The sequence below is a fragment of the Euleptes europaea genome, chromosome 17, assembly GCF_029931775.1.
Source record: "Euleptes europaea isolate rEulEur1 chromosome 17, rEulEur1.hap1, whole genome shotgun sequence".
Taxonomy (NCBI): domain Eukaryota; kingdom Metazoa; phylum Chordata; class Lepidosauria; order Squamata; family Sphaerodactylidae; genus Euleptes; species Euleptes europaea.
Genome location: NC_079328.1, coordinates 51,124,666 through 51,193,737, shown reverse-complemented (window position 1 = coordinate 51,193,737; position 69,072 = coordinate 51,124,666). Strand labels below are relative to the sequence as shown.

At 54.1% G+C, this 69,072-nt stretch overlaps 3 protein-coding genes across 3 annotated transcripts in view; 2 read left to right on the top strand and 1 right to left on the bottom strand.

Moving 5' to 3' along the window:
- The first annotated feature begins 15,649 nt into the window (after positions 1-15,649).
- LOC130488781 (uncharacterized protein K02A2.6-like) lies at positions 15,650-19,705 on the top strand. The gene is made up of 3 exons (XM_056862419.1): positions 15,650-16,008; positions 16,546-18,613; positions 18,890-19,705. The coding sequence occupies exons 1-3, from the start codon at positions 15,650-15,652 to the stop codon at positions 19,703-19,705; spliced, it is 3,243 nt and encodes a 1,080-aa protein (XP_056718397.1).
- Positions 19,706-46,007: 26,302 nt separating this feature from the next.
- On the top strand, positions 46,008-49,914 carry PSMD7 (proteasome 26S subunit, non-ATPase 7). Its single transcript, XM_056862773.1, has 7 exons — positions 46,008-46,111; positions 46,387-46,478; positions 47,277-47,369; positions 47,595-47,692; positions 48,012-48,092; positions 48,840-48,931; positions 49,446-49,914. Exons 1-7 carry the CDS (start codon positions 46,038-46,040, stop codon positions 49,870-49,872), a joined length of 957 nt encoding a protein of 318 aa, XP_056718751.1. The 5' UTR covers positions 46,008-46,037; the 3' UTR covers positions 49,873-49,914.
- Positions 49,915-56,655: 6,741 nt separating this feature from the next.
- WWP2 (WW domain containing E3 ubiquitin protein ligase 2) overlaps positions 56,656-69,072 on the bottom strand; it is a 24,858-nt gene continuing 12,441 nt past the window's right edge. Inside the window, exons 8-23 of the mRNA XM_056862418.1 lie at positions 67,764-67,853; positions 67,118-67,292; positions 65,162-65,216; positions 63,940-64,021; positions 63,488-63,616; positions 62,888-62,966; positions 62,158-62,229; positions 61,971-62,059; positions 61,266-61,425; positions 59,627-59,760; positions 58,895-59,035; positions 58,382-58,502; positions 57,710-57,814; positions 57,385-57,481; positions 56,859-56,931; positions 56,656-56,773 (exon numbers count right to left, since the gene is read on the bottom strand). Coding sequence (XP_056718396.1) covers positions 56,674-56,773; positions 56,859-56,931; positions 57,385-57,481; positions 57,710-57,814; positions 58,382-58,502; positions 58,895-59,035; positions 59,627-59,760; positions 61,266-61,425; positions 61,971-62,059; positions 62,158-62,229; positions 62,888-62,966; positions 63,488-63,616; positions 63,940-64,021; positions 65,162-65,216; positions 67,118-67,292; positions 67,764-67,853 — 1,702 coding nt within the window. The 3' untranslated portion in view covers positions 56,656-56,673. The remainder of the gene's footprint in view (positions 56,774-56,858; positions 56,932-57,384; positions 57,482-57,709; positions 57,815-58,381; positions 58,503-58,894; positions 59,036-59,626; positions 59,761-61,265; positions 61,426-61,970; positions 62,060-62,157; positions 62,230-62,887; positions 62,967-63,487; positions 63,617-63,939; positions 64,022-65,161; positions 65,217-67,117; positions 67,293-67,763; positions 67,854-69,072) is intronic.

Sequence of the window (69,072 nt, the reverse complement as noted above, 5' to 3'; positions counted from 1 at the left end):
AACTTTAATACACACCAACACAGGAGTTCAATTTGGGAAATGAAAAGTAGGAAGACTTCCTGCATTGCCATTGTGATTGGCTCTGGCAGGCAACAAGCAACCAGGATCCAGAATTTTCCTATGGCACAAATTCCTGCCAAGGGGCTCAGCCGAGTGTGGGTCCTGCCCTCCGTTCCCCGGCCACCAGGAGGGCAAACCCACCCTCAGGGTGTCTCCTTGTCCAGGACGTAAGCTGAGAGAGAGAGAGAGCCCTGCAGGAAGATGGGCTGATGTCCCTGGCTTTCGCCAGAATCCCCCTCTGCCCCAGGGGGAAGGAGCGGCAGGGCCTGGGCCTCTCCTATCTCTGCTGACGGGTTCCTTGTTTTAGCCTCCTCAAAGCCTGAAGAAAGGCTTCTCCAGTGTGTGTGTGTGTGTGGGGGGGTATGATGCCAATGGGAGGGGGCTTCTCACCCCCTGCTGAAGCACCCCCTGCAGCGGCAGCCGTTGTGCCTCCTCCGTTCAGCCGTTTGTGCCACGGGCTTTTGCCTGACCTGATGTCGTGCCAAAGCAGAACCCCTGAGTTGAAACAGGGGATGCTGTTGTCAGAGGACCGCACTGGGGCTTCAGATGTCCCGGCAACTGCTTCCCTAGCCAAAGTGGCTGCAGGATTCCTTCCGCCTAGTAATTCAGCTGTCCTCCTAAGGGTCAAGAGGTCCAGGTGCCAGCACTAACCCCAAGCTGGCATTACTCACCGGGTTGGCCAGGTGGCTCCACCTACAAATATCAAAGAGGAAGAGGCAGCAGTGGGCAGCGGGCTTACCTGGAGCTGGACACAGCACAGGGATGGGAGGCACTGGCTGGACCGTTCTCTTTTCTGGCATTAAAGTGCATTTGTGTTGCCAAGGAGCCTTGCCTCGCTGAGCTTCTGGGACCACCCAACTCTGTCAAAAAGAACCCCTGCCTCGGGCAAAAATGGCCCGAGAGCTAGAGTGGCCAGCTCAGCTCCCTAGGGGAGACGCCACATCTGGGCCAGGTCTCCTACCTATAAAGGGCGCTGTCCCTTCCTCAACTGAGCCATGGCCAGTCTCTGCCTCCCCAGAGTTCCCAGGCTCCTGGGCATAGGGACAGGGGCTTGCCTTTATGTTCCAGAGCAGCCCCCCCCCAGGAAGAAACCTCACTCGCTTCCTTCCAGGGGGAGGGGCCGTGGCTCAGTGGTAGAGCATCTGCTTGGCATGCAGAAGGTCCCAGGTTCAATCCCCAGCATCTCCAGTTAAAGGGACCAGGTGTGTGTGTGTGTGTTAACTGCCGTCAAGTCGCTTCCGACTCATGGCGACCCTATGAATGAAAGTCCTCCAAAATGTCCTGTCTTTGACAGCCCTGCTCAGGTCTTGCAAATTGAGGGCTGTGACTTCCATCTCTTGTTGGGTCTTCCTCTTTTCCTGCTGCCCTCAACTTTTCCTAGCATGACTGTCTTTTCTAGTGACTCTTGTCTTCTCATAATGTGACCAAAATACGATAGCCTCAGTTTAGTCATTTTAGCTTCCAGGGTCAGTTCAGGCTTGATTTGATCTATAACCCACTGACTTTTTTTTTTTTTTGGCAGTCCACGGTATCCGTAACATGGTATCCGTAACCAGGCAAGTAGGTGGTGTAAAAGACCTCTGCCTGAGACCCTGGAGAGCCGCTGCCAGTCTGAATAGACAATACTGACTTTGATGGACCAAGGGGGGTCTGGCTCCGTAGAAGGCAGCTTCATGTGTTCATGTGTTCACTTGACATCCCTCCCACGGGGCACAGAGACCTTTCGTGTGATGTGGAAGGGACAAACGGCCCAGGTGGGGAGGGGGGGCTCCAGGGGTGCGCACGGGAGGCTTTGCCAGCCCTGTCCCTGTCCTGAGGAAGGGGGCTCTTGGGGGTGGCCCCGCCATACCAGCCTCGCCCTCTCCTCTGGGAATGACGCCCCCTCCTCCTGTGGGCCCTCAAGAGATGGAGAGGATTATTCAGAAGCGAGCAGGAAACAAAAAAGGCTGCTCTTAAAAACAGGGATGCTCAGTTAATGCTGTTTCCGTCTCTATGAAGTCTTTGGTAATTTGTTTACGACGACCAGATCCAGCCATAGATTTAGCAAATGCAACCCCATTTATGTTAATGTCCTCTCCCTTTTTTCAGATCATGTTCTGAATAAAAATTAGGCAAATACTCTGTTTTGAAAATATACGGAAGATGAGAAGTTGCGGGGAAAATTCCTCCAAATGTGCTATCTGATCAACGGCATTATTTTTTTAACTTAATACCTTAAGTATACTGTTAGTGAAATTACAACCTGCTTGTGACACAATAAATTTACAGCAAAATTCCTTCCCATAAATTATTCAATTCGCTGACTGCAACCAAGGAGAGAAATATCACCATGAGCAGGTGATTAGCATGAGAAAGGAAAGCCGTCGCTTCCCTGTCACCCTCCCTTTGAAGCTGGCGGGTGGAGTTTGGGCAAATTACCATTAAGAATACACAGGGAAGGCGTTGCAGCCGCCATAAAAGCCCTAACTGTTTGATTTGCATTAGATTCATTTGTTCTTTCTTCAACTGTCTCCTTCTGCAAACCATAAACCACTTCAATAAACGCTCCCTCCATCAAGCGTGCATTAAAACAAAAGAATTTCACTCCCATAAAAGTGATGCATCAGAAACCAAAGTTAACTTTCCCCTTCACCGTCCTCCATTCAAACCAACGTGGGGCAAGAGGAGGGAAAGGCACGCTGTGGCTGGGTCTCCTCAAGAGGCCGCCTGGGCCACCAAGAGCCAGGAGAATAGGCCCTCCACAGGCCACCTCCTCCCCACCGGCTGTGTGAACTCTCCGGCGGCCTGGCGGCCCTTATCAAGCGCTTCTTCTGACGCACTCCTCCTCCACGAGCACCAGCTGCTTCAGGCTCTCCCTTGTCAGGTGGGCGCTTTTGGCTACGCTTCAATTCTGCCTCCAAGAGGAGGAGACGCAGCCGATCTTCCAGGCCCATGGCAGGCTCAGAAGTGACACCCAGGGGGTTTCCAAGGTCCAGCCCCATCTTTCCCAAGGGATACGTCACCAAGTCCCAGACACGTAGACACCAAAGCACTGGAATTCTCTCCCCAGGGAGACTCGTCTGTCCCCACCTGCTGCCGTCTTCCGCCAACAGGTGAAGACTTTTTTGTTCTGTTTGGCATTCCCTTAATGATCCATCAATCCTGACCAATGTTTTTATGTTTTGTATTTATTTTAACTGTTTTGTATGTCTTTTAACTCTGAGGCTTACTGCACCATTAATTTACTCCAAATTATTAGCATGGTTGAACTATGTGGTTTAGCTGCGCAGTCAGATTTCCCCCACGCAACTTGGCTAAATTCATCGCTGTATTTACAACTGCCTATCTGCACTTTCCCCCGGGGAGCGTCGCATAATTCATGATGTCATGGATGTCTCCCCTTCCCCCCTTTTTATTTTTTTGCAAACTTCACCCCGGCAGCCAGCAGCCTGGGGACTGCATCTCCGCTCAGACCCCCTAAAAATGTCCACAAGCACATACAAATTGGGACAAGCAGCGTGAGAAGCCGGGCAGAACTTGTATAGGGTTGAGCGAGAGAGACTGCAAGACCAAGTAAGGAACTCTCTCCCGTTGCTGCCACCTTCGTTTGAAAACTGCAGTCCCACAGTCTTCCCAAAACTCATTTAATTATAATAAACACTGCACAAAGTTGCTGGTGTGTCTGCAAAGCCCCTGTCCTGGAGGAATTCCTGCTCAGAGAGCTTGCAGAACTGCTCTCCAAATTTCTCTGCAACTTTTTTTTTTTTTTTAGTTCACTTAGTTCACTTAGTCGGGTGCCTGAGGATTTATTTTTTAAAAAGCTACACTCAAAGGGACAAAAGACTGCTCAAAGTAGGAAATCATTCCCATCTTACCTTGGGGATATTGCACCGGTAGGAAAATGGGGGCGGGGGGAGGGGGAGAGAAGAGAGAAGAAACTGAAACAATCATTCTACTGCAGCCAGAACAAAAGCAACAAGTACAGCCTCCTCCATAACAACAGAAACAAAAGAGACTGGCTGGAGAATGGGTCGCTTCTTTGCAGGCTTTAAACACCATGCTTGACATCCTGATCCCTTTTTTAAAAAGAAGAGGAACGATCCAACATTACTCCAAGTGCTTTTTTTTTTTTTAAGGCTCAGAAAATGGCCACCGGAGGGAAAGGGGATGGGGACATGGGCTACACAGTGGGTGTGGGTGGCAGAGGGGCAGGGGAAATAAACAGCATCTTAAAGCTATCTGCACCTCAGGGGAAGCCGTCTGGGAAACGGAGAAAGGAAAAAGATCACCTTATAAGTGTTTCTGTAAACCATGTGGATTAAGGGACAGCGAAACGGTTCCACCACCAAAGGGAGGGAGGAAGGTGCGATCATGCATCGATAAAACGTCTCAACAAACGTTTCAAACAGTGAGTGCATTAGCCCTTTCTGTTTCATGATGAGAGTTTGGAGGGGGGATTTTAATCATTTTAGAATGTGATTTTATCATGTATGTTTTAAATTGTTAGCTGCCCAGGGGGCCCTTGTAAGGGCAGCAAGGCGTGATGCATATTTTGTAAATAAATAAAAAATAAACATACCCTTGTATCAACACCAGAGGCATAAAAGCAGATGTACCCCCGCCTAAAATCGACTGCATTTGTTGCCTCGTTGTTTTGCAGTTCAGTTTCAGGTGCTGCAAAGCCATACCCAGCCTGGGGCCCCCCACACCTCGGAAAGCCTCTCTCCCCCACCCCCCTCTGAACCGGGAGCCAACTGCCCTCTTCTCACCAGCCAACTCCTAGAAGTGTGAGACCCTCCTGGACGGAGCCTTCCTGGCTGTGATGGCCCCAAGCTAGGGTTGCCAGGTCCCTCTTTGCCACTGGTGGGATATTTTGGGGGTGGAGCCTGAGGAGGGCGGGATTAAGGGAGGGACTTCAATGCTATAGAGTCCAATGGCCAAAGCGGCCATTTTTCTCCAGGTGATCTGATCTCTATCGGCTGGAGATCAGTTGAATTAGCAGATCTCCTGTTACTACCTGGCAGTGGGCAACCCTACCCCAAGCGTCATGTGAAGAACAGCCCACTGCCAGATTTTCAGGAAGAGATGCGAAGCCCTTTGGTCTGAAAAGGTGGCAGCAGAGTTAGACCTTGGGCAGAAGTGGTGGGCTTGGTGGCTGATTCCTTTGAAATGTGGTGTCGGCAGAGAATGTCGTCATGCACCCCGTGGGCCATCAAAGATGTTAGCCAAAGTGCTCTTTAACTTGGGGAATTAGCAAGCAAGATGGCAAACTACAATATTTATATAGCTAGAGCAACCTTTCTATACCAGAGCCGGTAACTGTGACCTTTAAATAAAGACATAAGCAAAGGATTCCGAATTAAGAGAGTTTATGTCGTTTTCTTTCAAATCAGTGATGCATACACACATACAGAGAAATCTAAGAAATGCAAAGAGTAATACACGCACAGATGCCAACATGGCAGGTATCGTTGATGGGGTGATATTTACCGTTCTTGAAGAGGAGTTGTCCAAGTTCACGTAGACTAAGACAGAGGAAATTAGGAGCAAAGGCGGGGGCAGGGGGTTCCCATAGACTTGGCCAGCAAGGCGGGAGGGAGCGTGGTCAGGCTGCGCAAAACCAAACAAACAGAGTAACAGCAAAGATGCCAGGAAAGACCTAAGGTAACATTATGGGCTGGGGGCACCCCAGATATACTGTTTTTCTGGGGGCGGGGTGAGGGGATTTACCCCTCCTAGGTTCCCAGGTGACAAAAGGTGACAAAAGGATTAATCTGTGGCTGCCGGGGTGGGCTAGTGATAATTTGGAAATCTATTCTGATTCCAATGGCTTTTGCAACCCGGGAGGAACCGGGAGATCTCTGCTGAAGTGATTAACGTTCTGGAACAATAGGCGCGATCTCTCCAAAGTCTGGAGATCGCTGCTGCATAGCTGGAGGAAAGACTCATCGCTGATATCAGGATCGCTGCTGATTGCCCATTAAGCTGCTGATGTTGCAATGGGAGAGGGGGGTGTTGGCACTGACTACGTGACTGTCTGCTTTCCACGACATGGCTGCGGCTGGAACAGAGTTTGCACAGGAACATGGAGTCTCTCAGGTTCACTGGAGGTTGCCCTTGCTTCTGTTTCCTAGCTGCTGGCTGCACGGAGCTCGCAGGAGCGGCCGTGTCAGTTTCAACGGAGCATGCAGCGGCCGTCCAGTAGAGTTTGGAGCGGGTGCACGGCTGGAACAGTAGTCGTGTGCCTGCATATTGGGTTGCCAGGTCCAGTCTGGGAGTTTAGGCGGCCCGTATGCTTTCAAAGAGATAAAGCAGTGGGTCCTGGGTCAAATCAAGCCTGAACTCTCCCTAGAAGCTAAAATGACCAAACTGAGGCTGTCGTACTTTGGGTACATTATGAGAAGACAAGAGTCACCAGAAAAGACAATCATGCTCAGAAAAGTTGGAGGCAGCAGGAAAAGAGGAAAACCCGGCATGAGGTAGATGGACTCAATCAAGGAAGCCATGGACCTTCTGTCTGCAAGACCTGAGCAAAGCTGTCAACCACAGGAGGTTTTTGAGGCCATTCATTCACAGGGTCGCCACAAGTCCGGAGCGACTTGATGGCACTTCGCACACCCACGCACACAACAGAGCTGGTCTTTGTTTTAATTGATGCCCATCTGTGTTTTTGCCAGCTGCTTCATCCCCTTGGGAGAGAAGGAGGAAGAGAAATGGTGTAAATAACTGCAGAGCCATTGGCTCTGTGCCGGTTAGCCTGGGGTGGGCTGCCACCTAACCCTTTAAGCAGTCAATGAAAGTCTGGGGGAAGGGAAACCCCCCCCCACCCCCGCTTAACCAGAGCAATTAAGGATTTTTACTTCCAATTCCTCCCTTGGCACTTCTCCTGGGGTTCCTCCTCCCTTCTGGAGTCCCTGACAGCGAATCCCCTTAAGGAGCCCTCCTTGCTGATGATCTGATCCCACCACCAGCAGCTCCGCTCTGGGCCCAGCCCAGCAGCACAGAGGAGCTGCCTCCCCACGCAGCCGTGGGTTCCCGTAGACAGGCATGCTCTCTTCCCTTCTTTGCCCAGCACGCAGCCATGCTCCCCATTCCTTCGCAGTGGCCTTTTCCCTTTGGGTCATCTGGTGGGGATGGCATCCACCCCCACCCCCATTCTGCACGGCACATACAAAAGCACAAGAGGGACAGCGATCCTACCAGGAACACCCCCCCCCCAACACACCCAGCCCAAGTAATGATATGGTAAAATAGTTCGTGGAGGAGAAGGAGCCCCAAAACCAATGTTGTTTACAAGAAAACAGTTATTTATTTGGAGCAGCTGCTACCCAGAGCACTCTACCCACTAAAAATCTCTGAGCCCCGATTGTACTGAGGAAGGGATATTTATCCAAATTCAAAATATGACAACCCATCAACATTCAGGGTAAAGCTGATAGCACTCCCGACACCGAGGCGGCAGTAGAGTAACAGTTTCACCCAGTTCTTGTTATGGTTTACTGTAACCTTCCATGACTCTTGCCCCAATTCCTTAGCACACAGACATACAGAGATATTCTGCCCAGCAACAAGCTATTCCCTGGCTGCTGTAATACATTTCAGTACATTTTACAGAAAGGAAAAGAGATTATTGCAAATTGCTAAATCAGTGGATCTTCCATAGTCAGGGGAAGTCTACCCTGCTGGCTCATCAGTAAGGGCCCCAGGAATGCCGCCTGCAAAATTACCCGGAGAACCAGGCCGGCAGGCGTTTGCTGGAGGCAAAATCATCTGCCATATAACACCTCCCCCCCTCCACACACACACACACACACACACACACACATTGTGGAAATGTGGCGGAGAGGCCCGGCAGAGCAAAAAAACAAAACACGCCGGCACCCCATTTCCTCCGCCCAAGGACGGCCTCCCAAATCCCTGGTGAAGGAGGGCCTCTTGGGGTGCTGAAGCAGAGGAGAGACCAGACTGCAGACGCAGGTGGATCCACCCCATTCAAGGAGGGTTCACATTCCAACCCTAAATTCCAGACTAGCTCTGCTTCATTAACTGCTTCTGCTAACGGATGCTGCATTTTAAGGGAAATGACACACAGATGTCCTGAGCAACTGTTTGAACATTAGCCATAGAAAGTAAAACATCTCTGCTTTAGAACCAAGAGCAGAAACGGCTGTGTGTTGAGCCAGAGGTGACTTGAGTGAACGGAACGCCATCTGCTCTAACTCACACGTAACCCGATGATTCCCATATATGAGCACAGCTTGGCTAGGAGGGCCAGCCTTGAGGAGTTACCTTTCTTCTGCCCAAATTAATGAAGGAAAAGCTCAGCTTGGTTTTATCCTTCTTTTACCTCTGATCATTTATCATGCAAATGAAAAGCAGTAATGGAAAATGTAAAGAAAACAAATTTTGCAATATATTGAAACCTCTATCCAGCAAGAGATAAGATTGAATATTAGCAGGAAGGGTGCAGAAAATTAGCTGTCTGTACAATAACTGGGAGGGGAGGCTGTTTTATTTAGCCTGGAGGGATTTTGGTTGCAAACCGACTAAATTAAAATCCAGTCTATTAAATCCAGGATCATACTGGAAAAAGCCATCTCCTTGCACTTTTAGATAAATTTTCATTGATCTCATTTTACGCATGATTACATTTTTAATGAGTTGTGCAACATTTCCAAGCTAATTTTAAATCCTCGCTCTCTGTCTTGTGCCCCCCCTCCATACTTACTGCCCGTTGGATTAACATTTCTGATAAATTGTTGGACCAGAAAGAAAGCGCATTACCCAGATGAAATAAATTACCTTCAGCTGTGCAGCTGCAGGCCTGTCCCTGCGAGAACAGCCGTGTCCGGCGTCTAATTAGGCCACCTTCCAATTCATTTCACAAAACAATCATTTTGTTTTTCCGGATGTGGCCCATTATAAATAACCCCGAACAGCGTCCGAGATGCACCAGGATGGCAGCCCCTCTCCCCAGCCCCAGCCGCCCACAGCCACCCCTCCCCTCAGTGGGCAGAAGACCTCCTTTGCAACCACAAGGCGCTGGCCTGAGACTGGTCAAGAGCTGCGGGGCGTCAAAGGAAGCCTCCTCTCTTCAGCCGCCTCCACGGGCATAACACGCCAATCAAAGAGTCAACGCCTAGAGACACCTCAAGGTGCCGGCTGGACTCGCAGCAGCACCAGCAGCAGCGGGCCCCTCCAGGGTAGACCAGTGGGCCCCTCCAGGCAGACTGCAGGCACCGAGGCCTTCTTTGGGCTTCCCAGACCTGCAGCAGCCGGTTCAGCGGAGGTGCTCTTGGGACCTGGGGGTGCCCTCCGAGGGAAGAGGTGCAACCTTAAGCCCACCTTGAGATCATGGCCAAGCGGAGATTGGAACCGGGGGTAGGGGTCATGGTTCTTGCGACGAGCAACTGCATCCCAAATTGGTCAAGGAACCGGCAGAGACCAGACCTTATCCTGCTTGCATGGCAGATACGCTCCTGGCACGTGTCCCTGGAACCGATTCCTCCGTCAGCCCTCTTTCAGGATTACTATTGTGAATCTGCCAAGTGGGTATCGGGGGCCAGCCTCCTGCCACAGCCCCTGGCCTCACCCCTTCAGCTGTGTTAGTTTAACAAATCCTCTGCACGCTTTGACCTCGCTGTGGTTCACAAGGCAAGCTGTGTTTGAAAGGAAACAGAAATAACTTCTGTTTCTCCAAAGGCTAAAGCAAGATTTCCTTTGGACTTGCCAAAAGTTGCCCTAGAGCACAAGTCCCGTCCTGAACACAAGAGAGAGCCCAGAGCCGGGCCAATGGGGGCCTCTGCTGCGCAGGGGAGGAAAGAAACCTTCCTCGCCACTTCCACCGCCTGATGCCAAAAGTCTGCCTGGCACTGATGCTGTCTGCTAAACGGGCGCAGATTCCTGGACCTCGCTCAAGATCGTGTAGAAGATGCTCCATTTTGTCAGAAACCTGGTTCAGCCCCCAGGGCCGGCCACGGATCCAGGCCTCTGCAAGGGGTCCAGACACTTGCTTGAATTTCCCCCCTGAAACGTTCAGGTAGGGATTGATTCCCCACTAGTTGTGACGGGGGGAGGGGAAATCTCTTAAATTTCTTTCGTTCCGTTTTATGCTGCACACATTTTCTTCTGTTTCATTCAAACTAATTAAACACCTAATGATAATAAAATGTTATAGTAGTAAAGATCTTAAGCCAAAAAATTCCACCTGGCATGGGTGCCTGTTTTGAAAGCAAACCCTAGCGCAGAACAGTCGCTCCCAGCAGGTGGCACGGCTGGCAGCAGAGATATCCGCCAGACCGCTCTGCGGGCCCCACGCCACGTGGCTTGCGGGTCTCCTCTTGTGGGATAACATGAGTGAGGCAGCACTGCTAAGGGCCAGTGGGGTGTAGTAACCAGCATCGGGCTGGGATCTGGGAGAGCCAGGACTGAATTCACCACCACCACCACCACCACCACCACCACCACAGAAACTTGCTGGGTGACCTTGGGCCAGCCACACACTCTCAGTCTAACCTACCTCACCCGGTTGTTGTGAGGATAAAATGGAGGAGAGGAAAACGATCTGAGCTGCTTTGGGTCGCTGTTGGGGAGAAAGGCAAGGGGTGCATCAGCAGAGGCAGCACATCCAAATCACAAGATGTCATACTTAGGCTGTACACTGCATTGGTCAGGCTGCACTGGAGTCCTGTGTGCCGTTCTGGAGGCCTCACTTCCAAAAGCATGTGGACAGAATGGAGCAGGTGCAGAGGAGCGACGAGGATGACCAGAGGCCTGGAGACCAAGAAGCCCCGCGAGGAAAAGCCGAGGGACTTGGGAATGTTCAGTCTGGAGAAGAGGAGGTTGAGGGGGGACAGGATTGCTCTCTTGAAGCATGTGAAAGGCTGTCCCTTGGAGGAGGGCAGGGAGCAGTTCCTCTTGGCAGCAGCAGATAGGACTCGCAATAATGGTTTTAAATTGTGGGCGGTAAAGTTCCCACTGGTCATTAGGGGGACATTTTTTACAGTTAGAGTTGTTCAACCGTGCAATCGGCTGCCTAGGGAGGTGGGTGAGCCCCTCCCCCTCCCTGGCAGTCTTCAAGCAGCGCTGGACGAGCACTTGTCAGGGATGCTCTAGGCTGATCCTGCATTAAGCTGGGGATTGAAGTAGATGGCCTGTACGGCCCCTTCCAACTCTGTGATTCTACGATTCTATAAATAAAGGAAATAAATATACATGGGAACATACAGAAAACACACAGCTGCCTTATACTGAATCACACCCTGGATCCATCAAGGTCAGTATTGTCTTCTCAGACTGGCAGCGGCTCTCCAGGGTCTCAGGCAGAGAAAGGTCTTTCACGTCACCTGCTGCCCGGTCCTTTTAACTGGAGGTTGCAGGGATTGAACCTGGGACTATCTGCATGCCAAGCAGGTGTACTGGCACCTCCTAAATAAACACGGCATGTGGCCATCCAGGGCTGTGAGGTACCCAGACTTCAGCCACTCAGATGGACTCCTCAGGCAAGGGAGAGCAGTGCGGGGGGGGGGGAGAGAGCACTGGGGCGTCTGTTGCCCCAAGACCTCCTCCTTGTGCTGCCAGAACCCAGAAGCGGGGCGGGGGGGGGGGCAGGCAGTGATGGGCCTGCAAACCAAGAAACAGCCTCTGCTCGAGCCGTTGACAGTTGGAGCCCCCAATGCTCATGGCGAATGGAATAAATGCATTTCTTATTATCATAAATCATTATTATTAATGAGGCAGAGAGTCGTCCCCCCCCCCATCCACTGGTCTGTGTGTCGGAATGCCTGGAGCACCACCGAGTGCTGCACAATATTTGCAGACGAGTGGACCTGAGTGGTGCCAGGAAAGGCCGTCTCCAAGGGTCGTGTCTGCCCCTGGATGGGGCGGCAGCCACCCCTTCCTCCACGGCTGCCCTCCCCTCCGGAGTCACACGTTGGCCAGCAGGAGTCAAACACCCACAGCCACCGGAAGGGGCCTGAGGGGAAGCAGGCCAGCGCCACCCACTTCTCCCCCAGCTTCAGGGGCTTTGAAGGAGGGGGCCTTTGGAAGAGACTCCGAAGCAGCCCTGCCCACCCAGAGCGGAGGGCTGCGGGGGACCGAAGGGAGCTTAGTGCCGCCAAGCCAGTGGGGGGGGGGCTGCAGCAGTGAAGGCCCTGCCTGCCCCCCCCCCCGCTCCTCCGTTCAGCCACCAGGCCCAGGTGGAGAGGGCGGGACCACTCACTCTGGGTTTGGTCGCAACCACAACCCACGCACTCACCCCCTGCTGCTGCTGCTTTATTAAAATGCAAAATGCAGCCAGAAGCAAAGACACCAATAAATTCTTCTGTAAAAGCAGGAATGTTTTCCCCTAAATGGCTCCCCAAACACTCATAATCACGGTGCTCTTGCGTGCACTTGACTCTAGTTAACCTTTTCCGGGTGCTTTTTAACAGCTCCAAGTCAGGGACTAATATGGAACTAATGTGGGCTTTATTTTCCCTGCAGGATTCTCAGAAAGAGTGCTGCGTGTTATCGCAACCACGCCCCCCCCCCCAAAAAAACAGCAGGACTTTAGATCAAAGCACGGGGCAAGAATGTACTCCTGACCAGGGTGGGTGGGTGAAGGGCCTTGTGGAACAACCACCAGACATCCTTTCTGGAGTATCGATCCTGCACAGAGTTGCCAGGAAATGGACAACTGGCAGGCCCGGGTGGTGGGGGCTGACCCTTTTCCATGCCGGACCATCACAAAGGATATTTGTTGGGGCAGCAGGGAAGGGCTGGGCCAGCAAAGGAACCGACTCCATCTGGGCCTGTCAGTAGGGGGACACCAAGGGGACAGGGACCCCACTTGACTGAGCCGCCTCTGTCGGAGAACAGCAGTGCGTCTCTGGCAGACCAGAACTCAGAGCCTCTCCGAGGGCAAAAGTCATCAGGCTCACGGCCACAGAGGCTCAGGAGGACACAGGCAGTGGGCAGACGGGGTGCTGTCAAGGCGCACGCACAAAGTCACCTTCCAAGATCAGCTGCATCCCAAAAGAGGAAACTTGCCTGGAAACCAGAGCTTCGAGCAGGGTCCTCGTGTGACAGCCAAGAGCTGCCTCACAGAAGCCCCCTCCTGCTCTGCCACACCTGGGGGCAAATTCACATCGTGCATCTCTCTCCCAAGCAGAGAGTCCCCCAAACGGGGCTCCGCTGCACCTGTGGCACCTGCGCAGGAAAAGAGCCCACAGCAGCTCTCGTGACCCGTTCCCCATCTGTGCCCCACCCTGTTCCCACCCCCCTGCAAGCTGACACCGCCAGAGTCCTATTCCATCCACATGTACCCCTCCCCTGCAGAGCAGAGAGAAAGCAGGAGGGAAGAAGCCACGCTGAAAGACTCGAGACCAAGAAGAACAGAGGTGTCTCCAGGGGGGCACCAGAGCAGAAAAGCGTCCTAGAGGCTTTGGGCACACCATCACAGACAGACAGCTGAGGAGTGAGGTGGGCACGCTCCAATCTGCCTGTCGGCCAGGTTGAACACGCCGGGACAGACACACCCTGGGGTGGCCTCTGGCTCCCTCTGCCCTCTGGTGCCCTAGGCAGTAGCCTAGAGCCACCTAGTGGGTGGGCTGCCCCTGTGCCAGACAGGAAGGCGTTTGCCCCTGCCCTGACATGAGAGCCCCTTTCTCCCAGGAGGGACCCTCGGCCACAGAGCAGACTTAAGAACAAGAAAGGCCCTGCTGGATCAGGCCGTTCTCCATGGTGTGTTTTATAAGCTGCAGGAGTCTTCTGGTATGCAAAAGCCGTTTACCCGGAAGATTCAGGAAAGAGCGCACAGTAAAGCGGGCCAGCCACCAAAGCGTCCCAAAAGAGGGCGAGACCGGCTCCCGGGACACCAGGCCTGCCTCCGGCTGCCAGAGGTGGAGGCTGACGATGCTTCCAAGCTCATTATTTAGGACAGACCAAGTCAGATGGAAACTTTCTTCTGCATCACCCTCTGTTTCCGCAGCTGCCCGGCACACTTGCTGCGGCAGACGCTTCTCTGCAAGTACTTTGACTGCGTTTGTCACGTGGTGGGATCCACACTTGAGAGCCATGAAAACATCCCTCATGGCAGGGGGGGGGCAGGGGGATCCTAGTCCTCCATCAGTGCAGAAGAGGAAGTTGTTAACTTGCTATTCCAGACAGGGTGTTCTGCCAGCAGCCAAGGGGGAATGTGAAATACCAAATATTTAAGACAAGGGGAAAAACAATTAAAAAGTGCTGGAGGTGAGAGCCGCAGGGGAGACGGGCCTCTGAGAGGGACCCACAAGGCAGGGGCCCTTCATGGCCTCAGGCGGGATCCCTGGGGGCTGGGGAAGAAAAGCCCCCGGTTTGCTGGCAGAGGTCCTTAGAGCAGAGAAACAAGCTGGGATCCACACGCCGTTTTCTTCTGCTGTGTCAGCCTCACCGTCGGCCTGGCTTGCTTGCTTTCTCGGTGAAAGGCATTGGCAGGGCCCCCTCTTTCTCCCATGTATTTATTTATTCGATTTATAGTCCACTTTTCTCACAAAGAGCCTAGGTCTTAGGACCTAGGTGGATCACCCAGTGTAAGTTGGTGCAGTCAGTAATGAAAGTAAAATAAAAATGACTCAAAGCAGATTCCATACAAGAGAGCAACACATCTGTCAACTTCATTCCAATATTTCCCAATCACATCCCTCATCAATGAATCCACACGTCTAATCGGTCAGTGTTGTGTGTATCTCTGGCTTCAGCTGTTGCTCAGCAGACAACCAGCTCGGGTTGGGAAATACTGGGAAATTTTGGGGTGGGGTGGAGCCTGAGCAGGACTGGTTTGGGGGGAGGGACTTCGGTGGGGTATAATGCCCTAGAGTCCTTCTTCCAAAGTGGCCATTTTCTCCATGTGAACTGATCTCAGTCGCCTGGAGATCAGTTGTAATAGCGGGAGATCTCCAGTCACCACCTGGAGGTTGGCAACCCTTCTCCAAAGAGTCTCTTCTCTTCCCCCCAACCCAACCATGGGGTTCTGGGCTCCCCATGGACTAGCTCATGATCCTATGCACGTGAAGCCAGAAGCAGAAGACAATGGCTCTGAGCTCTATGTGGGGAGATTTAGCCTCTCCCGGTTGCCCCAGGGTGCTTGAAGAAGAAGAGTTGGTTTTTGTAATGTATGGGCATCAGTTAAGACCATAATGAAGGAAGCCCAGGAGCTTGAGTCCTGGGCGAAGGATCCTAGGCCCTGCTCGCATGATTGGCCACAGCCAACACATCCTATTGGCCCTAAGCCAGGTCATGCCATTGGTGACCTGGGGGTTGTTTTCCCCCTATCACGGATCAGGGGGGGAGCGGCCACCTGGGACCAGGGGAGCATATAAGCAGGGCCAGGTTGTATAGTTCCCCAGTTCCATCTGTTATTGCTGAAATCAATAAAGCTGTGTTGTTGTGGAACTCCGTCTCGACCTCGTGTGTCCTCCCCACGCGGACTTAACAGTGGCGACGAAGGCTGGTAGGCAGTCCGGCTTGCTACCGAAATCACTCTCGCTGAAATCTCCTGCGAGTCGCCGCGACTTCACGGTGCCCAGTAGGCAGTCCGGCTTGCCCTTGCTGAATTCACTACGACACACCTGAGACGCAACACTTCGCTGACATGGCTACCCGGGGGTCTCTGGAAGAATTCGACCCCACCAAACCGGGCGGCTGGAAGAGCTACGCGAGCCAGCTGGCCTTCTACCTCGACGCCAACGATATCACCGATGTCGGGAAGAAGCGCTCCGCCTTCCTCAGCGTGTGCGGGGCCCAGACCTTCGACCTCGCTCAGTCCCTGCTGGCTCCCGCCGAACAGGAGACGACGCCATTTCCTGCGATCATGGCGGTGCTGGGGAGCCATTTCAACCCCCAGCCAACTCGGGCCACCCGCTGCTTGGCGTTCCACCTGCGGGACCAGGGACCAGGGGAATCTGCAGCTGCATACATCGCCGCTCTGCGCACGGCCGCCCATTCCTGCGAGTTCCCAGACCTCAACGACCGGCTGTGTGACCGCTTCGTGTTTGGCCTGCTGAGCGACAAGTTGCGGCGCCGGCTCCTCGCCAAGAAGGACCTCGCGCTGACCGCAGCCATCGAGGAAGCCACTGCGGCCGAATCCTCCGCCCGGCCCGGACGTCTGGGTGACCGGGCCACACCGATTCCCCGCGATCCGGTTCCAGTCCACCACGAGAGCGCCAGCGACGCAGCCTCCAGCGACGAGGACGAGGCTCACAAACTGAGTGACCGCGGGGCCTCTCGGGGGCGCCGGGCTCGGGGTACCACAGACCGACCGTGCGCGAGCTGTGGCGAGAGACACGACCGCCGCTCCTGCCGGTTCCGCGACGCCTCTTGCCGGGCTTGCGGCAGGGTCGGCCACATTGCCAAAGTCTGTCGCTCGGCGCTGAAGGGTCGGTCCTCGCGCCCAGCCAGGAAAGACGGCGCCCCGCGCCCCACCCACGACTTGGATGCTGACGAGCCCACCAGCGGCCGCCGGGGTCGCCGCGATACCGAGCTGCACAGCGTCTCCCTCCACAAGGTGCACGGGGCAGACAAGGTCGCCATCGTCGTCAAGATCGGCGGTGCGCCTTGCGAGATGGAAGTGGACTCTGGGTCGGCTCTCTCCATTATATCGATGGACACGTACCGCGACCTGGGCCGTCGCTCTGCCTCCCTCCCCGAGCTGCGACCATCCCGCGTCACCATTTGGGACTATCAGCGGCGCCGGGTGCCGGTCCGGGGGGAGGCCCGCGTGCCCGTTCAATTCCGGGCCCGTTCCGGGCGCCTCCGCCTCATAGTGGTTGAGGGGCCTCGCGCGAGCCTCCTGGGGCTCGACTGGTTTCCGGCGCTCGGCCTTCACATCGGCGGCATCCACCACATCAGCCAGGCCGCCCTCGACGACGTTTGGGCGGAGTTCGAGGACGTGTGGAAGGGCCCACTGGGCTGCTACAAGGGGCCGCCGGTCCGCCTGCACGTCGACCCCGCCGCTGCGCCCATCCGCCTCAAGCCTCGCCGCGTCCCCTTCGCCCTCAAGCCCCGGATCGACGCGGAGCTTGACCGTCTCGTCGCTCAGGGGGTACTGGTACCGGTCCCCAACGCCCCCTGGGAGACCCCAATCGTGACGCCGCTCAAGCCCAACGGGGACGTCCGCATCTGCGCGGACTACAAATGTACTATTAATACTGCGCTGCGGCCGCACGCCTACCCCATGCCCGTTGTCAGCCACCTCCTGGCCTCCCTTGCTGGGGGTCAGGTGTTTGCCAAACTGGACCTCGCTCAGGCTTACCAGCAGCTGCCCGTGGACCCCGAGTCGGCCGAGGCGCAGACGATTGTCACTCACCGGGGTGCCTTCCGGGTGACACGCCTACAGTTCGGGGTCAGCACGGCCCCGGGCATCTTCCAGAATTTGATGGAAGACCTCCTGAAGGGCTTGCCTGGCGTCGTCCCGTACTTCGACGACGTCTTGATTGCCGCAAGCTCCGAGGACGAGCTCCTGGATCGCGTCCGCCGGGTGCTCCGCTGTTTCCGAGATGCCGGGTTGACGGTCAAGCGAGAGAAGTGCCAGCTGGGCCTGCCGCAGGTGGAGTTCCTGGGCTACTTGATCGACGCAGAGGGCATCCATCCCACGCCCGACAAGATCAAGGCGATCCACAACGCCCCGCCGCCCCGAAGCAAACAGGAGCTCCAGTCGTTCCTCGGCCTGCTGAACTTTTACCACGCCTTCCTCCCTAACAAGGCGTCGGTTGCCGAGCCGCTCCACCGGCTCTTGGACAAATCCTCCCCGTGGGCGTGGGGTAAGTCGCATCAACGGGCGTTCGAGGCTACCAAAGCCCTCCTGTCTCCCTCCAGCTTGCTCGTCCATTTCGATGAGAAGCTTCCTGTTGTGTTAACATGCGATGCCTCGCCCTACGGTGTCGGAGCGGTTCTGAGCCACCAGCTGCCAGGCGGTCGGGAGGCCCCGATTGCCTTCTACTCCCGGACCCTCTCCACTGCAGAGAAGAATTACGCGCAAATCGACCGGGAGGCGCTCGCCGTCGTGGCCGGCGTGAAGAAGTTCCACGACTACGTTTATGGCCGCCCCTTCTCCATCATCACCGACCACAAGCCACTTTTGGGGTTGTTCGTGCCGGATCGTCAGACACCACAAATCCTGTCCCCCCGTATGCTCCGGTGGTCGATTTTTCTCAATGCCTACGACTTCCGGCTACTGCACCGCCCCGGGTCCAGCATCGCGAACGCCGACGCACTCAGCCGTTTGCTGCTCAAGGACTCCGACCCGGACCCGTCCCCGGCCTACAACGTCATGCTGCTGGAGACCCTGCCTGAACCGCCTTTGCATGCCTCGGACATTGCGGCTCACACTGCGAAGGACCGCACCCTCGCCCGCGTTCTGAACTGGGTGGGGAAGGGGTGGCCGGCGGCCAGGCCGGAGGGCGAATTCAAGCCCTTTTTCACGCGGCAGCATGAACTCTCGCTGAACAAGGGGTGTCTGCTCTGGGGGAACCGTGTCGTGGTTCCAGCCAAACTGCGCACCAAGGTCCTGGACGCCCTGCATGCCTGCCACCCAGGCATGGTGCGCATGAAGGCCCTGGCGAGGAGCTATGTGTGGTGGCCGGGCATAGACGCTGCTGTGGAAGAGTGGGTGAGCCGCTGCCAGCCGTGCCAAGAGTCGCGGCCCGAGATGCCGCGAGCCCCGACTCACCATTGGGAGTCCACCCACAAGCCCTGGTCCCGCCTCCACATCGACTTTGCCGGTCCATTCCAGGGCAAAACTTTCCTGATCGTGGTGGACTCCTACTCCAAGTGGCTGGAGGTTTCTGATGTATGCTCTATGACCTCGCGAGTGCTGGTTTGAGAACTGCGGAAGCTTTTTGCCACCCATGGGTTGCCAGACACGGTGGTCTCCGACAACGGGGCCCAATTCACGTCCGCGGAGTTCCAAGAGTTCTTGGCCAAAAATGGAATCCGCCACACGACCTCGGCCCCGTTCCACCCTGCCACTAACGGACAGGCGGAGAGAATGGTCCGCACGACCAAGGAAGCGATGCGGCGCATTGAGCGCAACGACTGGGACAGGGGGCTGGCAGAATTCCTTCTGTACCAGCACACCACGCCCAACTCCACCACCGGAAAAAGCCCCGCGGAGCTCCTCATGGGCCGCCGGCCAAAAACACCACTTGACCGGCTACACCCCGACCTTGCGCCAGAACGCCCTCGCCACCGAGAAGAACCAGCAACCCCACGAGTCGTAGAGCAGGATGCCCCCGTCTATGCCCGTAACTATGGAATGGGCCCAGCCTGGATTCCGGCTACCGTGCAGGACGCAACCGGCCCAGTATCCTACCGGGTTGCCACCCCCGAGGGTCGAGTCCTCCGGCGACACATCGATCAGCTGCGCCGCCGACTGGCTGACGAGCCCGACCGCGCCGCTGCCACAGAAGCTCCAGAGCTTCCCAGAGTGCCGGAACAAGCCGCACCAGGGGAGAGCGAGCCGAGCGGGGAGCGCCTGTCTGCCGGCATGCACAGAGAGCTCCTGGAAGCCGTTTCTCCCACCTCCTGCGAACCCGGGCCGACTGCTGCCACAGACACGGCCCCACCACCCACAACACCAGTTCCGGTACCGCGTAGGTCGCAGCGGTTACGAACACGACCCCGCCACCTGAAAGACTTTGTGTGCTCGTGAGTGTTTGGACTTAGAGGGGAGGGGTGTAATGTATGGGCATCAGTTAAGACCATAATGAAGGAAGCCCAGGAGCTTGAGTCCTGGGCGAAGGATCCTAGGCCCTGCTCGCATGATTGGCCACAGCCAACACATCCTATTGGCCCTAAGCCAGGTCATGCCATTGGTGACCTGGGGGTTGTTTTCCCCCTATCACGGATCAGGGGGGGAGCGGCCACCTGGGACCAGGGGAGCATATAAGCAGGGCCAGGTTGTATAGTTCCCCAGTTCCATCTGTTATTGCTGAAATCAATAAAGCTGTGTTGTTGTGGAACTCCGTCTCGACCTCGTGTGTCCTCCCCACGCGGACTTAACAGTTTTTATATGCCGACTTTCTCTACCACTTAAGGCAGAATCAAACTGGGTTACAATCACCTTCCCCTCCCCACAACAGACACCCTGTGAGGTAGGTGGGGCTGAGAGAGCTCTAACAGAGCTGTGACTAGCCCACGATCACCCAGCTGGCTTCATGTGTAGGAGCAGGGAATCAAATCCAGTTCACCAGGTTAGCCTCCGCCGCTCATGTGGAGGAGTGGGGAATCGAATCCGGTTCTCCAGATCAGAGTCCACCGCTCCAAACCACCACACCACACTGGCTGGGCTTGGTTCCCGTGGTTGTTTCCTTTCCTCCACGTGCAGCAGCTCCTTGGAGCAGAGGCTGCTGGCCGGTCCCCTGGGGGATCTCCTGGCCACTTGCTCGTTAGCGGCTCATGACTGCCCAGTGGGCCCGGGGGAAAGATGCCCATTAGAGATGCCAATATCCTCCTTGGAAAGGAGCCAGCTGCTCTCTCACACGCGGGCTGCTTCCCAGAGAGTCAGTCGGCGCAGCAGGTGGGAGGCGTGAAATCCCGGCACCGAGAAGCTTCCTGCCACACTGCAGCCTCCCTCAAGCCGGAAGCTTGATCACTCCTTGGGCCAACAACGTGCACGGATCAGAGCCGGCCTGCTGTTGGGAGGTGGGAGGCAACAGGTTTTAGTGTCACTCGCAGAGTGCTCCTCGGAAAGCCAGCCATTGAAAGAATCAAGTAGCTGAAATTAGAGAAAGTGGCAGTAGTTAATACAAGTTAGCAACAATAGAGCAACAATAAAATACTAAACCATCCTTAAAAGCAGTAAGAGCAGCATAAAACCATTAAGAGCCCATTAACAGCAGTCACTGATGTTTGAAAGACCAATGGGGGGGGGGGGGAGAACATCTACAAATACTTGAAGAAGCAAAATCATCTTTAACTGGTCTAACTGGGAGCCTGCTGCTTTGGGGGAGTCCAGCCCAGCCCCCAGGCCCTGATGGGCTACCCTGGCGGAGAGGGCACCTCCATCTTACCCTGGCCGAGAGGGCACCTCCATCTTCTCCGTCTTCTGCTCCCATTTCTTGGCTTCCTTGTGTTTTGCAGCCCACCTGGAGACTGCGGGGGGTGGGAACCTGGGTGGGAACCTCAACAAATTAAGTAGCTCTACTGTATCATCATCTGTTAAAGACTCCCGAGACTGCCCGGGCAATGCCGCACCCCCTTTGGTCATCCTCTTGTGGCCTCTGACATGTGCCCGGCTCCAGGATGGTTCGGTTAGCATTTACCAGGGGAAGGGCTTTCTTGGTTTTGGCCCCTACCCTGGGGAATGCCCTCTCTGATGACACCCATGCCCTGCGGGACTCACTTAGTTTAATCAGGGCATGCAAGACCGAATTGTTCAGGTTGGCCTTTGGAGGTTAACCAGATGTTTTGGGCTGGTTTGATAGTGATTTGGTCCTGAGTCATATATCTTAATATTTTATATGTATTATCTGATCTTTGTTGGGTTTTAACTTATTTATTATTATGTTGTTGAAGTGCTGTGATTCGCCCTGAGTCCCCTGGGTGAGCAGCAACTTTTTTTAAAAAAAATCCCAAATAAATAAGTTTACATTTTGATTCTAACCTGGGAAAAGGAAAACAGGCTGAGAGGGGAAGAGGGCACGGGAGGAGTGTCTGGTTCTGAAGGAGTCTAGGCTTAAAATGCTTTCTGATGTGCCGCTCTGCAGTTGACCCCAACCAAAGCAAGTGACCACCAGGGTGCAAGAAAGCCACACCGAAGCCCCAGGCCCGGGAGAGATCTCTCACCCCTATGGATCTTCTCTGGAATGTGCCACCCCGATGGGGCATTTCGCCACTACCACAAGCCAGGAGCTGCCCAATCTAGTCACTGGTTCAGACTCAGACAGCGGCCTCACCTGTCCCCCTCACCACATCCACTGATCCATATTATCAATGTATAAAAGCCCAGTTTTAACAGGTGTCTTTTCCCCTTTAACATGTCAAAACCCAGATCTTTGCTTATAACAATGAAGACAATGTTACTGACCTCGCCCCCACCCACCTTCTAAAAGCACTTGAAGGGTGCCATGGTGCCTAGGGTTGCCAACTCTGGATTGGGAAATGCCTGGAGATTTTGGGGGCAGAGCCTAAGGGGGGCAGGGTTTGGAGAGGGGAGGGACTTCGATGCCATAGAGTCCAATTACCAAAGCAGCCACTTTCTCCAGGTGAACTGATCTCTATCGGCTGGAGATCAGTTGTAATAGCGGGAGATCTCCAGCTAGTACCTGGAGGTTGGAAACTCAGTGCCCCAGGGCATCATGTTGGGGACCCCTGATCTATGGGATGCTTGGAGGTTCAAGGCCCAGGCCGGCCACCAAGAGCTCCAGTGGGGATCTGGAGGGCCAGGCCAGCATCTTCTTCTAGCTGGAGGGCAGGCTCAGGGAGTGACGGGCCCCGGTGCATCTGTGGGGCTCGGGCAGACTAGGAATCCCCTGGAAGATGCTGGGCGGGTGACTTTAATGAAACCGCACCAAGCCCAGGATTCCCCCACTGTATTTGAAGAGAAGCCTCTGGAAAGATGGAACTCATTATTACCATCTGCAGCGCCATCCTTATATTTCCTCTCTAGCAGCTCATTCTTCAAAAACTCGGTAGCTTCCTCCCTTTACATTTGTAAATGCCGTTGACTGTGGATAAAATCCATGTTTACTTTGTATCAGGAGCCTGTTTTAATCGCCAGCAGATGTTCTGCTCTGCTCTGCTTTGCTTGGCACTCAACCTAAGAGGGAAATAAAAGGGGGGAAAAACCTTTATTTTGAATTTAAATTGTAGATTGTTGCAGACTAAATAAAATGCCAAATTGTTATTGGAAACAACACGGCTGCTGCAATAACCAGACTTGACATTTGTGTTTCATACAATTATAATTTTGTTTTCTGGCATCGTTTAGCACAAGATGGTTTCCACGTTTGGGGAAGTTTTCTTTTCCCCCTTTTCCAAAATGATCTGCCATGAGCCCACAGACATTTCAAATTTATTTTTATTTAATACTTTCCTGTGAGTTTATGAAATACTGGGACTATGAGGCTACATACAGTAGATATTTTTTTGAATGTGCACCATCCCCCCACCCCAGGCTGACATTTCAATCCACATTATCCTCCTAAACCCATTTGAGAATGCCCCCCATTCCTTCAGACTTCTCTGTAAATATGCAACGTCTCCATGGGCTGATTTGGCCAATCAATTCTTTTTATGTCTGGTTTCTTCTATATTTATAGACATCTTTGATGCCCAGTTGGCACATATGCTCTCTTCCTCTGGCTTTTACTTATCTCCCATTTGTGTCCGCTGTAACGTCCCTCAGTGGCAAGAAGGAACAAACAAGCCCTCCGAGAGTTTTCTCTGCTTCCTGGACTGCACAAAAATGGCACCCACAGAGAGCCGCTCAGGATCCGACCTGGCCCACGAATCTCTTGCCCCCCAGCTGCCCCTCTTCCCAGCTCAAGTGTTCCTGGCTGCCCTCTCAGCCACCGTGCTCTGCTCTTTGCATGACCAAACGGCGACCCCCTGAAATGCAACCAGCACAGCTTCTGCTGCTGCCCATATGTGGCATAGGGGATAGCCCATCCGACAGACCTTCAACGATTGTCGCAGTTCTCTTTTAGACAGGTGGAAGAGTCTGATGTGATATTTTCTGGACTGCAGCACCGGAAGTGCCTGGAAAGAGGCCCTGAGCGATTCTTTCACTGAGCTGTTGCCCCAGTAGCCGGAGTACTGTGGCAGTGCTTACAATATTATTATGCATTTTAAGTTTTATTTGTTGTTATTATTTATTATTGATGAATTTGAAGGACTGGACTGGAGACCTTCAGCTCCACATCTGGCCAGTCCCATCAGTGATGCCCAAAAGGATGCCCAAGAAGTTCAAAGGTGGCTCGAGCCGCACATCTGAGTGTTGCTGGGCTGCAAAGCTAAACCCTCCTGGCTGTCCACAAACGCCGTCATTCAAATGAATTTTTCTGCACAGGTAATCATGCGGCACTATACAAAATGGTTTACACAGTTACTTGGAGAGATGGTTATGGACTGTGGTCTCTACTACTGTGTATAGCTTGGTGTAAGTAGGATCGTACTATGTCATTTTTGCATCGTTTAATGTGTCATGTTCATACTTATGCTTTGCTTCAGTTCTGGGTTTTGTTTAGTTTGTTGGTTTTTTTTATATCTGGTTGATTCTACAATCCTAATCCTATTGCATTTTTTATTGAATGTCTCATTCTGTTGACTGGACTGACCCACTCTGTGTCATCTGTCTTGACTCCCAGTGAGAAAGGCAGACTATACATAACGTAAATAAATACGTAAATAATAATAAAAATTTGTGTCCTCAGAACCAACTTTGCTCACTGCATATGCCCAGGTTTTGCTCTGGGAAAATCCAACTAGCCTCTCCTGAGCAGGGGCACCCTGTCCCACACTGCAGGGGCCTACTGGCTTTTGACAAAAAGATTCTGGTACTTTGCTACCCAGGAGAAGAAGGAAGCCCCCTCTCTGCAGAGAGAAGGCAAAGCTTCAAGCGCCGGCTGGAAGCCACATCCTGATCTTTTAGCACACAGGTGAAGACTGGTCTGAGTTAACAGCTCATTAAGCAAAGCTCTTTGCAAGCGGGCCTAAAAGGAAAGCCACAAAGATCGTCATAGATCATTTCCACCCAATGGATAAACCTGAAAAGATGTCAGCAGGCTGAGCCCAAATCACACAGGTGTATGTTGGCCCCCTGACCCGTGATGTCAGCCACACACTGCACTCCCCGCCCCCCATCCATTGATGAAGAAAGCCATTTGGTCCAGGGCTGGGGCATAATACCTGCTTCATAAAACAAGGAAACATTTATAACAAATGCCTTGTTAAATCCCAGGAGGAATGGATTCTTACAACGTGAAGCGTTCCCTCCAGAAATCCTGTAAATCATAGCAAAGTTTAACATATCCTGGGACAGGTCTGAAAATCTGTTTGTGGTTTCCAGTTCATTTTGGAGCATTATATCTGGTCCACCCTCAAACAGCCAAAGGATCCCTTGACATTTCGATACCAAAAAGTATTTAAATGTTCCTGGTGGGGTGGATTTACATTCCAAATAAATGTGGTTTCTAAAAGTCAATTAACATTCAAGGTTTTAAAATCCCATTTACTATCTCATTTACCCTGAAACCTTCCTTATAAAAGCTAGGAAATAAATGTCCATTCTGAGCAAAGTTCTGTGTTGCTTTTTCTTTTCTTTTTTTAATGAAAAGGCATCCCCCTTCTCCCCCCACCCACTTCTTTTTCTACACTGGAATTTTTCAATATCATCAAGAATGTATTTAAGCTTGGGAATCTGCCTGGGGAAAGAGGGAGCAACTGACGTCCTAATTCTAAACACTTGTGCTGGCATCTCTGCCCACGGTTCCTACACATGCCAGAGACACTGCTATGTCCCACCTAGGGATGCCAGCAGCCTCCAGGTGGGACCTGGGGATCCCCCGGAATTACAACTCATCTCCAGACGACAGAGATCAGGTCCCCTGGAGAAAATGGATGCTTTGGAGGGTGGACTCTGGCATTGTGCCCCACTGGGGAGGTCCCTGCCCTCCCCAGGCTCCATCCCCAGATAGCCAGGAGTTTCCCAACCTGGATCTGGCAACCCCTCACCATCCCCCGCTGGTGTCCAGGGAGGACCTGGCAACCTATCCTAAGCATTCAAGGACTGGTCGTGTGGGCAGAGTAATTAACACGGCAAAGGTACGCAACCTGATTAAAGTTTAGGAAAGGGTTTATTCAGGAACAAACGTACTCGGTAGTGAAGAGGAAAGACAGAGATAGACGAGCTGAGAGAGAGAGAGAGAGAGTCACTGTGGAACTGCCACGGAGAGCAGGATGCTGCCCCAAGAGTAGCCATCTGGAGACAGACAAGGAATGACCCTTAACAGGAGGGGAGGCACCGACCTCGCTGTCCTCTCTCACTGCCCTCTTGCAGCCCCCTTCAGAGTCTTTTTCTCTCCTTCCTGGTGCACCGGACGTTGCCTCTTCCAACAGGCCGCTGTGCGAGGCAGGGCAGCATGAGGGGGCTGAGCACCACTCACCTGGGCGTTTTGCAACATGAGATCTGGGCAGGACTTGTCAGAGACATTCCAGGGGCAGGAGAGGGGAGAAAGGTCCCTGCCACAACCCTCCTGGCCGACCAGATTCCCCGCCAGACCTGTCCTGCTCCTGTGTTCCAGGCCCTGCGTGGCATCCTCTGCAGAAGCCTGAGGCCAGAACAGTGTAGACCCTCGGAGCTGGGGGGACACCTTGCCCATTCTCCATGCCACCCCATGCTGACCATGTGGCACCCCATGGAGAGGCCTCCAGTGCCCGGAAGCAGTGGGGTCAGCAAGGGTGGCCGCTCCAGTGCTTGGGGGGGGGGAGCTAAAGTGACGCCAGATGAGGTGAAACGGGTGGCCCTGAGCAGTAGGGTGCTCAGGAACATGCTTTCCTCCAGAGGAGACCTCTTGTTGAGGAGGCGTTTCTGGAATTAAGGAAAGGGGACCACAGAACACTCAGAACACCAAAATATTGACCAAAGGGTTTTTTTTTAATGGATTTGTCAGTTGTTAGAGCTTCCACTCCCTTACAAAAGAAACACCCCTTGCCAAGTCATGTTATGGGTAATTTTATTGCATTTATTTTTTTATAAAACCTGATTCCTGCAACATTTATTCCTTCTAACAAGCACTGCCTGCCTCGTAAAAGATTCGGTACCTTCAAGCCTTCATTATTGTCTGGAGATTGATTTAGCTTCCAAGAAAACTTATTAAAAGCCTGGTATTAATGAAATTTAATTGGGGGTGGGGGGAGAAGCATTTGTTTTTTATTTTTTTAAGGTGGTTTTGAAATCTGGGCCTGTCACCGTCACTTCAAGCATTCGCGTTCCATGCCTCGGTCTCGTAAATTAAATCAGCATTTTAATTGGGCCCGTGCTTTGTGGTTCTTGGCAGGACAATCAGATCTGCTGTGAAGCCACATCCCTAAAAGTCCAACTGAGCGATTAATTGCTCACCTGGCAGATGTAAAGATGGTGCGTTCAAGAAAGATGGTCTGGAAGGCTGGAAGGGTTGGCCTTTACATCTCTGTAGAGCTTCTTTCCTTGGCAGACAGCCCTCTCCAGGCGAACTGATCTCTGTCAGCTGGAGATCAGTTGTAATAGCAGGAGATCTCCAGTTAGTACCTGAAGGTTGGCAACCCTAGTCTGAATGCTGCCGAGGAATGCCCTCCACCCCAGTATTTCAAACACGGTGACTACACTCTGTGTGTCCTCAGGAGCCCGGCTGCCAGCTAGTAGCTGGCAGAAAGGAGTTGGTTAAAGGAAGGAGCTGTTCAGCTCCCAGGCTCTTCATTATGATGGCAGGACAGTGGCTTCCTACCTCATACCCTGCCAGTAAGTCACACCTAGAGCCATCAAGCTGGGACGTGATAGAAGGAAAACTCTTCTTGGGGGACTGGAAGGAACACTAAGGTCACTCCCAATGGGGAAGGGAGAACAAGAGAGGTGATTTAAACTCAGGACAGGGGGAAGAAGCTCCCTGACTCTTGCATCTTGCTCTTGGCTTGTATTCATCCAAGGAGCTGGAATGGATTATGCTTTCACCCAGGTACTTCATCCTGTCCACCCGACAAGAGACCACAGAGAGAAGATCAAATGGTGAGAATTAAGGTGATGCTGAGCTTTAAACTACTGCAACTTCAAGTAAATATATAACCATCATTCAGGAAGTACCCAGTGTAGGGAAAGAGGACTGCGTTTTCTCACTTTTTGTTGTTATTGCTCCCTTGCTTGGCCTGAAATGCCTGAACAGAACATTTGCATTCTTTTTATGCATTTATTAAACTTTCTCACATTTTGCATGTACTGAGCCTGATCTCTGGAAACACACTGCACTTGCTGTGTCTTGCTATCTAATGGGCAGTAATGGGGAGGAACAGCGGGTGAACCTGCCGTCCCTAGACCACGATAGCTTGAAATTGCCAAGTTGTGATAGATCATCCCTATGGCAGAGAGAGAGACAGAAACTGATGTCCACAGGCGACATCCCCCATTGGTTTGGTGCCAACTGTGCCTCACCTGACTTGAAGGTCACTCGTCTACACATTACACAAACCACGTGTTCCAGCTGCGCTTTGTGTTCACCCGTGCCCCATTGTTTGTTCCTGTAAGATATGTGGGATGGAAATCACAGGATTGCTCAGGGCCATGACCCACACAGCAGCAAGAACGATTCTCTACAACCACCACCAAAAGGTGCGGACCCTTTTCCTGGCTGGTTTACAGCAGACTGTAGGGAGAGCCCGACCAACCCGTGGCTGGCTCCCATAGGTGGTCCCCACCTGGAACCAGGGCTATCGATCGGCTGCCAGGGCTACGACCTGCTGGGCCAGACAGCTTCAGCTGCCCAGCAACCGGGGCAGAGAGGGCCAGGCCTTGCCCTGTGCCACCTTGGGTGATGGGGCTTCCCTTTGGTCACCAAAGCTAGAAGACGCTGAGGGAGCTAGCCCACCATGGATCTGGACAAGAACACAGGCAGGGGGTGGCTGGGGGGGGGCTTTGTTCTGCTGGCTAGAATCATAGAGTTGGAAGGGACCGCCAAGGTCATCTAGTCCAACCCCCTGCACAATCCAGGAAATTCACAACTACCGCTGCCCCCACACCCCCAGTGACCCCTACTCCATGCCCAGAAGATGGCCAAGGTGCCCTCCCTTCTCATCATCTGCCCAAGGTAATAGAATCAGCATATAAAGTCCTCACACCCCAGTCCAAGGAGGATTCTCTGTCCTGTTCAAAGTCCCTTGGGGAGCGAGGGGAGGATGCATGGGGGGGGGGGAGGGAGGGTTGCCAGGTCTCTCTTCGCCACCGGCAGGAGATTTTGGGGGTGGAGCCTGAGGAGGGTGCAGTTTGGAGAGGGGAGGGACTTCAATGCCATAGAGTCCAATGGCCAAAGTGGCCATTTCCTCCAGGGGAACTGATCTCTATTGGCTGGAGACCAGCTGTAATAGCAGGAGATCTCCAGCTACTACCTGGAGGTTGGCAACCTTAGGGGGAGGGGAGGCTGTAATCCCCCTCCCTTACCAAGCAGAGGCCGCCAGGCAAAGTAGGATGGGGATGCAAAGACATCCCCACCCGTCCCCGCCCATATACCCAGCAGCAGCTGCTATAAGCAGACAGTGACGTTCTCTACACCCCCGCAGAACTCCCGGCCCTCCTCGTGCATAATGCCACTCTAACCTCATAACCACATATTCCAACTAACAAAGTGTTTGAAACCCACTCGCTTTAAAAACACCAGCAAAGAACCCTGACCAAAACGGAAAGGGAAGCTGGCTGCTTAGTTTTAACGGAGCCGAACCATCTTCACTATGAGGATGGGAGGGGATCAAAGGTCCCGTTTATTCCCGCTGGCAGGAGAGCGAGGGGGCATTCCCAGACGGTTCGAGCGCATGCCGTCCCTCTCGCTCCCCCTTCTCATCACAAGCTGTTTCCCGCATGTTTCCTTGGGGGTGGGGGTGGGCAATCTGCTCGGCAAATGCCATTACGCACCAGGCTGCATCTGCCAAGGCCTGGCTGTTGGGAGGCTGCCAGCCAGGCGGGCTGGGATTTTCGTCCTCAAGCGCGGCTGAGCATGTTAACAACCAGGCAAGCCCAAGAGGAACAAAAGGCAGCAAGTCAGGGGGGCAGGGGGGGCTTATTTGCCGCTTTGTCATCCAACAGGTGGCCACTTTATCCATGATGCTGCCTCATATTGCGGGGATGAGAAAGTGGGAAAATATTTTAGCATGAAAAATGTATAAGATCTGAGTGAAAACCAGAGGTCACCCCACCATTTTAGGGCTTCAGGTTTCCTTCCACATCACTGGAACCATCTGTGGCTGCAATTCTAAGCAAATCAGTTGAGATTTGCAATCTGCCTTGCCTTAAGCTGCTAATTGTTGTGGTGCTTACAAGCCAGGATTATGAACGGCTTGTTTGTTTCTGGGCAGAGATACCTCCAGAGCCGTAGTGGGGGGGGGGGGGAAGCCCAAAGGCTTCACTGCGGAACAGCAAGCAGACCTCTGTGCAAGAGAGGGGAGGGAGCTTGCATCGGTCCCACCAGAACACGACCGGCGTTCCAGGGTCTCTCGAGCTCCTCGTGGGCGTGCTCTGTGATCCTTTCCGCTCCGCCAGGGCTATGCCAGGGTATCTCGCCAGGTGCCCTATCAACATCGATTGGCAGCCATGCTCTCACCTCGTTCCAGCTCAGTTCCTCTTGGCATTACTAATGGCGTCCTCCAGAGAGTCACCGCTGGGAACACAAGAGCTACAGCAATCATTTGGTTCTGTGCATGCAGTTTAATTTCATGCCCGACAGGGGGTGGCTGTGGGGAGGGGAGGGGAGGGGAGGGGAGGGGGGAGCTCCATTCGACAAAAATTGAGTTGTTAATGCGCTACGCGCTTTGCGCCGCTCACTCCTCAAGAGGTCCTGCTGAAGGAGCTGCAGAGAGGAAAAGGTGCCAGAACTTCCCGGGCTGAAAGAAACCTACGACAGCAGCCGACGCCTGAACTCCCAAATCAGCAGTGACCATGGGACAATCTGCTGTTCCCACCTGCCCTTGTGGCCAGAGCTTGGGGGGGGCAGTCTCCCATCAGGTGCCAGCACACATGCGGCCATCTGTGGACGAGGGAACTCCTTCAGCAGAGGAGAGGCCCAGAGGTGTCGTCATACGGCTTTTTGGACACAAGCCATACTTGACCTGCTTCCGAGAGCAGAAATAGCAGCAAATTCGCTCTTTTTTCACACTTCTTCTAAGGCTACGGTGCTACCTTTGTCACATGTGGACGCTCATGCTGGGAAAACACACGAGTTGGATGTCAGTTTTGCAACTTCATCACTGACCGTGCCGTCACGGCTCTCATGGCGAAGTGGCCTTGGCCAAGTTGTGAGAATGAGCTGCATTGACCGGTGCATGTGTGGGGAGATCAGTTGTAATAGCAGGAGATCGTCAGCTAGTACCTGGAGGTTGGCATCCCTAAGCTAGCCAGTTGTGATGCTAAACAAATGCAAGCCTGGCAAAGGGCTATCACAGGAGGAAGCCTCTTCTCTTGGTCTGGGGTGTGGCCTGTTCGTAAACCGGTTCTCTTCAAACTCACATAACACAGTGACCCGGAGGGAGGACAGTTCCTGACAACTGGAACGACTCAAGACTTCTGTTCAGCAGCAAGACAGCTTTAATTCCCAGGTGCCCCCTCTTCCGGGTGTTGCACGTGTCATTTTCCAATCTGCTCAGATTCGGTGAACATTAAAATAATTCCATTGTTGGGCTTGTGCGGCATGTTCAGCTACCTGTTTTATTAATGCTGTGCAGTCCTTTGGGAGGGACAGATGACAGCACATGAATGGAAATCTTCTTTTTTAAAAAATCCTAAATGAGTGTAGCAGATGTAAGAAAACAGAAGATGTATAAAGAGAGACGAACTGAACATCATTCATTGCATTTGCAAAAAAAAAGTTTCTCTTTTGGCCTATTCTGTTTATGGCTCACATTTTATTTTCTGATATGTTTTCCTTCTGGCTTGTGATTTATTTCACCTGACACAGTGAAGCGCCCTGAAGCTGGCACTTTGGCATACCTGAGTCACAAAATGAGACTTTTTAAATTAAAAGTGGAGTTATTCTAAAAAAAAACTTCAGTGCCGTTGGGTGGTGAAATAATACTGGGGCACTTTAAACTGACAGATCAATAAACTGCAGTAATGATGGTAAAATTACAGGATGGAACGCTGGGTACCTGGAGTTTGGCAACCCTGCCTTTGGCAGAAGGGCTGGGCAATATCTCTGTGGGAGGCCCTCGGGAGCCACTGGAGGTCAGAGTGCCGAGACCTGGCAAGACCAAACCGCCTCTATGCCTGCTGGGGGCAAACAGCAAAAGACACGGGTCGGTTGTCTTCACTCTCCACTTACAGCCTTTTCAGGAGCAGACGCAGGCCATTTACAGTATGCGTGGGATGTTTTGCCTTGGATTTGCCGCTCTCTAGGTGCACATTTTCCCCATCCAAATTCTTCAAACTCAACAATAAGCCCCCGTGCAGAGTTTTGAGAATTCGGATGGGGGAAATGTGCGTCTAGAGAGTGGCAAACCCAAGGCAAAACCTCCTGTGCACAAATGGTCGCGGACAGGGACAGAATGCTGGGCTACCGATCCTGCTCTGATCTCCTTCCGAGAAATTCAAACAGCGTGCCAAGCGACGCAGAGGCAGGCGTACCAAGGCCACTGCGGGGGCACTGGAGCTCCCAGCCACCTAAGTGTCCTTGGAAACCTTGTATTTCAACAAAAGACAGTTGATATACATCTAAAGTAAAACAGTCCTTTTCTAAAGCTCTAATCTGTGTGACTGCCTGATGGCTCTGGGGCCAAGCGCACCTGATCTAAAGAGCCACAATCCATAGAGCCCTTCCTCCCAGAGTGATTTTTCTCTTTCTGGCCTTAGCAGTGTGCTTTCCAATGCTTTCGCCTCTCATGTGGGTTTAGGGTTGCCAACCTCCAGGTGGTAAACCACAAGAAATAAAGGCTCAGTGCTGTAAGGATAATTGGAGCAACCCAAAACAGCACTATGACAATATAATGCAAATAAGTGAATTTTATAAAGTGCTAAAGTGAATAAATATATACAACATGTACAAATAGGAGTACAACCAGATACAAAATCTTACAAAAAGCAATCCAATAAATATGACTGTCCAAAGGATATCACGGATACTAATTCAACAGGTAAGTCAAAGTGTATGACCAATTAGGATATCATTTGATGTAAAAGTCTTTGATTCTTTCAAATTGTTTTTAGGTTTCAGTTATTGGAGCAAAGCCACAGGAAAAAGATGTCAGACGTGTCGTCAAGATCGGGACCACGTTTCGCATATGGCTTCTTCGGTGACCTGTATCTGTGTATCATAAATGCATATATTCAACTATAAACTCAAACACTTATAATAACCATTAAAAGCATTATTAAATTCATAAAAGACTATGCAAACATGAGATTAATGTAAAATTCTTACCAATAATAAATATATATATATGTGCCGGAGTGTCTGACATCTTTTTCCTGTGGCTTTGCTCCAATAACTGAAACCTAAAAACAATTTGAAAGAATCAAAGACTTTTACATCAAATGATATCCTAATTGGTCATACACTTTGACTTACCTGTTGAATTAGGATCCGTGATATCCTTTGGACAGTCATACTTATTGGATTGCTTTTTGTAAAATTTTGTATCTGGTTGTACTCCTATTTGTACATGTTGTATATATTTATTCACTTTAGCACTTTATAAAATTCACTTATTTGCATTATATTGTCATAGTGCTGTTTTGGGTTGCTCCAACCTCCAGGTGGTGGCTGGAGATCTCCTGCTATTACAAATGATCTCCAGGTGACAGTTCCCCTGGAGAAAATGGCTGCTTTGGCAATTAGACTTAGTGGTATTGAAGTCCCTCCCCTCTCCAAACCCCACCCTCCTCAGTCTCTGCCCCCCAAAATCTCCAAGTATTTCCCAACCCGGAGCTGGCAACCCTATGTGGGATACTTGGTAGCAACAGCACCCAGCTTAGTTCCTGAAGAGGGCAACCACTTACGTGCTCCACAGGGACACTGTTTTATATTGTCTAATACAGCGAGCCACCATACTGGCCCATCAGTATGGCGGCGGGGTGGGGGGAACCCTCATATCACAGGTATGGCCTCACCTGTTTTTTGTGTCTCTTAAGATGAGTCGTGGGTAAGTAAGGCCAATATTAGCCTAAAGCTGGTTGCCCCAAAGGCCAGAACTGCAGCCTCCACTGGGAATTCAGACACCTCCCGCAGGGGGCCAATGAAGCAGAGACCATTCCCCATTCCATGGCCTCCCTCAGTAGCCGACGCTGCAGGTGACGCCATGAAAATGCAGCTTCATGGCAACAGGCGGTCCCCTGGGCATCCTGCTGTGTTGTCGCTGGGCTCGCTTGCAGGCAAGGGGACACAGAACGCTCAGGGATCATCCTCCTTCCCAGGGGCTGCCCAATCAAAAACAAGACCCCCCCTCCGAATCCAGAGCCTCTCCTAGATTTGCAAAAGAAGAAGGATATGGCATTAAGAGAAGAGTTTTTGGCATAAGTGATTTTGCCATTAAACAATAGCCTAACAAGCTTACTGCAGGCTCTTTGCTACAGTTCTAAAGTTCCTGAAGTGCATTAAAAGACACAGAAACTCTCAGGCGCTTAATGAACATAAAGGATTATGTGTTTTCTTTACTGAACCTGAGCCAAGTTTCACCAAACTTCCTTTAACCAAATTACTTCCACATTCCAGAGACATTAATGTAGAGACAGCAGCCAGCTGATGTTTAATGAAAATGGAGCGTGAAAGCCGAGATGCCCCTACATGGTGCGAATGGAATTGACGGACGACTTGACGCAGCTTCCCTGCCTGCCATAAATTTGAATTAATTGTATCACTTTATTTTAGTTTCCAACTTGCTGTGGTGTATTAGCATATTAAAATTAACTCTGCAGGCTGTAATCAATTCACCTTAATAAACCAACTTACTAGGACAAATTTGATAAAATTATAGTACCCCCTTGTGGTGTTACCTTCATACCCCAGTAGGACGTTGCCTAATATTATATTTTAAAATCTTCTTCCACCAAGCTCAGTGGATAACTAATTAACCTTTTCTAGAATCCAATAATAAGAGCCGGGGAAGATGGGATGACCACCAGAGTCTGAAAATGGATGGGAAACATGACATTTCACCACGAATGGAGAAAGTCTTCTTCTTCTTCAGTCAAAGCCACATGCATTTATGTATCAACAAGACTGACAAGCATTGCTTATGGTACGCCAGGGGAGAGGAAACGGCACCTTGCCCAGAATGCACCAGGGTAGTAATCTTTGTCAAGAACCAGCAAACAATGAATGACCCGCAAACAGGAGCCCCCCCCCCTTTGCCAGTCACTGCCCCCCCTCCGGTACTGCTTTTTCCTCTTACCCACAAAATCAAGTGTGGATTATCCCATCGTAGCAAACACTGGAAAAGACTGGAAAAGACAGTCATGCTAGGAAAAGTTGAGGGCAGCAGGAAAAGAGGAAGACCCAACAAGAGATGGATTGACTCAATCAAGGAAGCCACAGCCTTCAATTTGCAAGATCTGAGCAAGGCTGTCAAACACAGGACATTTTGGAGGACTTTGATTCATAGGGTCGCCATGAGTCGGAAGCGACTTGACGGCACTTAACACACACACACACACACACACACACACACACAGCAAACACTTAGACTCACTTCTCCTGGTGAGTGAAATTAATAGCAAACAAATATATTTTGTTTATTTAAAACACTTTAATGCCACCTTTCCACCCAACTCAGGGCCCCCCAGGCAGCAAATAATCAAACCCATCAAAACATTTTTTAAAATACACATTATAAAAACAATTAAAAAGAAAACACTATAATGGGAAGGAGGGTCAGTGAGGGAGTTTTCATCTGCTTGCAGAAAACAATGACAGAGGGGGACAGACAAATCTCCCTGGGGAGGGAATTACATAACGTTGCAAAGAAAGCCAAAATGTGTGTGTGTGTTGTTTTTTTTAAAGGATCTTTCAGGGCAAATGAGGTTCTGACGCATCATCCACTCACCCCCCTTGGAATCAGAGACCTGAGTACAAATTCCAGCTTGGTCAGAGATTTCCCAATAATTTGCAAAAAAACAAAACAAAACCCGGCATCATGAATTTTTTAGAGTGCAGCGAGGCGGCAGGGCAGCGAAAGAGCTCTGGGGCGGTGGGGGAGGAGGCTTCCAAAAGGCCAGCCATGGAGGAGAGCTGCTTCTTCGTTCTTGGCGGGGAGAGGGGGGGCAGGCCTGCTCTCGTTCTTTCCCACATTATTCCATCCCGCAGCAGAGGGTGTGTGTGTGTGTGTGTGTGTGTAGGTGAGCAATGGCTGAAGGGCTTACCTGCCCGCCAATTAATTTAGTTGGTACACTGACATTCCAACATAATGTTTTTTTAAAAAATTCAAAATAAAGGGTGAAGGAGCACTCGGGGGATGTCCAGGCATTCTGGCAAATGGTGGACATGTTCCCGAGGTCACCCAGGAGGGAAATGGGAGGAGGAGAGGGAGGGGGAAAGTCAATTGGGGGCATGTTGGGACGCAGAGGACTTGACCTGTGTGCTGAGAAACGCACCAGCAAGCACCCACAATTGCCGCGAAACTTTACTTATTTTTCACTGCAAAAGTGGGATGGGAAAACCAGGGGCAGTTTCGTGATGGAAGTAGGTTGGACCCGCGGGTTGGAGACGATCATGCGTTTCGACAAAGGGAGATTCGCTACATTCGCAAGAGAATCGCAAGACAAAACAGCCCTGCGTTATCGCCCGGAGAGGCCTGTCCTCCACCTTCCTGTGTGGCCATTAGTCCGTCCGGAAACCAAGATCAAACACACGCTGGCCGGCTTTTCAGCCCTCCATGGCAGAAGGGCTGAAAGCGCTTGGCCTGACGTGTACGGATCCAGTCTGCAGTCCAAAAAAACAGCACCCTGCACTCAGCCTCAGGGACAGGAAGGGCTGTACCAGGATCAGCCACCTTCTGACTACCCACTGGTATCCTTCATTAAAGAGCTGTGACAGGAGAGAAGAGCACAAAAGCCGATTCTCTTTTTCAAGAGCCACTCTCACCCCTAAGCCTTCCAAACATCTCAGCCAGCTCACACGGAGCTGTATGGCCAAGTACTTGCTATTATTTTTCGTTTTTGTAGCAGCAAATCTAAAACTCTAGTCTTGCCATTCTTCAGCTGCCCTTAAATCTGTCTTGCTCTTTAGTAGCAACAGTCTGAAATTCCACAGGAAGCAGTGACTGCGAACCAGCGACTGAGTGCAATGTTTGTCCACCGTGCACAGGATCAATAATCCAGTGTTGTGGCCAGCGTGTGCCTTGGGTGCTCTTCACTGGGCGGACGCGAAAAATAAATTTTGCTCCTTCTTCTCAGAGCTCCTTACTAAAGTCAATGGCCATAATTGGACGAGGAATGGAGAATGGAACTGCTGATATCATACTGCCCTTGTACAAATCAATGGTGAGACCACACTTGGAATACTGTGTACAGTTCTGGTCACCACACCTAAAAAAGGATGTTACAGAGCTTGAGAAGGTGCAGAAAAGAGCAACCAAAATGATTAGGCGACACGAGCAACTGCCCTATGGAGAGCGGTTAAGATGTTTAGGGCTGTTTAGCTTGGAAAGAAGGCAGCTGAGGGGAGACATGATAGAGGTGTATAAAATTATGCATGGTTTGGAGAGGGTGGACAGGGAGACGTTTTTCTCCCTCTCCCATAATACTAGAACACGGGGTCATCTGCTAAAGCTGGAGGGTGAGAGATTCAAAACAGATAAAAGGAAGTATTTTTTCACACAACGCATAGTTAAATTGTGGAACTCCCTGCCCCAGGATGTGGTGATGGCTGCCAGCTTGGAGGGCTTTAAGAGGGGAGTGGACATATTCATGGAGGAGAGGGGTATTCATGGCTGTTAGTTAAAATGGATACTAGTCATGCTGCATACCTATTCTCTCTAATATCAGAGGAGCATGCCTATTATTTTGGGTGCGGTGGAACACAGGCAGGATGGTGCTGCTGCACTCGTCTTGTTAGTGGCTTCCTAGAGGCCCCTGGTTGGCCACTGTGTGAACAGACTGCTGGACTTGATGGGCCTTGGTCTGATCCAGCAGGGCCTTTCTTATGTTCTTATGAGGTCTCTTGGACAGAGAGACACCAGTATGAACACGTATTTTCTCCGGTTTTTTAAATTCATGGCTCAGTGCTGCAACGTAACAAACGAGACCTCGCAGGCCAGGGAATACTAACTATTTCAAAGTGTACATTTGACTCTTTCCTCGTATGCTTCCAGCCATAAGTTCTATCACTCATTTTTTTAAATCCTCTTCAATTACTCTAAGCAAAAGCCTCCTGCTGTGTCAATACAGAATCAGCCATCGCTTTCCAAGAATGGCTAGAGAAAGGAGCACTATTAAGAATTTCTTGTTCTTGTAAAAGAAAACAAGGTAACATGGCTGCAACATCTGCTTTTCCCATTTTTGTTTAGAGCTCCAGCGGGCTGCCCCCGTATATTCTCTCATACATGACTAAGAGGAAACACAACGGCAACTTCACTCATGCTTGCTTTCAGTTAACAGATGGTCTTTAAACGATCAAACATAAAAGCACACTTTTATAAAAACTGACCCCCAAACTGCTTCATAAAAGAAAGGTTTTTTTAAAAGATCCTTAAAACCTTTAAAGAAATTACAATATAAATGAGGCCCTGGAGTACAAAGAACACTTATAATTTCCAACTTAAAATATCAGGCAAAAGACTTAACAATATGATAAGCATCAGAACAAACACAGAATTCCCTTTGCAGCTATATAAAAAGAAGCCAGCTTCCCTCTGGCCAAGATCTTTCCTACTCGGATTGTAAGTGCTGCCATAAAATGACAGCAAACAGGCCCGAGGACCCTCTCTGCTGCCGCTGATCCCCACGACAGACGCACCAAAGCCCTGCTTTCCCCGTATCTTGGCTACACTGGTTAGAAGCCGGCCCCACGGCCTTCCCCCCCAGCGGGCTCCCTTCAGCCGCCATTGGTGGGCATGCTTCCTCCCAAGCTACCCCACAGACTCTGCCTGCTGGTCTGGCAGTGAATTTCCTTGTATGATGGATTGCCATGTGTATTCCCTGCTGTGTGACATCACAGTGTGTCCTCACGTTGATAGGAGAGAACCAGGGCCAAGTCCATCTTGCCCAAGAGAAAGCTGCCTACTTGCAAGGGACTTGGAGTCTGCCTGTGCTCCTCATCCTTGTCTGGACCAAGGCCGCTCTCTCTTACTCTCTCAGCACAGGAGAAAAGAAACATTCACTCACATCTCATTCTTAAGGCTCAAACTAACCAGCTGTTGCTCAAGTGTAGACCCAATAATATCAGTTGGGTAACCAGCAGGTAACGTTTGCAGGATGGCCCCCAGCCAGGTAACCCTGGAGAGGCTATGAAAGTCCAAGAAGGGGACAGAGTGAACCGTGAGCTGGCTGTGGGGCTTCCCCGCTGCTCACTCCTGGGAGCATGCCCACCACCCTGGACACTTTTCCAAGTGTGAGAAGTTGCTCTGTCCACCCCACACAAGTTGCCGGGTCCAGAAATGCCGTTTGCCTCTTGATTGTGTGTGGGGGGGGGGGAACACATGACCCACAAGACTTGCTTCTCTGTTGCACAGGATTTAATTTTTCTTCATTTTAAAAACAAAAGCTTCAAAGTCTCAATTATATGATGCATCCTATGTGGCCTATTTGTACTTTACATTTAAATATTTCCCCCCACTTGCCTCCCATACCGGGGACTCAAAGCAGTTTACAAACTAACAGACACATAAATAATGAAATGTAGGCAAAAATGTACAACGAAGAGACACCCCCACCCAGCCAAACTTAAAACATGACTAAGCTAGAAATAATTGGGTTCAAAATGAACTTCCATCATTTCTGAAAACCCACCTGAATAGATTTGGTCACGGCTGTTTTCAAAAATGTCTCTGAAGAAAATCAACGTGAGCCTGTGGGAAACCATCTTCGTGATGAGCTGGAATGACAAAGAGCCACCCTTGTTATTTTCTCTCATAAAATGTAATTGGATTTATGTTTTTAAAAGCTTGTTTTGGGCCCAAATTAGATTAAACCTCAGCCAATTTACCTGGGACTCTGTTACTTGTATTAATGAATAGTTTCACAAGTCTCATTTTTTAGCACGCAAAGCACTCCGGTGAGGTTGTTGTTGTTACAAATGAACATTTTCTCCCACCTGCCATCACTGGAGGACAGAAACCAAAGTTACGGTCTACCTCAGTGGGCCACAATGCAGAATAACCAGGTTTTGCTTCCCAGTGTCCACATCACAAATCAGAAGAATTGTTTCTTGTTACAAACATGAGGATTTTATATTCTCCTAAATCAGAATTATCTGTTCTAGGAAAGGTAGATATGGTAGTTTCCCCCACCCAATTTCAAAAGTGTCATGCAAATAAAATAAAAATTAAGAGTGGAGGAATAAATAATGCTGGCAACTAATAGAAAGCAGGAAGTAAATTTGTATCACTCAGAGAATCTGCTGTTCCAGATGTATCATCAGCATCTGCCTCGCTGCCATCCATCATTGCGGGGAGATGCAGAGCTTCAGGAGCCCGGGCCGAGCTACATGCCAGATAGACCAACACACACATTTTAAGAAGGTTATAGAACAAAAGAACTCATTTTATCACTTGGCTGTACCGCTTGAGAAAATGGCTCCTGGTGCGCTGAACTCCATGATGAATGCGCCCCCTCCAGATCTTTATTGCCCCTGTAAATCACAGGACTGACAGCAGTTAATAAGAAAGCTTTTGAGTGGTTTTGAAGTTTTGCTTTGTACAAATAAAGGCTCATATTAAAGAATTTGCTAGTCCTCAAGGTGTGGAAAAATTATTGCAAGTGAAACCTTTTTAACGGTTGGCTTTCTTGGTTAAAAAATGGTATGTGCTAAGAACATGAGGTGGCTTCCTGTGGCCCTTTTAATTTGCCTTTCTTTGCCCTCTAGATGTTGCAGCGGCTTTTGTGTTTCTAAGCTCCCAGACCTTAGCATAAGCAATAAAGATGACCGGGAGGGGGGTGTTCAACTGTGCTGCACCTTTGGCTGTGCATCTATTCAGAGAGTGTTTTACACACTGTAGCAGAGGCCAGGGAGGATTGTGCTTGCTCAGCTACACAATGAAATATGAAAAAATGTGAAATCCGTGGAAAGATCACAGAAAACTACCATGATACGGCAATCCTTCTTCTGGGCTGGTATGAAACATATGGCTCTCTCTAGAGCTCTCACCTCATTCTGTGCTCCAGAGAACAAGCAGCATTTTCACCGACCGAGTCTAGTGAGTTTCACCTGCATATGGAAATGGGCCCAATGAGGAGCTGAGGGTGGGGGGGGCAGTGGGGGAGACGCGCAGCAGCATTCCTCATCCCAGGCACGGTAATTCTGAACTCACAAGAAGAAACGCAATCCGTGTAGCTGTACCTGCCTCAATGACCAAATATTCCTGACCCAGAGCCCACCTGTGCCCATGGCTGTGCTTGCCCTCCCACAGCAGGACCCAGCAACGACCTCAGAACGCGGCCACACACGGTGCCAATCAGTGGCTTCCCTTAGATTGCAGCTGTGGGCAAAAGAGATCGAGGAACGATTAAAGCACTTGACTTTACAGGATCCAATCCCCAATTTTGCTTCTGCAACTGCGTAATCCCTCGAAATCCCTCCATTGCAACGCAGGATTCCCAGGCAAAATCATGCATCGATGGCTGCTGATCCATAGTTAAACCGCGCCTCGTCACATCTGCAGGCCTTTATTGAGCTTCCAAGATTACTACATCGTTTTACTCTTCTTTGATTAGGCAATGGACACACTGCCAAATTTGCAGTCTACATCCACTGGCTGATTTGCTCAGTGGGACTGATAATCTGGGAGGGAGCAGCTGGGCAACCCCACCTGAGGCCTAACAGTGGCATGCGGCACGATTAGCAGCAGGACGGATGGAAGAGAACTTCCCAATTGCCAAGTTACAGAGTGAATTCAAGGACACCGCAGGGAGTGAGTCTCACACCCCAGAGCACGGATGGCAAAGGTCAGGTAAACCAGCCCGCTGCTCCAAAGCGTGCTACCCTTTTTTGGACTCTTGGTGGCCGTCTGCCATGAAAACACCTTTATGCATCCCTTGAACATATACGGCGAACATCCTATAGCTATGAGGCTAACAGGCTTGTTTTAAATCTCTTCTCACCAAGTCTATCCATTAACTATCTCCCATCTAAACGAAATGTTTAATTATCCAATAAAAACACACACATTATAATTGCCTCTATACATGTGACATTTAACGGTACCTAATGAAGATAACAGACCCTCCCTAGTAATTAACACAGACTGATCTTCTGCTCAAGAAATCATTGTAAGTGCAAGAAATGGTCATTCATAACATTAGCAGAGGATGCCCTTCAACTGAAGACAGCGTTCATTTGTCTGATTTAAAATCCGCGCTTTAAATCTCAGATTAATGAACTAATCGATTAATGTGCTGATTAGTTTGATAAATGCTTTCAGACGTAGTTCTTGCTGAAAACGCTGATGTCAGAACCCAAAAGAGAAGGAGGGTGTGTGACTGTCACATACGGAGCGGCTGAGTGGCAAAGGTCAGAAGCGCTTTCTGGCAAGCTGGCCCGCTGCTCCAAACTGTATATCTTTTCCGTCCGTTGGTTATTGCCTGACATGATTTAACAACTGTAATTCCTTATTTAACGATGTCAAAGGTTTTTAGGAAATTGACTGTATTTCACCAACAATATATTTCTTCTTGATTACCGAGTGGTTAAAATGATTTTAAACCAAGACAGCAAAATAAAGCAGTAATAAAATCAATAGAAGGTGCTTAAAACATTCTGTCTATTAGGTAATGGCATTTAAAATATCCGTAGCTTGTAATGGCACTTAGGATAGGCCCAAAAATCAATGAGCTAAATTACTTATTGAACTAGTTAATTTGAGCATTGAGTTTTATATGTATATTGATAAAATGAGCTTCCAAAACTGCCATTATTGTATGGTTACAAGTCTCCCTCTGCTGGCAAAACCCAAAAATTCCACGTGGGGAGATAATAGTGGGAAATTAAGCGATGTCCCCCTCTAGAAACACCACAAGATGGCCTCGGTTCTTTTAGTACTCCAGCGTTTTCCACAGCGTACTCCACAGGTTAGGCACTCTTTCAGCGTTTCTCTCTCGTGGAAATCCTTTTTGGGATGCATCTCATAAAGCCATAGAGTGGAAATGTTGCACAAGCACAGGCAGGCTTTGGATAGTTTGCTGACAAATCTTTCCAGGAAAAGTTATGCTGAGATACAGACGCAGTTCCAGAATGAGGCCAAGCCACGGTTGGATGCATGGGAGTGCACCTGCAAGCTCCTTCCTGTGCTCCAGTCCCACCCCACCCCCCACACACCCCTTTCCCCTGGGTTTCACTAGCACACATAGTTGCAACACCTGAATTGGCAAGCCACGGATTAGGCTCAAAGGGGAGTACCAAACTCCTCCCCCCCCCGCTCCATTCCTGCCACAGGCCTGCCACCGAGCCTCGTAAAATCCCAGCTCCCCCCCCACTGCAGACCCCGAACCCTCCCTTCCGGGGGCCCGGGCACTGTGCTTCATGCTGGCTTGGTTTGCAAATGCACTTCAATCCAGGGGTTTAAACTGTAGTTTGGAGGCCAGGTGCTGCTGGCCATCATCTCCCAAATCAGATGACATGGTAAAGCAACGGCTGGAGAAAACCAGGAAGAGAAGAGCATTCAAGAGACAGCATGCAAATCTCTCCAGATTGCCATTAGTCTGAAGCCTTGCTGTAAAAGCCCTGTGGGGCCACTGAAAGGCTAGCAACTTTCATGTTATCCCTCCCTGGCCTTTATTGAAGGAAGCAGGCTTGTGAAGACAGCGTTTGTAAGCCCAGGCACAACACAGCTCAGAAGAAGGGCCGTGGCTCAGTGGTAGAGCCTCTGCTTGGCATGCAGAAGGTCCTAGGTTCAATCCCCCGGCATCTCCAGTTAAAGGAACTAGGCAAGTAGGTGATGTGAAAGACCTCTGCCTGAGACCCTGGAGAGCCGCCGCCGGCCTGAGTAGACAGTATTTACTTTGACAGACCAAGGGTTTGATTCAGTATAAGGCAGCTTCATGTGTTCAAGAAACCTTCAGAGACGTTTCTAAAGCAGGATGAGGTACATCATTATGGCTGACTCGCGAAGCCAGACGGGATCCAACTGGAGCTGGACAGCATCTGGCTATGAATGATGGACAACCGGTCTGCATCATCTGCACAGGGAAGGGGTAGAATTGTCAAGAACTGGAGAGTCAAGGGCCCAAACGGGGTGCGTGCACACCAACAGTACTTGGAGAAGGGAGCAAAGCATATGCATTTAGATGAAAGAACCTAGTGAGCATTTCAGAAACGTAGTGAGATAGGGAAAATTTGCGGAAGAGAGCTACCCCAGCATATAAGGGCAGAGAAGGATGTATCAGAGGTGGCATGGCTGTATGTCAAAGAGAACAGAAGAATAGATTCCTCTATGGAGTTACTATGGGTGGAACTATGGGATTCAAAAGATAACTGGCAACTGGGAGCATAGCATTGCTCACCTGACAAAAACTAAGAGTGATCTTGAAATGGTGAAAGAAATCAGAAAAGAACACCTGGACAGAGCTGATGACCACTCCCCATTAAGGCTTGTTTTCCATCCTGCACCCCAAGACATTAAATCAGTGACTGCTCAAGTCAAAATGTTCTGACTGGCAGCCTCATCTTTGTGGAACTCGCAGCCCGGGGGTGGTTGCGTTGCCCCCCCTCTCTTGCAGCGCAAGGCAGTGCTGATTAGAAGAGCTTTTGTTTCAGTTTGCTCTTTATTGGATTTGATCTACCAAGTTGAGTTTAGCTTTGTATACATAAACTGCTTTGGCCCTATCTGGGAAAACTGTGTAAAACCGTATTAAACAAATAAATAAATAAAACCAGAAGACAGAACAGTGCAGGGGGCAACTGCCGTTATCCTCATGATGACCCACGGGTAGTGTGTGCTCTGGCCACGAGAAAGGGACCCCGTTTTTAGGTACTGCGAATTATCGTGCCTTAGAGACCAGAGGGGCTGGACTTGGTCCTGTGTGTGTGCGGGGGGGAGGGGGCGGTATGGATCAGTCCCTGCTTCCAGGCAGAGGCAAGCGATGAAGGGTCGAACTGAGTGATGCTGACTCTTGAAGGGAGAAGGGCAGGGCCTGCTTGGAAAGGGTTTATGTTCCCCTTAATGGAAATCAGAACCAAGAAATCAGAAGGAGAGGGAGACTGGCGAGGGCAGCCGTGAAGCAGCCAGAAAGGGTGCTGAAGTGTGAGGATGTGTCACTGGTGACAAAGATCAAGTGAATTCATGCCGTCGTATTCCCCATCCCTATGTACGGGTGTGAAGGCTGGACAATGAAGAAAGCGGGTAGGAAGAAAGCAGGTTCCTTTGACATGTGGTGTTGGGGGAGAGGGTTACGGATGCCCTGGACACCCCACCCCCACCCCAAATAAAACCAGTGGTCTCTGGAGAGAATCAAGCCTGAACTGTCCCTGGAGGCCAAAATGACCAAAAGAAGGCGGTCGTAGTTTGGTCACATCAAGTGAAGATCAGAGTCCCTGGGAAAGGCAATAATGCTAGGAAAAGTGGAAGACCTGGCATGAGATCCCGCCTGGACTTTAGGAAGTGTTTTCTAACCGTTGGAGGGGTTCCTCGGTGGGACAACAGGCTTCCTCGGGAGGTGGCGGGGCTCGCCTTCCTTCCCGGGAGGTCTTGAAGCAGAGGCTGGATGGCCGTCTGTCAGCAGTGCTGAAGGGAGGGCCTCGTGGCCGTCTTCTGGGCCTGGAGTAGGGGCCACTGGGGGGGGGGGAGGCGGCTGTGAGGTCCCTGCCGTGCAGGGGGTTGGACTAGATGGCTCTGGGTGGCCCCTTCCCGCGCCGTGATTCCCTGAGCTGGGCGGGGGCTCCTTCCAGGAAGCCGCCGGTTCCCAGGGCCGCGGGGGGTCGGAGGCGAGTTCAGGTCACCGGACGGGAGGCCCGAGCAGCCCCTCCCTCCGCCCCCCTCGGCGGAGCCAGACGCCGCTTCCGGCCCGAGAGCGGAAGTGGGGGGGCTCCCGCGTCGGAGGCTGCGCCCTTCCCAAGATGGCGCCTGCGGCTGGCCCCGCCCCCCGCGCGCGCGCACGCAGGCGGCGCCGGGGGTGGCCGGGCCGCAGTGCACGCCGGGAGCGCCGCCCAGCCGGAGCCGCCGCCGCCGCCGCGATGCCGGAGCTGGCCGTGGAGCGGGTGGTGGTCCACCCGCTGGTGCTGCTCAGCGTCGTCGACCACTTCAACCGGTGAGGCCGCGCCGCCCTGCCCTCTGCACATGCTCAGGGGCCGGCCGCCCCGGCCGCTGAGTCACGCCAGGCCCAGGGGGAGGGGCCTGGCGGAGTAGGCCGAGGCGGGGGGGGAGGGAGGGGGAGGGGCCGCCCCGCAGCTGCTCGGGGGCTCCCGGGGCCGCCCCTCCCCCGCCTGGCCTGCCTGGCAGGGCCGTCGTGGCGGGGGGGGGGGAGGAGGGCCTGCCCTGCCCTGCCCTGCGCCGCCCCAGCCCTGCCTTGTCTTTGCGGCCCAGGATCGGCAAAGTGGGCAACCAGAAGCGCGTGGTGGGCGTCCTGCTGGGCTCGTGGCAGAAGAAGATCCTGGACGTCTCCAACAGCTTCGCGGGTGAGGCGGCCTGGACCCCCCCCCACCGACCCACAAGAGGCCTGGCCCAGGGGAGACCCCCCCACTGACCCACAAGAGGCCTGGCCCAGGGGAGACCCCCCCCACCGACCCACAAGAGGCCATGGGGAGACCCCCCCACTGACCCGCAAGAGGCCTGGCCCAGGGGAGACCCCCCCCACTGACCCACAAGAGGCCATGGGGAGACCCCCCCACTGACCCGCAAGAGGCCTGGCCCAGGGGAGACCCCTCCCACCGACCCACAAGAGGCCATGGGGAGACCCCCCCCACCGACCACAAGAGGCCTGGCCCAGGGGAGACCCCCCACACCGACCCACAAAAGGCCTGGCCCAGGGGAGACCCCCCTACCGACCCACAAGAGGCCTGGCCCAGGGGAGACCCCCCCCCACTGACCCACAAGAGGTCCAGGGGAGACCCCCCCATCGACCCGCAAGAGGCCTGGCCCAGGGGAGACCCCCCCCCCACCGACCCACAAGAGGCCCAGGGGAGACCCCCCTCCTTGTTCCTCTGGCCTGGGAGAGAGGCGGGGCCAGCGGGCGGTGGTCCTTGGGGAAGTAGGTTTTGGGGGGAGGGGGGTGCCAGCCTGCCTGCCTCGTCTCTGCTGAATCCTCCCTTTGAGTTTCAGTGTGCCCCATGGTGGGATCTCGCCATCTCCTTTGCACCGCTACCCTTGCGGAGCAGACCCCCTGCGGAGCATGCCAGCGTGCAGTCCTTCTCGGACCCGTGGGGCTGGAGACTCATGCCACAGAATAACAAGCCAGCTTCTTGTTCTGCCCACAGTCCCCTTCGATGAAGATGACAAAGATGACTCTGTGTGGTTCCTTGACCACGACTACCTGGAGAACATGTACGGGATGTTCAAGAAAGTGAACGGTAAGGGGCTTCCGGCTCCCGGCAGGACCAGGCCCGTGCCTGCCTCCATCAACGTGGAACGGTGCAATATCTTAGGCGGCATTAAAAGTCCCTTTGGGGCTTAGTAAGCTTCTGAGTGAGCGACCCAGTGTCTGGGGTGCTTCAAGGGGCTCTTGGGTCTGGGCCCTGTCCCAGCTGCTTCCTACATGATCACTCTCCTCCATGCTTTCTTTGTCTCTTTTCTAGCCAGAGAGAGAATTGTGGGGTGGTACCACACCGGTCCCAAGCTCCATAAGAACGATATTGCCATCAATGAGCTGATGAAGAGATACTGTTCAAACTCGGTAAGGCTGCTCTTGGCACAGGCAAAGCCCTCTGGGGCTGGAAGCCGCTCGAGGGTTACAGGAGGCTCCTTTGGGCAGTGGCAGGCTTCCGCTTTGACGGCTGCTCCTGCTTGTTTGTGGGCTTAGAGCTTCAGGCCTTGGAGCAGACGTGTCTTTTGGCTGAGGACAGCCTGCCTGCCTGGGACTGATTGGGAGTCGGGTCCCCTCTGCTTGGCTTGGCATGGGCCCCATGCAGCTGCCTTGTCAGGGAAGGACTTCCCTCGTTGCTATTAGGAGGGGGTTGGCACCAACAGGTGCTAAGAGAGTCCTTTCCAAACAGGTGCTGGTCATCATTGATGTAAAGCCAAAGGACTTGGGGCTGCCTACGGAAGCCTACATCTCTGTGGAAGAAGTTCACGATGTGAGTAACCCAGGGCACAGCATGGCAAGTGACCTTGGTCCCCCCTCAGTGTGTGTATGGGGGGGGTGGTTTGTGAGGTCACTCTTCTCACCTTGCCAACACGTCAGGCTTGGGATGAGGCTGAGCCAGTGGCAAGCAAGCTCCCTTGCCCTTCCTTGTGCCGTCTCTTCTTTGCAAGCAGCATCCCGACAGCTGCATGACGAGGCAGTTCGGCCTAGAAGGAGCTCGGCGCAACGGCCGGGCTTTGGTTGCAACATGAGCATGCTCAGGCGGGGCCTGCGTTGAGGTGCAGCAGCAGCTCCCCCGGTCCCTTGTGGAGGCCTTGAGTAACTGCACCCGCATCGTGCCACCGATGCTCTTGAGTGGGCCCCGAACCGCCTGGCCTCTGAGACTTCTGCAGCCCAGGTTTTGTGGCAGGTGGCCAGCAGCGCTTCTCCTCGTGTACTGGCCAGTCGTCGTCCTGTTCTGGTTTGGGGGGCAGAGAGGTCTTTCCCATCACCTGCTTGCCTAGTCCCTTTAACTGGAGATGCTAGAGATTGAACCTGGGACCTTCTGCATGCCAAGCAGATGCTCTGCCACTGAGCCAAGGCCCCTCCCTTGTAACAGAACACACTCAGTTTCTGGGTCTTTACAGTTCTCTCTAGCCTACCTGCTGGGACCCCTTTCTGCCTAAAAACCCTGGTGGCAGCGCTTGGCTCCTGCCTTCAGGCTGTGACTCTGGATTTGGCTTGCTTTTGTATCCTGAAGGATGGCACGCCAACATCCAAGACCTTTGAGCACGTGACCAGTGAAATCGGAGCAGAGGAAGCCGAGGAGGTTGGGGTGGAGCATCTCTTACGGTAAAGGCGGATTTGCTCGCCTGCTGTCTCTGGAAATGATTTGACTTTGTTCCCCCTTCAGAGAATGTAGGGAGGGAGGGGTTGTCATGCCTCTGTCTTGGCATCTGGACACTAGCTGGCTGGCTGGTGGAAGACCAGCCAGGGCTGCTCGGGGAGGGGAGAAGGGGGAGAGAAAACTTGGGGGGCCAGTGGAGCTGGGCCTGTTTTGCTTTCAGTCCAGTCTGGGTGGTGTGAAGGTGTCTCTGGGGACTCCAGTGGCAGCTCTCAGCAGTTCATAGGGCATCTGAGCTCCCTTTTCCCCAGGGGGTTTCTTGCTTTTGGGGCTTCCCTGGCCCGTCCCCCCACTTGAGATCTGGAAGTGTATAACCATTTTCCAATCACTTGCCCTGACATCTCCTGCTCTGTGTGTGTGGCTTAGCCCCAAGGAGGCTGCCTCTCTCTGTTGGGATCCACCTGATCTGATCAGGTCCTTCCTGTCCACTGCGCCCTCTTCTCCCCTTCCTGGCCGTTGCAGGGACATTAAAGACACCACCGTGGGCACTCTGTCGCAGCGCATCACAAACCAGGTCCACGGCTTGAAGGGCCTGAACTCCAAGCTTCTCGATATCCGGAGCTACCTGGAGAAAGTGGCCACGGGCAAGCTGCCCATTAACCACCAGATCATCTACCAGCTCCAGGACGTCTTCAACCTGCTGCCAGATGTGAACTTGCAGGAGTTTGTGAAGGCCTTCTACCTGAAGACCAACGACCAGATGGTGGTGGTGTACTTGGCCTCCCTCATCCGCTCGGTGGTGGCCCTCCACAACCTGATCAACAACAAGATCGCCAACAGAGACGCTGAGAAGAAAGAGGGCCAGGAGAAGGAGGAGAGCAAGAAGGAGAGAAAAGAGGAGAAGGAGAAGGGGGAAGCCAAGAAGGAAGAGAAGAAGGAGAAGAAGTAGGATTTTATATGTATAAATTAAAACCCTGTAAGCTGATGGGCAGTGCGGTTGTTTTGGCTTTCTTTTCCATTCTGCGAGGGACAACTGGGCTGAGAGTTGCGGCTGCTTTGGCCTGTAGTGGGGGAGGGGGAGCTGTAAAGTGACTTTGTTCACTACACAAAACCTTTCTGTCTTGACAGCTAAAAGATCAAATTAAAGCATGGTGTAGTGGTTTGGAGCAGGGGACTCTGATCTGGAGAACTGGGTTTGATTCCCTACTCCTCTACATGAGCGGCGGAGGCTAATCTGGTGACCTGGATTTTTTTCCCCACTCCTACACACAGAGCCATGACCTTGGGCTAGTCACAGCTCTCAGCCCCACCTACCTCACAGGGTGTCTGTTGTGGGGAGGGGAAGGTGATTGTAAGCCGGTTTGAGTCTCCCTTAAGTGGTAGAGTAAATCGGCATATAAAAACCAACTCTTCTTCTTTAAAGACAAATGAGATTTGTAAATTTAAAACAACGTAAATGGTGACTAGCAAAATCCAGGAGTGGGGTTTGACTTGCTTTTTCCCGGTTGTCGTCTGTTGCTGCTTATAGGTCCCTGCTGGCTGTGGAGCACTTTGCCCCTCCCCCTACAAGTAGCAAGCTGGCTAGGCAGGCTTTGTCCTCCATGCAGGGAGGAGACCGTCTCATTCTCTCCCTTGGCAGGGAAACAGGCACCCTGCATGGGCTGGGGAGAAACTCTTTTCATGCCAACACAAAGAGTTGGTGTTGCTTCTTCCAAAACAAGGGCTGCCCAGCCCAAGGCTAGCCGGGCACGTCGATTCCCAGAAGCATCATGCTCTGGTTCACCTTCTCGGCCACCCCTCTGAAGGCTACATGGAGGACAAACCCCTTTTGCTTTTCAAGCACCAGCAAGCTGTTCCAGGTCAGGCGGGTGCCTCCTGCGTGAATGCTCGCCCAGCAGCAGGGGGCAGCATAAGCTCTCTGGAGCAGGCGCCTTTCTGACTTTCAGGGCCGCGGAGGGCGGCCAGGAGCAAGGCGGGTGGCTTCCAGCCTTCTCACTGAGGGCGAAAGGTGGGCTGGGAAAGGCCGCCTGCGCTGAGCTCCCGAGGCGAGTGAGGAACTAATCTGGAACGGGGCCAGGATGTCAGCCTGCCTGTCCCTCTGCACTGGAGGATGTGCTCTGGCTGGGTCCAAACTCGAGGAAAGGCAACCGTGCAAGCACATGGACTAGGAGTGGGGCAGCCTTGGGCCAGTAACTTAGCCTGGCCTACACCACACGGTTGTTGGGCTCAGATGCAGGCAGGGAACGCTTTCTACCCTGTCCTGAGCACTGTGGAGGAAGGAGATGTGATAGTGGCTGGTTGTAGCTGCGTGTCTGCCTACCTCTGCAGAAGGCAGCACAAGAAAAGTCCCCGGGGAAAGAGCCATGCTAGGGCAGCCAGGGCCCCTCGCTCCAGGCCCCCCTCATGACAAAGGAAGGGCTGGTAAGGCAATGCGCTGCCCTCCACATCACATGGCTTTGGCAGGGTGCACCAGAATCTCCACCCCACCCCGCACACAGGACAGGAGGCACCAGCCCGAGGCTTGGGATATGGAAAGGCCGTCATCTCCCGTGGAGGCTGGGCAAGTGTGGGTGGTGGAACGGCTGGGAAGCACCATGGTAACATGGCCAGAGCCTCACAGACTGCTTAAGGATCATGCGCCAGCCACCGCAGTTCCTTAGCACCAGAAACTAGCCTGGTAACTACAGGAGCTGCCATTCCATGTAAGGTGTGGGCATGTTTTGCCAGTGCCACCACCCCTCTGGCAAGCAGGCGCATGGGAGAGGAGTCTTGTCTCCTAAGAGGAAGTGGGGTGTGTGTGGCATATTGATTTTGGATGGGGGGGGCAGACAGAGAGGCTTCCAATCCCCATTTAGGCCTTACCTAGATGGCAGCCTTGGGCAAATTACTCTTTTGATCGAGATGAAGGATTCATAGAATCATAGAGTTGGAAGGGACCACCAGGGCCATCATGTCCAACCCCATGCACAATGCAGGAAATTCACAACTACCTCCCCCCTGCACACCCCTAGTGACCAGAAGATGGCCAAGATGCCCTCCCTCTCATCATCTGCCTAAGGTCACAGAATCAGCATTGCTGATAGATGGCCATCTAACCTCTTCTCAAAAACCTCCAGGGAAGGAGAGCTTACCACCTCCCGAGGAAGCCTGTTCCACTGAGGAACCGCTCTGTTAGAAAATTCTTCCTAATGTCTAGACTAGGGGTGGGGAACGTCAGGCCCGGGGGCTGTATAAGGCCCGCAAAATCATTTGGTCTGGCCCTTCATGGGTCCTGGCAGATCTCTAGCTCAGAAGGATGCTGCCCTGCCTGAATCTCTTGGGCCCACCTGGGGACAGCAGAGCTCAAAAGCGAGTCACTCTATGTGGCAGACACTCAGAGCCGTCTCCGGCCGTGCCTCTTGGCTAAATGTTTGACCAAATATAGCAGGCTAATTTTTAAGTTGATAATTTTGTACGACCCACGAATGATGTTATACATATTAAAATGGCCCTTGGTAGAAAAAAGGTTCCCCACCCCTGGTCTAGACAGAAACTCTTTTGATTTAATTTCAACCCATTGGTTCTGATCCGACCTTGAGCAACAGAAAACAACTTGGCACCCTCCTCTATATGACAGCCCTTCAAGTACTTGAACATGGTTATCATATCCCCTCTCAGTCTTCTCTTCAGGCTAAACATACCCAGCTCCTTCAACCTTTCCTAACGATTGTTGTTGGACAGGACGGCAAGTGTCTGCCCTGGGCTAGGAGACCTGTTCCTTCAGCCCAAACAGGTGCAGGGTCAGCAGGGCCCCCAGGACCAGGAAGGTCAGCACCTTTAAGCTGCATGTTGATGCTAGATGAGCCAGCAGCGCTCACCTTTGGCCCTGGGTGGCAGCCCTTTCTCTCTTCCCCCAAATCACTTTGTTGGAAGCCAGCAGGGGTAGCCTGGGAGATGCAGTACCAAGTGACATAATTGGGGGTTGGAAGAGGGTGAAGCCAGACCAAGCCCCTGCCAAGCAGCAGAAGAGAACGTCCTCTGCACCCCACACAGGCATGGGTATAAATGCTGGAGGGGTGTGGGTGCTTGAGCCCCTCCCTGGCTTTCCCAGGGGCACTGCCCCCACCAGGCTGCTAGCCAATTCCTCTTCTTTCTCCTGGCTTGGGCTACCCAAGAGCACGCCAAAGGTGAGCCAAAGAGAGGTCCCACCATAATTGTCCTCTCCTGGCCAGGCTGAGAAGCTTGCTTTTTTCTCCTATGGCCCAGTGTGAAATAACTCAAGTCCGCCAGCACTTTCAACACCAACCAGAGTTTCCAGGGCGAGTCTATGATGACTTCATCAGCTACGAAGGAGAATGAAGATCCTACAGCCCTGTAACCAGGTGCTGCAAAGAAGGGTCCGCTGAAGTCAGGGTGGCATTTGTGTGGCTCTGCTCTGCCAACAAAGGGTGATGCCAGATCTAGGGGCACTGAACCCATCACCAGGGCCCTAAGCCCCTGATCCCTGAAGACTGAGATGCCAGGGTCAGCATGGCTGGAGATGCACAAAACCAGCAGAGGGCTACATCCCGTTTTATCCTTCAGTCATTGCCTGTTCATACCTAATATGGCTCTTCAAAAATGAAACCTGTGGCTCTGTTAAGCCCTTTAACTGGCATCTCCAGTTAAAGGGACTAGGCAAGTAGGTGATGTGAAAGACCTCTGCCTGAGACTCTGGAGAGCTGCTGCCGGTCTGAGCAGACAATACTGACTTTGATGGACCAAGGGTCCGACTCAGTATAAGGCAGCTTCATGTGTTCATGTGTGTTCAAGTATTTTCTGATTCTGCCAAGCAGAGCATAACGCATCTGACACCTTTGGAGATTTCTGGTCAAAGACCACCAGGACAGCAAAAGCTATGGGCTTGGAGAGTCCCAGGGAGCCCCTGAAGCACCTATATGCTGCTGGCATAACTCCCCGCCCCCCGTTTGATTCTCCTAAGGAATTCAGCAGGAATATCTTGAATGAAATCACGGGTAGCAGCAGTTTTTCCTCAGATGCCAGCATGTGAGAAAAAGGGAAACCCTCCTTGGAGAAGATGACCTCATGCAGGTTGCAGGCGTTTACACAGTGGGCTTGGGTGTGTTTTGTATGCAACGGCATCATGATATGGTGTTAAATAGGGCAAGGCAGCAGAAAGTGGAGCTGAAGTGATCTAAGTGAGAAACAAACAAGGCCATCATCTGCGGCAGCTACGACCAGAACGGATACAGCTGATTGAAAGAGGCCTTTCTGGCCCTGTTGCACCTTGTACACCAGAACGGTCATTCTCAGGCCTTATGGCTGACTCATGGCCACCCTGGAGAGGTTTTCAAGACAAAAGAGATGTTCAGAGGTGGTTTGCCATTGCCCGCCTGCCTCCGTGTCGCACCCCCGATATTCCTTGGCCGTCTCCCATCCAAATACTTGTAGGATGTAGACATTTCCACAGTCAAGCCAGGCTCAATCACGAGGCTCTTCTACATGGACAGAAAGAGGCTCTCGGGAAATGGATCTTAACATGACAGCAGATGAATTCATCGAGACAGCCCCCATTAGAAAAGAAATTCAGTGTTGAGCAAGTCTAGCATATGAACAGGCTGCATTTGTCCTATTACATACTTCAGTTAGGTATAATACATTTATTGTTAATTTACATAATGTAGATCTATTACACATAATTTGTTTTTGGGTCTTGGCCTTTGGCCCTGCCCCTCCCTAGATTTGCCTGTCCCCCCTCCCCCGGGAAACGGAGACGTGTCCTCCCTTGCTTCCAGGGGGAGGGAAGATGGCACCCCCCAGCCACTGGAACACATGGGTAGTTTCGTGTCCAAGAACACAGCGATCTGCTTGGCCGGAAGCAGAGTGCGAAGAACCAGCCTGTGCAGCCAGGCCAAGCTAAACACATCGTGTTGGTGATGCTGGCAGCCCCTCCGCTGCCCACAAAACAGAGCTTGCCCCAACCCCCCGCCTTGAGCTGCCTTTTCCCCAGCAGGCCCAGGCCCTCCCATCCTGGGCATCACTTTGAGGCTGCAGCCACCTCTTGGGCACCCAGACAGGTTGCCTCCCTCCCACCCTCTCCACCGGCCTTAGACCCACCTCCCCCACAGCTGAGGGGCAGGAGAAACATGACTAGCCCGGCCCCACAAGGGCTGCCTCTGGGGCAGCTTCGCTTACAGGAGACCCAGTGGCCCCTGTGGAGAGACCTGGGCCTACTGGGAGGTCGGGCGCTAGTGCTCCAGCTGTGCATGCCTGGCTTGGTCTCAGCATGTGCGGGGGGCCCCTCCGTTTTGCCGCTGTGTGGGCTCCAAGAAGGGAAATGTGCTCCCCCCCCCAGCGCTGTACAGGCTGGCGCTTGGCCCACTTTTGGCTGGACCCAGTGCCAAGGGCAGCAAAGCAGGCAGAGGGGGCCTCCCCCAGGGGAACCAGCTGCAGTGCCCTGATGAGCCCCCACCCAGGAAGACCCTGCCGCTTCCCAGGCACGGAGGGAGACACGAAGCCCGCAAGCAGCTGCGGATTGTTTATTGCACAAGAAATCAGAGTCACCGAGGCAGGGTGGTGCAGTACAAAACTATCCAGATTCCCCATCAAAAGCTATTGCTATTCTTTGTATCCACAGACATTTATATACAGATATACACACAGGTATGTACACGCAGCCCTGCTCTCGTCCACAAGCACACACACACACACACACACACACATTCTGGAGCCCAGCTGTTCACTTCCACACTCGTAGCCAGCTCCCCTCTCAAGGCTGCCAACATCAATCACCCTAAAAACCAGGAATCAGGCCCCTCACCAATCACAGGATTAAAAACGAGTGGTGGCAAGAAAGGAGGATCCTTCACATCTGTCCCCCTATTTCCGCCCCCCCCCCCCAGCCTTTAATACACAGAAGAGCAGAGAGTTCTGTCCTCGGCTGCTGATGGGTGGAGCAGGACTGCGCGGGGTCTCTGCAAGAGGCGGCTGCACGGCAGAAGACCCAAAGACCCTGGCAGGGAAGGGGTCACGCTGGACCCAGCTGCCTCTGGGGCGGGAAAGTGCTGCAGGGGTTACCCCTTGCTGGTTCTACCAGCCAAGGGCCTAGGGGTGGGGGGTCCTGGCAGGGGAGGAGTGTGTGATGCACACAGCAGAAAGTCAGCCTGGGCCTGCACAGCGGAGTCCTCCCTGACTCGGCACCGCAAGTGGGGAGAGCTCTCCAGAGAGAGAAGTGCTCGGGCCATGGACTCTGAGGCAAACCAGCCTCGGTCTTCTCGGAGCAGAGAACTGGGGCCTCCCCCATTGTCCCCAACAACCTTGGGCAGGGAAATGCACCACTGATAAAAATGCTTGCTTGTTTACATCAAGTGCTGCATGCCAGTGCTCGGCATGTCCGGGCAGGTGGGTGGGGGGCTTCTGGACTGCTCTAAAGGCAGCTACAGCCCATGATGCCCATGCATGGGGCAAAAGGACCGCACAGCCCAGAGTTGGGGGCAAGGCTCCCCAGGGGAGGCAAAGGCTGCTGCTGCTGGTTCAAGGGAACGGAACACAACACGGCCGGCAGAGGCCAGAAGGCACCCCCAGGGCCACAGGGTCCAAGCCGCTGCTTGCTACTGGACACCCCTTGGCAATGGGGTGAAGCAGGCGAGGGGGGGCTCTCTGTACTCCTCACACCACCCCAGCCCGAGGCCCTCTGCCCGCCTCCCCAGGCACTTTGCCCCCTCCGAGGGAGTCCAGCTGGCATTGGCCTCCACTGCCCCAGGGCCCTCCCTCATTCCTGCCCAAAGCCCTCCGTCTCCTCGATGGCGTAAAGGAGCTTCTCTTTCAGCTGCTCGATGCTCTTGTAGGGAGGCAGGTCCAGGCGGTTGAAGCTGCAGGAGGGCAAGGGCAAAGGATGAGCATGAAGCACAGGGGCCCCCTGCCCCGCCCAGCCCACCACGGGAGGGGCTGACTCACCACGTGTGGCTCCGGGGCAGCCACGTCTCCTTGCCCACTTTATCGATGCAAAACTTCTGAGGCCCATTGCTACCTGCCAGGAGAGAGGGGAAACAGCCGCCCTTAGCCCATGAAAAGGCAGAACACATGGCCACAGCACTGCAAGTGGGAACCACGTGGGTTCACCCCCCAGAAAGGGAGCGAGGAGAAGAGTTCAGAAGCAGACCCCAAACTAGTTGTGATGTGTAGCATGGACTTGTGGGCAGGACAGCCAGCCTGCCCCACGCAAAACCCTTCAGGCTCTGCTGCCCCTGGGCTCTCTGGCATTCTGGGAAGCACAAAACGGGGGAGGGGCTCCTGAGGGGCTCAGAGGCCGGAGGGGTCCGCTGCTGCTTTTCCAGGCAGAGCATGGAGGGAGCAGCTCTCTGGCTCCATTGGAACGCTCAGGCCCCTCTGTGCTTCTCCCCCCCCTGCCCCCACCGCACCTGAGCCACTGTGGACAGAAGCCACCAATGCCCTGCCCAGGTAAGCCAGGTGGCACACCCACCAATCAGCTCGGCAAAGCCCCCCACGGGCAGGCGGCACGTCCCCGTCACAAACTGCAGCAGCCGGATCCTCTTCTCGTTGTCCATCTCCTTGACTACCTGCAACCCACATGGGCGGGAGAGGTAAAGTCTCAAAGGAGGGCTCCTGTTCCCTTCCAAGCAGGACACTTCGAGAGGCCTTCCGGTCACGGGCGCAGCTCCGAGGCCCTTTCTGCCTCCTCAGGTCTGCTCTACAAGCCCAACTGACATTCCCTGCCCCACCTAACAATAGGACATGCCCCCAATGCAGGCTTGATGCTCCCCTCACCCCACTCCATTGAGGCTCACCTGCCAGAACCACTGCACCTGCTTGCTGTTTTTGGTGTAATGCCGGTAGATGGTGTTCTTCTGCCAGTCACTCAGGTCAATCTCCTGCATGCCGCACAACATCAGCTGTGGAAAGAATCACAGAGTTGGAAGGGACCACCAGGGTCGAGTCCAACCCCCTGCACAATGCAGGAATTTCACAACTACCTCCCCCCCCACACACCTAGTGACCCCTACTCCATGCCCAGAAGATGGCCAAGATACCCTCCCTCTCATGCACTGCCTAAGGTCATAGAGAGAGGAGGGGCCGTGGCCTGAGACCCCTGGATCACAGCCAGGGGATGGCTCCGTCACTGCACAACAGATCAGTCGCCTGCGGCTCGGGGGGGGGGGGACACCTGAGAATTCTGGGCAAGCGGCACGCAGGAAGGCAGAGGCTGCTGACGACTCCCAAACGGTGAGCTAGAGATGGAAACCTTCCCCCATCTCAAAATGTCTGTGGCTTTTTCAAAAACGTGGCTTTTCTCATACTGCCAGCTTTATTGAGTAGGAATGCAAATGTAATCGATTAACCGGCAAACGCCAAAAGTGTTAACTTGCTGACGATCCGGTGCGCGCTGCCGGTCACAGCCCCGGGGCAGGAGGGGCGGTGAGCACTTGGCATGCCCGGCAGTAGGCCCTGCAGGGGATTACCTCCAGCTCCTTCTCATCGAAGTAGCGCAGCCACTCCAGGGGGGCCACCTCGTTGAAGCCGTCCAGGAAGGCCTTGGTCTGCTCCTCCACGCCGCGGGTGAACCGCCAGTCTGTCAGCAACCTGCAGGGACAAACCTCTCTGCAGTGAGACCTCCTGGCCAGCCAGGCACCACAGACGTTCCAGCCAGCTGGCCAGCCTTTGCAGGGGCTTGGGGGGCCAGCGAGGGGCTTTGCGGGAAGGGGACCTTTGCCAGGGGCCTTCAAGGCAAATCCCTGAGGAGCACCCAAGCAAGGAAAGGTGGCTTGTCACGTTCCCCTTTAAAGGTAAGTCCCCAGTGCAAGCACCGGGTCATTCCTGAGTCGCCAACCGGCTTGCCCCAGGCTCCGCAGAGCTTTGGCCTCCTTCGAGCAGCAGGGAGGGATCCAGGGGAGGCAGAGGGTGCGCCCCAGTGGAAAAGCCACAGGCAAGCGGCCTCTGGAAAGCGGCCATTCAGCCTCCCTGGGGACACTCACATGATGTACTCCTCCTTGTTCTCCTCGGTGACCCGGATGCTTTCCCCGCCCTCCTTCAGCTCATGGGTGGTCACCTTGCCCAGTATCTCCATGTCCTGGATGAAGTAGAGCTCCAAGCCGCACTCCTCCAGGTTGTTCTCTCTGCAAAGGGGGGGTGGGGGGGCAAAGAACCACACGGCCCCTCAGCAAGGAGGCCAGAACCTCCGGGGCAGCCCGGCTGGGCCCCAGGGGCAAAAGAGGCCAAGGCGAGAAGGCTGCATTCGTTGGGGCTTCACTGCCCGCCCAGAACCGAGGGCTCAGCGCCCATGCTCGGCACCTACCCTTACCCCCCCACCCCCTTCAAAAACAATGCAGCCTTCCACCAGAAGCCACCTGGTCCCTGGGCCAGAAGCCACCTGGTCCCTCTGCCCCTCATTACAAAAGGCAACATTTCCAGATGGGGCCGTTCAACTGCTGGCTGTTCCTCCACCGCCGCCCGCATACCCCCCACCCCACCCTGCTGCAGGAGGCAAGATGGCCATCTGTCAGCAATGCTGATTCTATGAACTTAGGCAAATGATGAGAGGGAGGGCATCTTGGCCATCTTCTGGGCATGGAGTAGGGGTCGCTGGGTGTGTGTGTGGGGGGAGATGTGAATTTCTTGCATTGTGCAGGGGGTTGGACTAGATGATCCTGGTGGTCCCTTCCAACTCTATGATTCTATGGGAGGGGGCCAACCCCTGGGCTACTGACTTGATCCACATGATGGAATTGTAGAACTCGGGGTCGATGGACTCCAGGTCCTTCAGGGTGGGCCGCTTGTTCAGCATCCGCTTGTAGAAAGGGAGCGTAAAGCCTGTGTCAATGAACTTGCCATGGTACAGAGCCTGCCAGGGAAAGAGACACCCCTCTGAGTGGCATCAGGGACCGCCCCCCCGAGAATGACGACCCCCCCGCAACGACAGCCCTCACAGGAAAGGCTCTCAGAGAAGCCACACGAAGACCGCTGGAAGCACCAAGGATGAGCTGAAGACCCCCAGGGAGAAGGAGGCCCCTCCCTGCTGCTCCTTCCTTTGCCGGGGGTGTCCAAAGACGCCGCCCCCCTCGGGGGAGCTACCTCCCCACACAGCTTCAGAGCAGCATTTCTTTCAAGCAGCCCTCCGCGGCCACAAGCCTGCCTGCCCGAGCCAAGAAAAACGTAGACGGTTGAGCGTCTGGATAAACCCAGTCGAGTGGTGAGTAATAGTCTGGGGTTTGGGCGGGAGGGGGAGCAGAGCAGACTTTGGGGGGAGACTTTGGCGGGGAGGATCTTCTTTGTGGGAAGATTTCCTGGCACCGCCCCCCTCCCTGGCCAAAGCAATCCAGGGCGCAAGCCCAGAGGAACCAGAGGCACGATGTAGGGTGCTGCCGGCCCTGCCAAGCGCTTCCGCTCCCAAAGCCACAGCCTCACTGGGCAGTGCAGGGAGGTGGGGGGGGGGTTGCTTCTGGCTGCAGCCCCAACAGGCCTCCTTCCGGAGAGAAGGACTCAGTGGGGGAGAAGCGAGGCCCTCGGGAAGCTTTGGGGCACGGCCGCTCTTCTGCACAGAAGGCCCACTGATAGGCCTTTCCCCACCAGCCCAGGAGAGCAGCCTGCGTCAGCCTGGGTCTTGGTTAGGGGCCTCGTCCAAACCAGAGGCGGAGAGGAAAACAGTCAGCCCAAACGCTGCGGCTACACCAAGTTTCCCCAAGCCTCTGTTTGGTCTTCAGGGGGAAAGGGGCGGCCCCATCCACTCCTCTTGCGCCTTCAAATGGCCTGAAAATGTTCACCGTTCCGGCTTTTCAACTCACTCCCATAAGAGGGGATGTCACCCCTTCATGCCCCCCAAATTCCCACCCCCCTGCACTCTCTGGACCCAGAAGGAGCCAGGCCCTTTTTGGAAACTGGCTGCCCTCCTGACCGGAGCTGCCTCAGAGCTGATTCTGCAAACCAGGGCTGAGCTGCAGGAAGGCAGGGAGGGGGGCTTCAGCTATTTTTCAGCCCCTGAAAAGCGCTTGTTCGGATGGAGTGGAACTCAGCACCACACGGCTGCTCAGCATTGGCTGCCCCCTCCCCTGGCCCCACAGCGCTGGGACGAGGCAGGGCTGGGCCCACTCCAGGAGGAAGGCCCTGGAGCAGCAGCAGCAGATGCAGCCGACTCAGTGCTGCAAACAGCAGAAGGAGAAACTGATGGGGGTGGGAATTGGGGTCCCCCCCCCAGCTCCAAAAGCTGCCTTAGTTTGGAACATTTTTGTGAGGCTTTTAATGCCAACCTCCCTTCTGACTGGCAGCATCCAAAGGAGGGCCGGTGGCACCCCAGGGTAAGCTTCACCCCCTGCAATACCACCCCTCTGCAAAGTAATCCCCCCCTCTCACCATGGCGATGAACCGGCCAATGAAGCGGAAGTAGGTGAGGTGGTCGGGGTTGATGGAGGAGGCGGGGTTGATCTGCAGGCAGTAGTTGTTCTTGCCGGCATATTCGAAGAGGCAGTACATGGGGTTGAGCACTTCGTGGGACAGCAGGAAGAACCACTCCCTGGAAGGGGGCAGGAGGGGGGAGGTCACGGGGGGGCGGGCAGCGCCGGCCTCCAGCCTGACGAGGGAGCTCGCCTCTCCCTTCAAGGAAAGGACAACGAGGGAGAGCGCCCCCAGCATCTGCCCAGCCCAAACCCTCCCACCAGTTGCTGCCCCACCACACACCCTCCCACCCCAACCATTACTCTACTACCCCGGCCACACATTCACATAGCCAGCCCCACTTAAAGCTCTCAGACCCCCCCCCAGCCCCACAGGCCATGCACCGCACACACAGGGGCTCCCTTCTCTTGACTCGTCCCGTTGTCCACGCAGGAAGGCCCAGCATCCTGTCCGTGGTTCTACCCTGTGGTAGAACAGCCTGACGTCACCTACCATAGGGTAAAACCACTGGCGGGACACAGAGAGATTCGCTCAGGGCTCGGGCCCCACGGCAGCCACCACCTGAAGCAGAAGAAGCCCCACACCGAGGGCCGGGCCTGGCTGAGACACTCAGCCTGCCAGGGGTGACTCCTGCCCCCGGCCCCACACCACTGCCCCGCTCACCTGGCAATGCCGCCGTAATCCAGGCCCTCCTCCCCACGCATGATGATGTACAGCCGGCGACGAAGATCATATGGCTTCATGTTCATGATCTGGGAGGACGACAGGAGAGGAGCAAAATGGCCACCGGCCAGCCCAGGGACCCCCCCCCCCGGCCCCTCCCACCTCGCCTCCCAGGCCGAGACCTCACCTGCTGGAACGAATCCTCAAAAAGCGTTTGCCGCGAGACGCTGATCTTGACGTGGCTGGGCAACGCGTTCGACTGTGGAGGAAGCGCAGAGGGTGACGGACCCAACCTTGGCCCTCCCTGCAGCAGCCCACAAACACCGGACGAGCCCTGCGGATCCGACCCGTGGGCCTGCGAGCTCAGCACCCCACCCCACGCCGTGGCCAACAAACTGGCCATAGAAGGCAAGGCCTTCCCCGATGCTGCCTCCTAGCATGGGTTATTCAGAGGTTGACTGCCTCTGGATGTGGAGGTTCCTTTCATTAGACCTGTCCTCCATGAAGGTGTCTAAACCCCTCTTAAAGCCATCAACACTCACGGACATCCTTGTTCACTCAGAGTGAATTCCAGAATTTAATTACTCCTTAAGTAAAGAAGTCTTTCCTTCTGCCCATCAGCTTCATTGGGTGCCCCCGAGTGCCCCCAGGGTTGTGGTGGAAGGAGAGGTTCTCTCTGTCCACCCTCTCTATCCCAGGCATCGTTTCATAAACCCCTATTATGTCCCCTGCGTCAATTGTCTCCTGTCTAAACTGCAAAGGGCCAGACTTCTCAGCCTTTCCGCACAGGAAAAGGGCTGCAAACCTCCCCCCCCCCCCGCCCACCATCTTGGTGGCCCCCATCGGCGCTCTTCCTGGCTCTGCAATATTGCTTTTCAAAGGTGGGCTCATGCAACCTCCCCCCCCTTACCACTTACATGACAAAGGAACCGAAACTGGTGGTATTTCCAGCGGAAGCTCCGGTCGTAGGCACCAGGGGAGCCCCCTTGCTTACTCCTGAAATGGCAAACGCCCCTCAGTTGGATGGCGGCTACGAAGCTAACCCCCCCCCCCCGCAAGGTCAGGCCAATCCTTTGGGGAGCAGCTCCCCCCCCCCAGGATGTTGGGAGGGGCATGCATGGAGACCGCCACATGGAAGCTTCCTTCCCAGTGACTCCTTTCAAGGGGGGGGGGGGGAAAGGTGGCTCCATCAAGGGGTTCTGGCTGCATTCCCAGCCCCTGGCTTGAGGGCACATTTCTTCCTCCCCCAAGATTCAAGTTTGCCTCCACATTCCGGGCTCCTCAGGTGTCCCACAACCCCCCGGCCACACTCTCCGAGGGCCCCAGAACCCACCCACCCCTAGCCCTTTGGAGAACCTCGCCCAGACATACCTGCGGGCCTGGCTGGCTGGCAGGCAAAGGAGGTCAGTCCCCTCCCCATGAGCATTTCAAGAACAGCCCAAGTCCCCTGCTCTGCAGGGCAGGCAGAGGAACCAGGCTTGAATTGGGGGCAGAACAGCCAGCGAGCAGGGACTTACCCAGACTCGAATCCAGGGCGGGGGTCTTTGAAAGTGGTTGTGCGAGTGTTGTGGTCCACAAAGTAACACACTCCTTCGCTCGTATATTTCATCTCCCAGCCGGGTGGCAGCGCTGGTTCCTGGATCATCCTGCCGGAAAAAGACCGGGGGCTGATCGGGGCTCCTGACCTGGGTCCCCCGCCCCGGCCAGCTTGCCTTCCTGGCTAGCAACTCCCCCCATCTGAACGCCGGCTTCCCCGCGCCCTGCTGTGTGCCTTTCCAAAGATCTGGAGCACGAGGGAGGAGGCGAGTCTGAGCAGAATTCTGCCCCTCTCCGAGGCAAGCGGGGGCTGTACAGATCCCGGCTGCTCCAGCCCCCAAAGCGTCTGGATGGGTGCCGCCTTCCCGGACTGCCAGCCAAGAGTCCCAGAGGGCAAGCTGGATCGCGCAGAGCTGCCAAACGGCCCTCCTACCCCTGGGTGCGGGGGTCCTCCCATTGTGTGGTGCGGGTGTTGTGGTTCACATAGTAAACTCGTCTGTTGTCCTGCCTCTTTTCTGGAAGGGGGGAGAGAGGGGGGGGGCAGTGAGTCTCCACGGCCGCTGGGAGTCCAACGCTGAAGCCACCAGCCCTCCTGCCAAGAGCTCCGGGGGGCTGTAGCATCTCCAGGCCAGGGCCCAGCTGCTCTGTGGCCTGTTCTGGAGCAACCAAACACCCCCCTCCACCCGCTGCATGAAGCAAAGGGCTCCCTCGGCCAAGACTCAAGGGCAGAGGGCTGGACAGACCGGGGACAGTTCCGCCTTGTCTCACTGTTGTGTCAAGGCCCCCGGCACGAGCATCCCAGAGCGGCTCCCTCCCCTGGGCAGATGCCGGCGGCCTCCCCCAGACACCCCCCATGTGCTTCTCTTATAGGGGTCTGACCCACCACGTCTCTTCTTCAGGAGGCTTCCACCCCTAGCCCTCCACCCCCTCGTTCATCAGGGTGGCCCACAGACAGCTTCCATCGCCATCCACATGCCCCCCCACCTCCCCGCTGGGCAAGCGGTGCCCCCCCTGCCATTCACACCAACCAATGCGAGACAGCTCCAGCTGGCTCCTGCAGCCCCTCAGGGCTCCTTCTGAATTCCCGGGGTGGGTGGGTGGGTGGGGGGACTCTCAGGCTCATTCCAGCTGGACCAGCATCTGGCAGGGAAGCAGCAGCAGCTCCCCCCCACCCACACACACACATACTGTCTGTGTAATTTCAAGTCAGACATAACTCCTTTGACATTCCCCAGGGCCATTGTTGTGACTTCTTGCTGGGGGTGGGCTGTCATGGAGGTCAGCCCATCCCAGCCCCCCCCCCCCTTGGGCACGGCTCACAACAGAAGTAAGGCCAACTTCCAAGCAGCAGCAGCTGCAGAAGTCCCGTTGGACACACACCCCTTCTTCCTTCCAACATGTGGACAGCAGAAGCTCTGAGCCAGGGGAGAAAGTCCCCACCTCCACCCACCCCCTCGGATTTCTGGGTTTGGAAGCCAGGAAACATTGCCACTGTAAGGCCAGGTTTTGAACCCAGAGCCCAGGCAGGTCCTTGGGCCAGTCTGGTTGACTCAAGTATCCCAGGTGCTTTCCTAAGCCTGACACACCTGCGGGGGTGGAAGGAGACGCCCCCAAGGAGGGCAGATCTCAGCGGGAGGCAAAAAGAGGGTACTTACCCCAGCCAGGAGGGAGGGGGCCGAGCGGGTCATTGTCAGACGGGGTGCCTGAAGACTAGAGGGGGCAAGCAGAAGCAGCATGGTGGTTAGGAAGGAAGACTCCGGAGGCGGAGAGGAGTGGAGGGCAGTCAGCCAGCCTGCCCCTTCCCTTCCCTTCCAAGGTGGGCTGAAAATGCCAGCTGCAGAGAGGCAAAGGCCAGCGCGGAAGGTGTGCGGATCGGGGCAGGGGCTGAGTGCCGGAGAGGCCGGGCGGCTGCTGCCACCCCCGTGCTGGCCGAGGCAACTGAGAGCCCCGCGCTGCCACCCCTGCCGTCCCACCTCCCACCTCCTCCAAGAACCACACGCCAGAGGGGGGGAAATATCATCGCAGGCCTTTCCAATGAAATCATTCCCACAAGCCCTGTCCACGCCCAGAGCTTCCTGGCTCGGCCGGCCTCCCCCTCCCCCCTCGCAGCGGGCCGCGAAACCCGGAGGCCAGCGGGCCGCAAGATGCGAGATGCTCTCTCGCGCACAGACTGAGGGCGCATTCATACCGTGCAGACAGGCGTTTCCCCCCAGCCCCCCACCGGTCCCATACAAAGCACCTTTATCCAAAGCCAGGCAGCCTGGCCTGGGCTGGGCCGGGGGGGGGGGGGGAACGGCTCCTCACCGGCAGCTCGGCTGGGTGGAGGGGTCCTCTGGCAAAGGCAGGGCAGAGGGGACAGCCCCGGACTGGGAAAGCCAAAGGCTTCTCCGTTGCCTCCAAAGGGAAAACAGGCTCCCCCCACCACTTCTCTCCTGGTCACCCCCCACAAGGCTGGTTTGGCCCCCAGCTGCACTGCCTGAACCCCCCCCCCACAAGTGAGAGCGCTGTTTTTTGCTGCTCCAACATGGGAAAGGGGGTGGCAGCACCCAGCTGCAAAGACAGAGGGAAACGGGGTGGGGGGCTCCTCCGAAGCCAGGGAAGCCCAGGGGCACCCCCAAACAGGCGCCCGCCTTCACACTGCCCCCTGTGAGCTGCACCTGGAACTGCAGGGACGTCTAGGCCAGCCGGCTGGAAGCCCAGTGAGAGGGGGCCAGGAGGACCCCAGGGCAGGAGGGAAAACACTGGCCCCCCCAAGACTCCCAAATAGAAGGGGGTGGGGTGGGAGTCAGTCAGTGCTCCCCCACCACCCCGGAGCCTAGTGCAGCCCATAGCTGTCAAGAGGGCACCCTGGAAACACCACAGTAGTTGAAAACCTCCAAGGCACACTGGAAGACCACCAGACCAGAAAAACAGACCCCCCCCAAATCTTTTGCATTTTGTCTGAATACTCAGGAGCTCACTGGGCTACTGAGGGCCAGCCTTTCTCTTTCAACCTGTCCTACCTTACAGGGTTGTGGTTGGGGAAAAATGGAGGAAGGGCAAAGCCATGCGCCCTGCCGCCTTCGGGGGCTCTGAGGAGACGCCAGGCAAAAATACACAAAATACACGTGTGTGTTTTTAAAAAAGAACAAGCCTGCATTCCTCATGACAGGTATTCTTCAAGGGGTTATTTGTGCAAGTGGCCTTGGATAAGGGAAGGACACCAAAGTACAGCAACCGCTTCTGGCACTCCCCAGGCACTATATGGGGGGGGGAGGAATGAGCAGCAGCCAGGCTCTCCGTCCCCCCACCCTTGGAGCTGGGGGGCTTTGGGAATCTTCTCTCCTGCCTCTGCCGGACACAGACACACATGCACACAGACAGACAGAAGGACTCCAGTTCCAAGCCCTGAAGAAAGAGACCCTCTGAGGATCTCCCCCCTGCGTCCCCCGCCCGTGAGCCTGCCAGGTGAGGAGGGGTACCAAAGCCACCAGAAGGCCAAGAGCAGCCTGCACACGCACACACGGCAGCTCCCCTGCAGACCCGGCTCAGGATGGCCTGGTGCCCCCCCCTGCAGCTAGCTCTGTGTGGATACATGGGGGGGGGGGTAAAAACAGAGGGGGGGCCCTCACCTGGTAGAGGAACCTCTGGCTGAACTGCTGCATGGCCCCCTGTAGCTGGCTGCGCTGGCTGCGCCACTGCTCGTAGCTGCGCACGTACTCAGCCGTGGGGCGCTGCCAGGAGGTGCTCCGAGTGTTGTGGTCCACGTAGTAGTACCTGCCGCGAGGATCCACCCGCTTCTCCCAGCTGCACAGACAAAGGAGGCCTCGTGAGGACTGAAATCTCTCTCTCTCTCTCTCTCTCTCTCTCTCTCTCTCACACACACACACACACATACATACATGCTGCGGGGCTGGCAAGCCCCCCACCCCTCCCAAGGCTGCTGTGCCCTTTGCCAAGGGGCCGGAAAGGCCAGGCCCGGCTTCTGGGGTTGGGATCTGTCAACTCCCCGACAGGGACAGGGGCCTCCTTCCCTGCTCCTTCCAGCACCCACAATGATAGCTTCTCCACACTGCATGGAGTATCAGGTCGCCTCACGCTGGACTCTGGCCGGCAGCAGCTGGAATCTGCCCCCCCCCCGCCATGATGGGCCACAGCTGCTATGACCCCAGCCCCATAGACTCCTGGGCACCCCAACCTCTCCAGCCCCTTCCCTCCTCCTTTTTGGGAGCCCAGTACACAGGCGAGCAAAGCCCCTCCCGCGGTGGAGCCACCTACCCGGGGGGAAGGGGCCGCTCCCAGGTGGTAGACTTGGTGTTGTGGTCCACGTAATACACTCTCCCGTTGGGCAGCTCCCGCTGCTCCCACCTGAAGGAGAGAGGGGCTGGGCGTGAGTGGGCCGGGAGGTTCCGGCACACAACGTTCACTGTGACTCCACACACAGAGAAGGGCTTTCCAGTTCTTACTGATTACCCCAAGAGCCCTGCGAGGTAGGCACGACAACTCACTCTAGCCACCAAGGGAGAAAAGATTCAAGCCCAGAACTCTCCCTGTTGTACCGTACTGCCTCCACCCTGATCCAAGCATGTTCCTCTGCAGTGTGGAACCCCCTCCCCGGCAATCCCAATGATTGCCAGGGGCTACTGGGAGACACAGCCCCTACGCAGCAGCGTGTGTCGGTGCACACCCTTATTTTGCTTTGGCCAGCCATGGAGAGGGGAGGGCACGGAGCCTGGGGGGGGGGGCCTGGGCTGGGCATCTCTGGCCTCCTATCTTTCACAAGGCTTTCAAGCTCATAAGGCCAGAAGCTTCCTTTATTCTCTACACACACGAAAACAGATGCTCAGGGTGCCAGATTCTATGCACAACCCTCTAAGCGTTCCCCAAGCTCCATGAGTCCTTTGCCGGGCTCCACGTCTGTCCAAAAGCGCCCCCCCCCCAGCAGCAAATCAAGCCCTGCCACGCCAGGTGCCTCCTCCTGCAACGGGCGCAAGGGTGGCTGGAAGCAAAACAGCAGCACCGAGGGAACCTTGCCGGCCAAGCGAGACGCCCGCCCTGACGTAAGGAACCACATCCCGCGCCTGCTGCCAGGGAGCATAATGCATGGCTTTGTGTGCGCGAGACGAGGCGCGAACTGGTGCACACACTGCCGTGTTAATGAGGGCCGCTGTCCTCGGTGCAGGGCCCACTGATAGGAACCAGATGCGGGAGGGGGCCTCGGTTCTGCCGCCAGCCCAGAGGGAGCGTGCCCGCCCGCGAATGGCTGAGGGTGGTAAGGGAGACTCCCAGCCGCGCCCAGCCCCCTCCTCCTCGCTCTGGCTCACGGCTGCCTCTCCTGGGAGCAGGCGCTGCCCTCTGCCTGGATTCAGCCTCCCCGCCCACTGGCCAGGCACTCCTGCCCTGGGAGGGGGGCAGAGAGCCAGCGGGCCCTCTCCACAGGAGCTGTTGCCTCTGGGCAAGCACCTCTGTGCCTAGGCAAAGAGGAGGTGGCAAAAATGGGGGGGAAGGAGTGGCTCAGCCTCCCCGCCCCCCGCATTGGCCCTGCAACCCCTCTGCCACAGAATTGCCCAGACAAGTTTGGCTGGCA

Coding starts and splice junctions, on each gene's coding strand:
- LOC130488781 (XM_056862419.1), top strand. CDS start 15,650: ATGGCTACCCGGGGGTCTCTGGAAGAATTCGACCCCACCAAACCGGGC. Junction 16,009..16,545: donor ACGGCCGCCCATTCCTGCGA/GTTCCCAGACCT, acceptor CGAGCTGCACAG/CGTCTCCCTCCACAAGGTGC. Junction 18,614..18,889: donor TGGTGCGCATGAAGGCCCTG/GCGAGGAGCTAT, acceptor GAACTGCGGAAG/CTTTTTGCCACCCATGGGTT.
- PSMD7 (XM_056862773.1), top strand. CDS start 46,038: ATGCCGGAGCTGGCCGTGGAGCGGGTGGTGGTCCACCCGCTGGTGCTG. Junction 47,370..47,594: donor GATGTTCAAGAAAGTGAACG/GTAAGGGGCTTC, acceptor TCTCTTTTCTAG/CCAGAGAGAGAATTGTGGGG. Junction 48,932..49,445: donor GGGGTGGAGCATCTCTTACG/GTAAAGGCGGAT, acceptor TGGCCGTTGCAG/GGACATTAAAGACACCACCG.